General features: G+C 34.9%; 4 protein-coding genes across 4 annotated transcripts; 2 read left to right on the top strand and 2 right to left on the bottom strand.

The window, feature by feature from the left end:
* Positions 1-22,425: 22,425 nt before the first annotated feature.
* Positions 22,426-24,664, bottom strand: LOC108996096 (probable gamma-secretase subunit PEN-2). The gene is made up of 2 exons (XM_018971869.2): positions 24,376-24,664; positions 22,426-22,586 (listed from the first exon to the last, which is right to left on the bottom strand). Exons 1-2 carry the CDS (start codon positions 24,662-24,664, stop codon positions 22,426-22,428), a joined length of 450 nt encoding a protein of 149 aa, XP_018827414.1.
* Positions 24,665-31,679: 7,015 nt separating this feature from the next.
* On the bottom strand, positions 31,680-35,381 carry LOC108996142 (GDP-mannose transporter GONST1-like). Its single transcript, XM_018971907.2, has 5 exons — positions 35,298-35,381; positions 34,082-34,236; positions 32,364-32,480; positions 32,044-32,141; positions 31,680-31,917 (listed from the first exon to the last, which is right to left on the bottom strand). The coding sequence occupies exons 1-5, from the start codon at positions 35,379-35,381 to the stop codon at positions 31,856-31,858; spliced, it is 516 nt and encodes a 171-aa protein (XP_018827452.1). The 3' UTR covers positions 31,680-31,855.
* A 5,772-nt stretch (positions 35,382-41,153) lies between these two features.
* On the top strand, positions 41,154-42,110 carry LOC118348302 (protein FAR1-RELATED SEQUENCE 5-like). Its single transcript, XM_035689760.1, has one exon. It carries the CDS (start codon positions 41,154-41,156, stop codon positions 42,108-42,110), a length of 957 nt encoding a protein of 318 aa, XP_035545653.1.
* A 24-nt stretch (positions 42,111-42,134) lies between these two features.
* LOC118348303 (uncharacterized mitochondrial protein AtMg00810-like) lies at positions 42,135-51,925 on the top strand. Its single transcript, XM_035689764.1, has 3 exons — positions 42,135-42,203; positions 51,206-51,404; positions 51,447-51,925. Exons 1-3 carry the CDS (start codon positions 42,135-42,137, stop codon positions 51,923-51,925), a joined length of 747 nt encoding a protein of 248 aa, XP_035545657.1.
* The last annotated feature ends 9,023 nt before the right edge of the window (positions 51,926-60,948 follow it).

Raw genomic sequence — 60,948 nt, forward strand, 5'->3', positions numbered from 1 at the left:
TTTAGACCCATGATTGTTTTATGATTCTCGACTTCTCCTGCCGTTATTATCCTTCCCTCCATTATTATTTCTTTTCAGTATGATCATTCCTACCAAGCACGACCAAGTCATGGAGAATTAATTCCATAGAGATAAAATAAAATAATAATAATAAAATAAAATTCAAAACCTCTCACAATTTTCTAAATCTTTTCAAACACCTAACGTTTTTTTATTTCAAATCTTTAACTTTTTGTTATATAATCATTATCTAACTATTAAAATTTTTACAAACTTCAAATCAAAATATATATAAAAATCAATACAACTTTTTTAAATTTTAAAATAAAAATTATACTTAAATAATTTTATAATAATTTTATTTAATTTTTACTATTTTCTTTTTTAAAATTCAATAAAATATCACTTAAACTATTTATTATTATTCACGTATCATTTTACTATTTGATGATCAACCTACCTACCTCCTCCTTACCATATATCTACATTCTGCTGACCAAAAATCTTATAATTTAGACCCATGATTGTTTTATGGTTCTCGGCTCCTCCTGCCATTATTATCCAGGCTTTATGCCAGTACGCAGTACTCTCCTTCCCTCCCTCCCTCCCTCCATTATTATTTCTCTTCAGTACCATCATTCCTACCAAAACATGACCAAGTCACGGAGAAATATTAATTCCATAGAGATAAAAAAAAAAAAAATTTCAAAACCTCTCACAATTTTCTAGATCATCTCAATTACTACACTTTTCTATTTCACATCTTTATATTTTCTTATATAATCATTACAATTTTTATAAGCTTCAAAACAATATATATATATAAATAAATACAATTTTTTTAAAATTTTAAAATAAAAATTATATTTAGATAATTTTTTTATTTTATAATTTTTTTATTCAATTTTTTTTAAAATTCAATAAAACATATTAACTTAAACTATTTTACTATTATTCACGTATCATTTTACTATTATTCATAGAATTTTAAGATATTCCAAATGTTTAAGATATTCCAAATGTCCAAATCAAATTGTTCACACTGTAGCTTAAAGAAAGTTTGGTCCCAATTTGTAAAGAGATTGGTTTGGACACCACTGTTTTTATTTCCGTTTGTTCCGTCCGAAAATATACTATGCCGGAACAGAATTTGGCACGGCTTGGGCGGGTATTTCGTTCTAGGTTAATTTCCGGCCGTTTCGACTTGTTCCATTCTATTCCAGACAGATTTCGATATTTCGACTGAATTCCAGCCAATCTCAAAATTGTTTGCAGCTTTCTGCATGCAGAGCTCTTGAGTCTTAAGTTATGCTTGGGTAACACTCTATTATTATTTAATATTTTATTATTATTTTTCACATATTTTTTATTATTATTTAATATTTTATCATTATATTTTTCTTATATTTTTATCTCTATTCACAATTCATTTGAAATTATTTAACTACCCAAAGGTAACTTTAAAGTAAAAATAAAATATTGAATCCACTATCTATACATAGTCTTAGGTGTTATTTTAATACTGAATTGAGATGAGATGAGTTGGAGAGTTAGAAATTAAATAAAATACTATTAAAAAATTATTTATTAATATTATTATTTTTTTAACATTTAAAAAAATAAATTATTTATTATATTTTATATAAAAATTTAACAAATTTAGCCGATAATTTACTGTTGGCTCTTCCTCCGAAAACAAGATTTTATTATTATTATTTATGTGAAAATTTTAAAAAAATTATAATAATTAAATAAAATGCTATAAATTAGTTAAAGATGGAGGCATCGACTCAGAGCAGGTTTGGGATATCAAACAAAACATAAAATTCTCATCTCATCTCATCTCATAATTATACCTTTTTCAAATTTCCATATAAAATATAATAAACAATTCAACTTTTTTAAATCCCAATACACCTTTTTCAAATCTCAAAATAATAATAATATTAAAACTTAATATTTTAAACTTCAAAACAAAACACAAAATTCTCATCTCACCTCCCAAACCTACCCTCATTATAAAGTATGTGGTCCTCGTACGTGTCTCCATCTTCATCTCAGACCACTCCCCTCTTGTAAAATATAAAGAAAATTGGTCAAAGTAACTTTCAATGAGTTTTGTATTTTTTTCTTTATTTTATATTTTACAACAGTAATTCTTTATATATAGAGAATTCACACTTTTAAAATATTTTTAATTATTTTTTTCTTATAATTATAAAAGTTAATATATAAAATAGAAAAAATAAATTTTAATAATATTATTTTAAAGGAAAATGATAAGATTACTTTTTATTTATTATTAATTTACTTTTTTTTATAATTGATTTTTTTATAATTTTTTTATTTTATTTAATTGTTAAGAAAGTAATTATTAATAAAATTATATATTTTGTTAACAATTAAAGATATTAAAGAAATATTTAAAAAAATTATAAAAAATAAAAAATTTAAAATATAACATGATAAATAAAGGATGAGTGAATCGGAAGGATATCATTACCTATTTTGAAAGGGTGATGCTACAACCAAGCGGGAGCTCTCATTTTATGTGTTTTATTTAGATAATTTTTTATATAAATTTTTTAATATTTTAAAAAAATAAAATAAATTTAAAATATTATTAAAAGAATACTTTCTTAATCAAAAAATAAAAATATATATTAAAAAATATTTTTTAATCACGAAATAAAATAAAAAATTATAAAAAAATAAAATGTAATTAAGAAAATATTTTTTAATAATATTATGATTTTTTTAAATATTTAAAATGGACATACTACAGTCTCGTTGGGAGCTCCCGTTGGGTTAGCATGTACTTTTATATATACATTTTTTTAATTTTTTTTATATAGATTTTTTTACACTTTTAAATATTTTTAAAAAATAAAATAAATTAAAAATATTATTAAAAATTACTTTTTTAATCAAAAAATTAAAAAAATCATTAAAAAATATTTCTTTAATTAAGAAGTAAAATAAATATTATTTTTTTATTTTATTTTGTGATTAAAAAAATATTTTTTAATAATATTATTATTTTTATTTTATTTTTTAAAATATTTAAAATTATTAAAAATATTTATATAAAAAAAATTTAAAAAAATAAATAAATAAATACTACATCCCAGCCATAGCCGCCAGCGGGGCAGGTAACATTATCCTTTCGAAAGATAGGATAAATCAATCATTGGAGTGCTCTCAGGTCGTTCTTACTTTGGATCGTGCTACAGCCCCCGCTGGGAGCTCCCGCTGGGGGCTGTAGTATATATTGTATGTGTTTTTTTTTTAAGTTATTTTTTATATAATATTTTTTAAAAAATAAAATAAATTTAGAACATCATTAAAAATATTTTCTTAATCAAAAAGTAAAAAAAAAAGTTATTAAAAAATACTTCCTTAATCACGAAGTAAAATAAAAAATCATAAAAAAATATTTTATATTTTACTTCGTAATTAAGCAAGTATTATTTAATAATATTATAAATTTTTTTATTTTTTAAAAATATTTAAAATCATTAAAAACATCTATATAAAAAAAAAATTATAAAATACACATAAAAAAATACACTAAAGCTCCAGCGGGAGCCCTAAATAAAACATTAATAGTACTATAAATTTAAAAGTTCTCTCTTTTTTCGATAGGATAAGTTTAGAAATAAGATGTAATGAAGATTTTATAAATAATAATAAAATAAGTTATGAATAATAATGAAATAATTTAATAATATTTTATAAAATTTTAAAAAATTATAAAATTTAATTAAAAAAATTATAAAATTAAAATATTATTATAATATAATATAATTTTTGTTTGATAATTTAAAAAAATTAAATTATTTTTTATTTAAAAATTTTAAGAGATATAATAATTAATATAAAAGTATTTATATTTAGTAACATTTAGAAAGAAAAGGAAATTAAATGAAAAATTTGAGACGGTAAGTTTTTCCAAATAAACCCTGAGGAATTACTTCCGTATATCAATCATGATCTGGATTGGAAAAAGTAAAAAGTAAAATGAAAAAAATATTTTATTTTGATATACTTTTTAAATAGCCAAGAGGGAAAAAAAAGGCTTTATAAATGTATCCTACTCTTTATTTTTATTTTTATTTTCTAATAAGATTAAAAAATGACCAAACTTTACATATTAAAGCATCTATAAAATGCTTTCTTAAATGGCCAAGAGAAAGTATATATATAATTATATGTTAAATATTTATAATCACTCTACTTTTTTCAATGGATTCACTCATTTTAAAGAAAGCTTATTATAGGCTTGAACATTCTAAACTTTTATAAGAAGATTATTTTGAAATCGTACATCAAAACGTATCGATATTAAAATATTTTGTATTAATATCTCAATTAGAGTGATTATTAAAAAAGAATTCAAAATTTTATTGGACACTATTCCTAAATAAAAATCATAAATGTTTGTTTTTAATCAATTGAGGTGATAATAGGTTAAAGAACTGAGAATATAACTTTTTCTTTTGGCATAAATAAAGGGGTCCAACCAAAAGCCAAGCAGGACCCATTTGTTAGAACTATAAATTATTGGAGCGAGAGACCTTTATTATCTGCTTTCACTTTGTAACAACTAATCTGAATTCTGAACACACAAATGACAATAACCTTTTTGGCCGACAATTTGCTGTTGCCTCTTCCTCCGAAAACAAGATTTTAAGAGCGTGGGATGTGATTAGCCATCGTAAAGGAAAGAATATAATTTACTAATATATAATATGCTTTTGTGACGCATCTCGTGATTCCTGATATCTGCTCATCATCCACTTTCTTCTTTATTCAACACTATATATACGAGTACTCTACCTGGCCTCTCCATGTACACACAGCGTGTTCTGTGAATGAGTGGAGAAGGCTAGGGAGGGAGATCAGCTACCTGCAGGAGTGAGTAAAGATTAAGGAATACTGGAATGGAGGTGTGTAATCCTAAGGGAGGGAGAACAGCTGCTCTTGCATTCCCAGCAATGCTGCTGCTGATGATGATGATCACGATGCTCCTTAACACATATTGTTGTAATGCTGCTGTCCTGGCTAAGAGTAACACCAGTTTCCGATGCAGTGACGGCCGCCTCCATGAATGCCTGATCGAGGAGGACTTGGAATTGGAGCTGGGGTTCCTGATCAACCCCTACGTAAGCCGGATCCTTGGTACTAGTGCTCCAGTTCAGACCGAGAATCCTGATGAACCATCCGTTAAGACTTGTGGGAATTTACTCCACGACAACCCTGCATATTCTAAATGCATTGCTAAATATAAACCAAAACCAAGTGAATGTGTGCGTTCTACAAATTCTTACAAGCGTTGCTGAAGGTTGAAATTTGAATGGCGGCATTCAACTTCGTTCTTCTATAATATCCTATGCTTATTTCTTTTTTTAGCCATTTTCTTTTTGTTGGTTTCTTTTCAAGTTATGCCATAGTAGTGCCTTCAATTAATGATTGTGAAACTAATCTGGCCTGTTATGTTGATATGTTGATATGTTTGGATTTATATATATATATATCTATATATGTTTGTTGGAGAATATATACCTGCAATTTCCAGAACGATCGATTGTAAAGGCATGATATGGTTGGAACAAATCAGCTCGTACGTACGTCTATATTCCTTAAGCTCAAGACGGCCACCCTGTATTTATTTAATTAGATCAGCCTGTTGAAGAAGTCACAAGTGAATGAAAACACACAAACACAAACAAAAAATAAAATCTCTTTTTTATTCAATACTCCTACGTACACTACCTGCATTATCTAATTATACCTTTTCCCTTCGCAGACAGCTAAACAATTTGTCAGTTTTTCAACACTAATCGTGACCATTATCTTTGGCATTTCCATCCCTAAACTACTAAAGCTGTGTGGAGTGTACGTAGTTAATTAGTGCCGCTACTTTAAAATTAGGATTAATTTATGCTCCTGCAGCCTGCTTCTCATCATGTATACTGTATGTAACCTGGACCAAACTTCAACTTGCCATGCATCCTCGATCTCACACTGCAGTCTTGGAGAAATTAATGCTAGCTTCAATTACATGCATCCCATCTGATGATCAACCTACCTACCTCCTTTGCATATATATATATATATATATATATATATATATATATATATATAGGCCGATTTCATTCTCCTGACCAAAAATCTTGGCTTTAGACTCCGGAATATTGTTTTAAGGTCGTCGACTCCTCCTGCCATTATTATATAGGCTTTGTGCCAGTACTCACTCTGCTTTCCTCTCTTCATTACTATTTCTTTTCAGTATGATCATTCCTACCAAACAAGACCAAGTCATGGAGAATTAGTTGGGTTTGGATAATGAGATTGAGATAAAAAAAAAATTTAAAACTTTTCACAATTTTCTATTCAAACATCTAACACTTTTTAATTTTAAATCTTTAATTATTTTATCTAATTAATAAAAATTTTATGGACTTCAAAACAAAATGTATATAAAAATCAATATAACTTTTTCAAATTTTAAAATAATTTTTTATTTAAATAATTTGTTTTATAATATTTTATTTTATAATATTTTATTTAATTTTTTTCTTTTTTTTTTGGGTTAAAGAATTAAGAATATAACTTTTTTCTTTTGGCATAAATAAAGAGGTCAAGCCGGACCCATTGGTCAGAAGTAAATTATTGGAGTTAGAAACCTTACCCACGTTCAATTTCTAATTAAAGTGAGACCTTACCCACGTTTACTTCTGACAAATGGGTCCGGCTTGGTTACTAGCTTTTGGTTGGACCCCTTTATTTATGCTTAAAGAAAAGTTCTATTCTTAATTCTTTATTCTATTATCACGTCAAACGATTAAAATATAGTAAGGTTAAATATAGTTGTAGAGTAATTTTTTTAAAAAAAAATTAAAATTTATTATTAAAAAAATTAATCTTTTTTATATAAATTTATATTTATTTTTTTTTTTAAATTACGTAAAGTTTGTGCGCTGCACATGTATAAAATATAGCTCTTCTAAGTACAAGTGAGTTGGTGCGCCAACCTGCGTATTAATTGTTATTTTATTGTTTTTATAAGATGTTATATCACTGTCCAAATGCAAATGTGAGTGATGGCCTGCACTTTTGCCGAGAAAATAAGAGAAAACAAAATCCCAAACCCCAATCAAGATTATCTAGACATTCCTTTCAAAAAACAAAAAAGATTATCTAGACATTATTTTATAAAGACGAAAACCACATAGAAACCATTAGATTCAAAACATTCTTCAATTTCATTCATTTTTCTGGGCAGCTAACGGGCAGGTCAGATATTTCAAAAAATTTCAGATGGAAAGATTGAAACAAACGAAATTTTCTTTCATTTTCATTTCCATCATCATGAGGAATAGAAAACTCAAAGTTATCTTCACGCAGATAACCAAACTACCATCCAATCCACGAGAGAAAGAAAATATTGTTTTTTAATTAATGGGTAACTTTAGAAGTTCATTGGCTTCAAGGTTCTCAATGAACGACCTAGCAACGCTAGTAGTAACACTAGACTTGCCCACCAATTGACACTTGAGCTTCTTCCCCAAGCTATGTGCATACAAGGCTAGCTCCTTCTTCTTCTTCACGAAGACGAAGAACTCACAATCATCACTTGGGAAGTCTCTCCACCAGTCTCTCCCAATTCCGGGTCTTTACTTCCACTCTCAACCTCACCGTCATATTCTTCAATCTTGTTGTCAAAATCCTCTTCATCATCATCATCTTCTTCTGTTGTTTCTCCTTCTTGTAAGGCTGAAGATGCACCAAGAGTATGAAGAGGGGAGGGAGTGAGAGTGGCAAAAGATTGAGAGAATAGAGGAGTTGGAAGAAAATTAGTGAAATGAGTTGTACTGTAGAGTGGGATTTGGGGGAGGGAGGATTTGGATAGTGTGATTGTAATGGTTATGGTGGAGGCTGTAGAGCGGAATAAGAGTTTGAATCTGAGAAAAAGAGCAAAAAAGGAGGGAGGAGGTGGTGGCTGCGATTGAGGTGGTCGAAAGAGGTGGTGGAGTAGTTGAGATGACGCTGCCATGCTCTCAATTGCCTTCTTTTTTCTCAGTCACTTCCACTACAGACCACTCGCATAAAATTGCAAGGATCGAGCTCTATGTTTCATTAAATGGTACAACCACGTCAGCATTTGGTGCACAATCGGTACACCAAATCGCCTGACTTTAGAGTTTTCCATAAAAATATCCTTGCTAAGTGAATTTTGAACAGACAATGACAACTACTTTTTTGCGGACAATTTTTTGTGGCGCTACTATCTTTGCTAATAACAACACTAGTTTCCGATGCAGTGACGACCGCCTCAATGAATGCCTGATCGAGAAGGACTTAGAGTTGGAGCTAGGTTCCTGATCAACCCTTATGTAAGCTGGATCCTTACTGGTGGTCCAACTTCTAGGCTTGACCCCAGCAATCCTGATAAACCAACCGTTAAGCCTTGTGGGAAACCCAAGGACAACCCTTCATATTTTGAATGCATATCTAAATCTACAAACGGGTAGTGATAGGCTTACCACTAAGGTTATGCATCCGGACCGGGTTTTTTTTCGATCCGGTTTGAAAACTGGATATCCAGTAGGTCCCGGGCTGTTAACCACCCGGATCCGATTAGGCCATGAGGTTACCGAACCTCACTATTTTAAAAAGAGCAATTCTATATATCAGCCTACACTCTCCACACACCATGCATTCAAATTTTTATTTTTTTTTTAACTCAATACACTAAGTGTGTTGAGTGTGTGATAAATAGTAGGCTGATGCAAATATTTTTCCTTTTAAAAAAAATCGCATTAGGTTGAAAAATCTTTTCATTCCAAATGAGGTGATTGCCTCGCTCTCTCCCTCAGTCCCTTGCTCTCTTTGGCCAAAACCCTAAATCAAAAGCAGAGAACGTCGTCGCCGGTTACCGTCAAAGGTATGGGACTCCTATTTCACATCTAGTTCTTTTGTTTTATTTTCGTTTCTTCTATTTTGTATCGCCCACCCTAAGCCATTCTCTTTCTCTCCTCAGTCTCGATCGTCTCTCCCTCTCCTTAGAGTCATCAACACAGACCCATCACCCATCATGGCATGGTGTCCTGGTTCGTCGACGAACTCTAAAAATCTCCATTAATATATGCAAAATTTCTTGTATTTGCTGATCTGGGCATTGATTAGTCGTTGATTCGTCTTTAGAGGTGGGGCTTTAGGTTAGTTGAGGCTTGTTATTAGATGTTGTATGTCAAGAATCTGAAGTTCTATATTTCTCTACTGTGTTTATTGAACTTTTTTTTCCCTTCCTTTTGGTTTGGATCTGGGTTGGGATTTTTTTTTTTTTTTTTCTAATCTCTATTCTATTTTCGATTTTTTTTCTTGCTAGTCATCTCTTTGGATGTTGTGATTGTGTTGATTAAATGTTTTTCCCTTCTTTTTTGTTTGGATCTGGGTTTGATTTCTTTTTCTTTTTCTAATCTCTGGTCTATTTGTCAGAATTTTTTTTTTCTTACTATTCATTTCTCTGAATGTTGTATGTCAAGAATATGAAGTTCTCTATTTCTTCATTGCGTTTATTGAACTTTTTTTTCCCTTCTTTTTGGTTTGGATCTAGGTTTGAGATTTATTTTTATTTTTTTTTCTAATCTTTATTCTATTTTCGATTTTTTTTTCTTGCTAGTTATCTCTTTGGATGTTGTAACTGTGTTGATTAAATATTTTTTCCTTCCTTTTTTATTTGGAATTGGGTTTGATTTGTTTTTTTTTTTCTAACCTCTAGTCTATTTTTGATTTTTTTCTTTCTTGCTATTCATTTCTCTTAATGTTGTATGTCAAGAATCTGAAATTCTCCAATTTCTCCACTGTGCTCATTAAACTTTTTTCCTTCCTTTTTGGTTTGGATCTGGTTTTGGTTTGGTTTTGCTCTCTTCTCTAATCTCTAGTTTGTTTTCGATTTTTGCTTGCTAGATATCTCTATGAATGTTGTGACTGTGTTCAATAAACTTTTTTCCCTTCCTTTTGGTTTAGATTTGGGTATGGAGAAATCCCATCAGAAATCCTAACACATACTCCAATTTAATAGGCCTCACTTGGTCTCTAGTCTCATTCAGGTTTCTTTCGTTTCTCTTATGTCCAAACCATGAAAAATTTTAGTATTTTTAGTGAACTTCTTGACCTGCTAAGTATTGGTTTTTCGTTGCCTGCTAACATGATTATTTTGTGTTGAAGTTCACTCCATTGTATATGCTAACTTAACAATGGAGTAGAAAATATTAAAAAAAAAAAAGAAAGAGAAGAACAATGGAGTAGAATGAACAGTAGCACATGGCAACAAGGACTTCACTGAAGCCATTTCTCTAACCTTTCATTCCTTATCGACACACTCCATAAGTATTTCATTTTCTCTCTATATATATACGAGTACTCTACCTGGCCTCTCCATGTACACATAGTATGTTCTGCGAGTGTGTGAGTGGAGAAGGCTAGTGAGGGAGATCGATCAGCTACATTCAGGAGTGAGTAAAGATTAAGGAATACTGAAATGGAGGTGTGTAATCCTAAGGGAGGGAGAACAGCTGCTCCGGCATCAATCCTAACGATGCTGATCATGATCATGATGCTGCTTAACGCATATTGTTGTGGTGCTGCTGTCCTTGCTAAGAGTAACATCAGTTTTCGATGCAGCGGCGGCCGCCTCGATGAATGCCTAATCGAGGAGGACTTGGAATTGGAGTTGGGGTTCCTGATCAGCCCCTACGTAAGCCGGATCCTTGATGGTACAGATAAAAGAATTCAGAGCAGTGATCCTAAAAAACCAGCCGCTTGTGGGAATTCCAAGGACCCATATGATAAATGCATTGCTCAAATAAAGAATCCAAAGAACAATGGTTGTACGAAGGGAGGTTATTACAAGCGTTGCGGCGACAAACATCATGAGTAAGCTAAGTAGTGTGTTTCCTTTCAGTTGTAGTACGGTTTCGTTCTCCTAGCTATATCCTATGCTTGTTTTTGTTTTTTGTTTTTAACCTTTTTCTTTTGTTTGGTTTGTCTGTTCCTTTCTTTGTTTTCAAGTTATATATATATATATATATAATGTCATATTACTGCCTTGAATGATTGTGAAACCCTGTTACGTTATGTGTTTGAATTGATGCATTACTTTCGATCGTTTGGAGAAGATTACGCCATTTCCACGACTTTGAAGTTGGTATATGCCTATAACTACAAATATATCTTACAAATTAATATACTTGGAAAAAGATCTCCTAAAGTTAAGAGAAAACTGAAAATTGGGTGTCGACAAATATGAGAGTGCAGTTATATATAAGGACATTACTTGCGGTAAAGCAAGGCTTCAATATCAACGTACATAACAAAAACGTTCTAGAAAGCCTCAATCAGAACATATCTACATGAATCATGTGTTTAAAATAGAGCAGAGGAACACCTGTAAATTGTAATACCCAACAAAAAGGGCAAAAAAAAGGCTAATGCAAAGTGTGTAACCGATGAAATTCACGAGAAGAGGGCATAGGACTAGCTCCAACCAGTCAAGCCTAATCTCTCAGCAAGATTGTACATTACAAGTTGATCCCAAACAGGTCCGAAGAGACGCTCCCCTCCAATTGCAAAAGTACGAGCCGATGACGAAAGAATAGCTGTGAATACAGAGAACCCAACGGCTGATCTGATAAGAAATGATCCAATAGGAGGGAGACAGAAAAACACTCTGAATCAAATATCTGAGAAACACATACTCCAAGCCTAGTCGTCTCAAGCAATGGATACTTAAACAGTTAAACCACAAGGATAATGAGCACAACATTTAACCATGCACAACATTTAAAGTTCGAGTAACACAAGCTTGCAAAAAAAAGCTTTTTCTCAATTCGGCTCTCCTATGGATTAGCTTATGCTTGCAAGAGGATAAAAGACAGGATGCTCTAATGTAGAATAAAACAAGCCAGAGCTAAGTAATGAATTGTGGGGATTCCATTTCTTTAATGTTTGATGCAAAACCCTACACATAGAATGATCTCAATTACAATGAAAGTTAGTGATTGCAAGTTAAATGATTCTTACCTTCACAATGAGAGTGCAACAAACGAATTTCTATGTAAGAGGACGGCAACTTGTGCTGTGGTGAAAGGTTTCTCAACATGACATCTAATCTAAACCCCACTAAATGAATGTGAATGAGCATTGATAGTAAATGGAATCTTTCTATTCATAAAATAATGACAGAAGATCTCTTTTTTACCAAAGTACAATAACTTAACCACCTTAATGGATAAAAGCAATTCATCACTAGTCCAAAACACAAGAAGATAGGTATGGCTGAAACAATGTATTACTGTCAAAGGCTCTTACTGTCTGACAACGAAATCCATCTGATTCATTGGCTAAAGAGAGATTCTTCGTTATTATTACTGACTTAGGTATCAGAGGTGTTCCCAAACCCCCCAGCCACACACTTCTTTAGTTGCAAGTGATCGTGTGTGAGAAGCTATGAAACATGTCCATAATACCAGGCTTTGTGCCAGTACTGACTCTCCCTCCCTCCCTTCATTATTATTTCTTTTCAATACAATCATTCATACCAAACAAGACCATGTCATGGAGAATTAGTTCCATTTGGATAATGAGATCGAGATAAAAAAAAAATTTTGAAACTTCTCACAATTTTTTTTCTCAAACATCTAAAACTTTTCAGTTTTAAATCTTTAATTTTTCATCTAATCGTTATTAAAATCAATACAACTTTTTAAATTTAAAAACAAAATTATATTTAAATATTTTTATTTAAAATTTTCTCTCATTTTTTAAAACTCAATAAAACATCTTAAATCAAATTATTTAATATTATTTATAGAATTTTGAAATATTCTACTCCAAATCAAATTTTCCGTTGTATTTTAAAAGAAAGTTTCATTCCAATTTGTAAATAAATTGGTTTGGACACTGTTTCTAAATAAAATTCATAAATATTTTCTAACCACGTGATAACTGTTAGAAGTAACGTGGGTAAGGTCTCACTTTAATTAGAAAGTGAACGTGGATAAGGTCTCTAGCTAACAATTATGCTATGCACAGTCTTCTTATGTAGATGGCGTGCAGTTGGCTGACGTGGCGTTATGCCACGTTAGCTAATTAAAAAAAAAAATGCAAATAGAAGAAGAAAAGCGAAAAGCAACTACATATCAATTTCGTTTCCCACTTCTTGCTTCGTGCGTGCGCCGTGCGAGACCAGAAGAGAAATTTGGGCGAGCGAATTTGGCAGATTTTATTCGTCATTTTGGTCTGCAGATTGAAACCGATAGATCCTGGATTGAACATCGTTGGGTGCCTAAAGCAAGGCTGGTCTGCGTTGGGCTGGGTCAAGGCCGAGCATCGTTTGGGTCAGCTTGGTGGGCTTCATTTGGGTCAGGTTCGTGGGCCATCATCTCGGGTCAGATTAGTGGGCCAGCATTTCGGGTCAGCGACGTGGGTCATCTTCGTCCTTATACCGTTGCACTGTGGGTCATCTTCATCTGTGAATCTAAAATTTTAACTTTGCATTTGATTAAATGTTTTGGTCACTGATAAACAATCAAGCATGTTGTGATTTAGTTGTTTTTTTTCTTCCATTGCTGTTGTGATTTAGCTGGTTGTTTTCTTCCACAGCATGTTGTGATTTAGTTGATTTTTTTCTTCCATTGTTGTTGTGATTTAGCTTTTTTTTCTTCCACATCTTGGTTTTTTTCTTCCACAGCATGTTGTGATTTAGATTTTATATTGTTGAATACAAGATTTTTGCATTGCATAGAGTTAGATATGTGGAAATTTGTTAGCTGAAAAATTAATTTCCTGGTTAAATATTGTGGTTTAATTATTATGGTTTAGTTGTTGTTAAATATACAAAATGTTTGGAGTAGATCATCAAAACAATTGCTCAAATGATCTTTTTATTTTCCTACACATACAAAAAATATTGAAGATTGATGTTGGTAAAGTTTGATCTGTGTAGTCCTTTAAACAATGATCTTGGGTGAAGGATTATTATTCTGTTTCCTCATGTACGTTAGTTCAATTCAAATTGTTCTGAAAAAACAACCAATGGATGATTTAGTTGAGAACAAAGGCATCAATCATGTCTAGCATGTGTAAATCTTATTTGATGCTAAACAAATTTTGATCAGTTTTTTTTTTTCTTGGAAGAAGTATGTATAATATTAGTCTTCACTCTTGGTTGATTGAAGTAATTTTCCTGATAACCTATCAAAGACTGATCTTGGATATTGAACAACTTGTATAGGGCATGGGAAAGGGAGAATAACACTCATCTCCACTAACACCATCTAGCTCAAATCCATCAAAATCAGTATGTTATTTCATAATTAAAAAACTTAATTGCAGCTCAAGGTTTAACATCCTAATTATTATTATTATTTTTATGTTAGGACATCCCCCAAACTGGTCTACCAAACTATCAAAATTACATGCATGATTACTTTGGACCAGTGCCTACATGGTCACCAGCTTTCTTGACATATCCAGATGGAACCAGTAATCCAAGTAACAATCAGGTGGTTTTTCAACTTACTTCTTGTTTTTTAGTTATAAGATAATTATTTTTGAGACAAATTAAATGTTTTAATTTTTTTGTTTTAAGCAAAACGCTGGTTACCCATTTCATTTTGGGATGGGACCTCTGAGGCCATTTATCGCTACAAGCTCTGCAACGAGCGTAAGAGTTAGTCAAGAAGATAGACCCGATTGTCTGCAAACTGAAGCGCCATGTACTTCTGCTAGAGTAAATGAAGAAATTTGGTTGGTAGATCAGATGAACGGGAAACTGACGATGGCACTACTGGTACACCACAGGTAGTGCCATCATCGGATGGTGATGATATCATTGAGGAACCAAAGTCGAGGATGGAATTCAATTCGTTTGAAGATTTGTTCAGCTATTATAAGCATTATGGTAAAAAAATGTGGGTTTGGGGTGATGATACAAATGAGTGAGAGGTCAGATGATCAGAGTGTCAAATATGTCACCCTTGGTTGTGCACAGGGAGGGAAGGCCCGAATTAAGAGTTCCAATCTCTCCAATCCACGTCCGACAGGAAAAACGGAGTGTAAGGCAAGGATTAATGCCTTAAGAGTCGAGAGAAAGATGCGGTTGACAACAGTCCATAATACACATAATCACGGTCTCAGCCCAATGAAATCTCGCTTCTTTCGATGTAATAGAGAAATGAGTGAGTTCGTTAAAAGAGTCCTAGACACAAACAACTTTGCTGGCATCCGACTGAATAAGAGTTACGAATCTCTTGTCGTTGGTGTAGGTGGCTTTGAGAACCTCCCATTTTTTGAAAATGATTGTCGCAATTACATTGATAAAGCATGACATCTACGACTTGGCGCAGGTGGTGCTGGAGCACTTCAAGATTATTTTATAAGGATGCAGTACAAGAATAACAGATTTTTTGCATTGATGGGTTTAGACGATGATGGGAGGTTAAAAAATATTTTTTGGGCAGATCCACGTAGTCGAGCAGCCTACTAGTATTTTGGTGATGTAGTTACATTCGACACCATATACTTGATGAATAGGTATGGGATGCCATTTGCACCATTTGTTGGTGTAAACCACTACGGGCAGTCGATTCTGTTGGGAGCTAGGTTGATTTCCAGTGAGGACAATGAGACATTTACATGGTTATTCCAAACCTGGTTGCAGTGTATGGACGGTATAGCTCCAAAGGCTATTATTACTGATCAAGACAGTAATGAAAAATGCAATTACTATTGTCTTTCCAGAAACTCAACATAGATTATACCTATGGCATATACTGAAGAAAGTCCTTGAGAAGCTTAGGTCATATGCTGCATACAGAAGTAGGCTGAAAACTCAACTGATAAAATGTGAGTACGACACACAAACTATTGAGGAGTTTGAAAAATGTTGGGCCGAGTTTATTAACGCATACGACGTAAATGAGAATGCATGGTTGAAGAGTTTATATGCAGAGCGTGAGAATTGGGTACCGATTTTCCTGAAAGTGCACTTTTAGGTTGGAATGAGTACAACCCAGCGCAACGAGAGTATGAATGTTTTTTTTATGGTTATGTTCATTCAAAGACAAACTTGAAGGAGTTTGTCAACCAGTTTGATAGTGTGCTGAGGAAGAAAATTGAGAATGAAAATCATGCGGAATTCCAGTCATTTAGTCAGGTCATTCCCTGCATATCTAAATCTCCAATTGAAAAGAAATTCCAAGAGTTGTACACTAACGCTAAATTTAGGGAAGTTCAGCAGCAAGTAATAGGTGTGCTCGATTTGGATCCATCTCTACTTACATCGGATGGTGTAATGAAGAGTTATTTGGTAGAAGATGAAGTTCGTATTGAGGAGTTCACTAAAATGGTTACATATTCAGTGGACTAAAATGGTCTATTGCCTCGGGTCAATAGAAACACAAATGGAATAAATGGTCAATTGCCTGGGTCAATAGAAACACAAATGGCTTCAATGGTCAATTGCCTCGGGTCAATAGAAACACAAATAGTATGGCTTTTTCGTTTGAGTAGGATGGCTTTTTGTGTTGTTGGTATAGCTGGGTTCATTTTTGCATTTGGCCAACCAGTCGAGATCCAGCTTTTTCCATTTAGCTACATTCCTTAACTTACATACACAAACCAATTTGGGAGCAGATTCCTTTAATTGTTCGTTCAACAATTTGGGGTTAGCTCCCCTGCCTCGAGTCAATAGAAACACAAATGGCTTCAACGTCAAGATGAATAAACCTCCTGTCTCCGCCAAACAGCATCCACAGAAATAATATTAATTATACAAATCTAATAAAAAAATAAAGTAACTTATAACACTTTAACTACAATTCAGTTCTCTAAATAACTAATAACACTTAATAACTAATAACGCTTAAACTAAATATTTACAACACTAAATAACTAATAACTTATAACACTAAATAACTAATAATACTTAAACTACAAATTCCAAATAAGATGTAACATAAACCACTACCGAGAGTATAAATAACAAAAAACAACTACAAAAAGATCAAAGTACACCCGGGATAACGTGCGTGAGCGTCTTAGGACAGCTTCTCTCTCAAGAAGCACCAACTCCTTTTTCCAAACCTCCTCAGATATATTGTATAGCATCATCTCTATCTTTTTTATGTCATCCACTATCTCAAGGAGCTCAGATACTTTATTTTTTACATCGCTGAGTCTCTTCTCGAGCTCTTCCTCCTTCCTTGACAGTTCATTTTTTCTTTCTTCTAGCTCTATGTCTTTATCACTAATTGCCCACTTGAAATATTTACAGTATGATAATCTCTGATATTTGCACACAAAAACAATTCAAATGTTAGACGTACGTAATATTAATCATATCATTAAACACGTTACATTACAAGTCCTATAGTTACCTTCGTGTTGTACTTTGGACACCCTAAGAAGGGTCGTCCAGGATTTACCTCAGTATTTGAGTATCTCAATATAGCTTCAACGTCAAAGAACCACAAGGGAGATGCCAAAGTATGTTTGCCAAAGGATGAAGAAGACAATAATGATGACGACATTCTAACATGAAACAAAATCACAATGGAAAGGCTCATATATCAAAAGACACACATAAACCAATCCTCTAATTTTCTCAGTAAATCATCATGTTTAAGAAGTCAACCAGAAATTACAAGATAAAGATATTATGTTAAATTTTAGCTAATGTTGTTGGTGTCATTGGCTAACTCAAGCCCCTAACTCTGTGAAAAGCATCTTATATACAGATCAGGTAAGAAAGGGACCAAGGAAAGAGACTACAGGCTGGGGTGTGGTGTCATGTCAACCATATATATATATATATATATATATATGCTCCCACCAAACTCACGCCCCATATCAACCATTCTCATTGAAAATTAAGATAAATAATATCCATCATTTTTTGAGTTATCGTCATTTCATTTGACACCACCATATCGAGTTTTCAAGCATTTTATATTAGAATTTAATGCACTTTCAACCATGCTCTTAAAATGTTTAAAACAAGATAACAATCCGACTGAATTAATAAGAACAAAAGCATAAAAATAACTACTATCTGATAAACCAAACGGTTGTTTGGTAAGCTTCCCAGCTGGCAAGACAACTTACACAGACATTTTTAGATAACATTAAATGATATAAGATAAATTCAAAAATAGCAATAATTTCTAAACATCTAAAAAGGATGGTTATATATAAATTGGTACTTTGTTTATCACATTGGTCGTCACAAAACTTTGCTCAGCAAAGAAGGCAAAATTGAATTAGACTTGCTTTTTGAAAGTCTCTCAATAAAGTTGCTAGATATATAATAATCGGGTATGGGCCATGGCATTAGAGTTTGTATGATGATAATATATTGCTTGGGTTAATTACGGGAAAGTGCATGTAGACATCCGACAAACCTAATGATCCATTTGATTAAATTAATGCATACCCCAACCCCATATATGTAGATTCTGCACATGAACGTACATCTTAGCACATCAAAGACATTATCAGAGTTTTGCATTCATATGTTTTCTTGTGTTGATATGTGATGTTGTGTGAGTGTGAACTCGTATTGCCAAATAGAATTTTTCTAAACTAAAAACTCCATAAAAAAAACATAATACAAAAGGAATTGAAAATGATGTGTACTTGCCTTCAACTTGGACCGAACAGGGGTGAGTCTCTTCCTTGTTCCTTAATCACCTTCTTCTAGGATTAGGGTTTCGGGATGAAGGGAAATTAGTTGGTTAGGGCTAGGGTTTCGAGATGAGGGAAAGGGGCTGGTTAGGGCTAGGGTTTCGGGATGAAGGAAAATGGGCTGGGTTAGGATTAGGAGGGAGGGAGGTATACTGGGTCATCTTCAAAGGATGTGAGAACTCGGGATGAAGGGAAATGGAAGGGTTTCGAGTGAGACGAATGAAGGAAGGGGCAACTGGAGCTTCGCTGTGATGAGACACAGAGAGGAAGGAAGGAAGGGGCTTCTGGAGCTGGAGCTGGAGCTCTCGACATAGAGACGAATGACGATAGGGGCACTGGAGCTGGGGTAAGAAACAGAGAGCGACACAGAGAGAGGAATGGAAGGGTTTCGAGTGAGACGAATGAAGGAAGGGGCAACTGGAGCTTCGCTGTGATGAGACACAGAGAGGAAGGAAGGAAGGGGCTTCTGGAGCTGGAGCTGGAGCTCGCGACACAGAGACGAATGACGAAAGGGGCACCGGAGCTGGGGTAAGAAACAGAGAGCGACACAGAGAGAGGAAGGAATAAGAGAGGAATGAGGGAATCGAGGTCGAAACACAGAGAATGAGGGAGAAAATGGGGAAATGGAAAATTGAAAACGACATCGTTTTCAATTTTCCACGTCAGGGCCGTTTGCATGGCGCTAGCACAAACCGACTGCGCCTAGACTTTTTCTCTAGCTAATTAGAAAGTTAAACGTGGGTAAGGTCTCTAGCTCCAGTAATTTACTTCTGACAAATGGGTATGGCTTGTTTACTAGCTTTTGGTTGGAACTTGGACTTGGACCCCTTTATTTATGTCGAAAGAAAAGTTATATTCTTAATTCTTTAACCTATTATCACTTCAAACGATTAAAAAATAGTTTTGTTAGTTATAGTTGTGAAGTATATAAATATCGTGTAATTCTTTTTAAAAAAATAAAATTTATTATTAAAAAATTAATTTTTTCTATAAATTTTATATTTATTTAAAAAAAATGATTACCTAAAGCTTATGTAATGACATTGCAATCCATTTCTAAGTGAATTCTGAACACACAATGACAACCACTTTTTTGCCGATAATTTGGCATTGGCTTCTCCTCCGAAAAGGCCCAGCCATAAACTATTCAGCTTCTATTATTATTAAACCAAAAACAAGATTTTAAGACTATGGGATGTGATTAGCCATCGTAAAGGAAAGAATCAAGTTACTAATATGCTTTAGTGACGCATCTCGTAATTCTTGATCTGCTCATCGTCACTTTCTTCTTTATTCAACTATATATATACTCTCCATGTACACAGAGTGTGTACTCTGAGTGAGTGGAGAAGGCTCCCGATCAACTACCAAAATTTTCTATCTTTTTCTCAAACATAATTTAAATATAAATATTTTCAAATTAATTATTACAATTTTTTCAAATTTTCAAATAAAAAACAATTCAACTTTTTCAAATCTTAAAATAAAAATTATATTATAAAACTATATTCTAACAATATTTTAATTTTATAATATTTTTTATTCAACTTTTTCTCTTTGTTTTCCCAAAACCTAAAAAATACTCAACTCAAACTATCTCACTATTATTCACAAACTATCTTATTATTATTCACAAAATTATCATATCATCTCACTTCCCAAACATACCCTAAGGAATATTGAAATGGAGGTGTGTAATCCTAAGAGAGGGAGAACAACTACTCCTTCATTACTAGCAATGTTGCTGATAATCATCATGATTCTCCTTAACGCATATTGTTGTAGTGTTGTTGTCGTTGGTAAGAGCAACACCAGTTTCTAATGCAGCGGCAGCCGCCTAGATGAATGCCTAATCGAGGAGGACTTGGAGTTGGAGTTGGAGTTGGAGTTCCTGATCAGCCCCTATGTAAGCCGGATGCTTGCTGGTCATGGTCCACAGTCTCGGCCCAACTCCGCCGACCGTAAAAATGGAGCCTTTATTGAGCCTTGTGGGAAATATAGGAATTTGATATTTTGAATGCATCTCCAAATTTAAACCAAACACATTGTGCAGACATATTCATGATTGTTGCCTTTGAAATTTGAATTGTGGAATGGGCTTGTTTGGAAATATATCTTATCTCATCACACCTCTTTCCCAAACATAATTTAAATAAGAGACACGATGCTTGGGCCGGCCCATTTGAAGACCCACTTGTGGGTGCAATGCTTCGAACTAAATTTAACTGAAATGTTGAATAAGTGTGTTTCAAACCAGTGACCTTCCTTGGGGAAGGGAGGTGTCCAACCACTTGACCAGGCATGTCGGCCCTTGGTCTCTAAATGAAACAACATGACCTTTAAACTATAACTATTAGTTGAAAAGTTACAAGTTAAGAGTTGTGATTTTTCACATGGTATCACTTCATTCTCTATAAATAGAGGATCAGACTCACAAATTTATTTATTTTATTCATCCATATTTTTAGTCACTTACACAATTTTGTAGAGAAAATCTGAAGGAAAAATTTTAAAATTGCTATCTGCATTAGTGATTTTATTATATCTTAGAGGTGAATTGCTTGTAACCCGGTAGCAAACTCTTTTGAGTAGGGGCAATTATCACTTTAAAGATAAGTGTCCTACAAGCCTCTAAGTCGTATTATTTTTCAGATTATTGTATGCGCACAATTTTTCTTTGACATATTCTGCTCTCGAAAAAAAAATCTCCTAAAGTTATTGCCCCGAACTGGATAGCTCCCCTTGATTTATTTAGGAAGTCACAATTGACGTAGAGCTTATAAAACTTAAAAAAATAAAAACATACAAAAGAAAATAAAAAAAGGGCCAGCATCATTTACATGTGGAGACTGGAGTGATACGCTTTGTACGCATCTTTCCAAGGAGTTTGCATGCATGACGTTCAAAAAGTAGAAGAAATAATTGCATTCAAAGATATTCATCCCATCTCCAAGTACTTCTAGCAATTTCTATGCTAGCTTTGTTAATGGCATTGAGAATGTGTGCGTGCAAAACGATCACCAGTGCATAATATATAGTGAGAATATTCATGAACAGTTGGGTACGCTGCATGCATTCACAAAAGGAGCATGTTATTGTTAAAGAGTTGTCCAGATGGAGGCGAGGGAAAGTTTTGCATGATAAAAAGTTTTTAATTGAATAAATCTGCACAAAAAACAAAACAAAACAAAACAAAAACAAAAATAAAAACAAAACAAAACTTGTATGAGAGTTTTTATGGCTCTCTGTTTTACAAGTTCTATGTATTCTCTTTCTTTAAGAGCTCAACATCAAACATTTCAAATTCTTTAATCAACATATCCAATAACCGAGTAAATATGACCGAAGTTTATAATTACTACGTTATAAGTAATATAACGTGATATATATATATATATATATATATATATATATTTGAAAACTAAAACTTGGGTGCCGACAAATACGATAGTGCAGTTATAAGGCCATTACTTGCGGTAAAGCAAGGCTTCAATATCAACTTACGTAACAAAAAGGTTCTAGAAAGCCTCAATCAGAACATATCTACATGAATCATGTGTTCAAAATAGAGCAGATCAGGAACACCTGTATATTGTAATACCCAACAAAAAGGGGAAAAAAGGCTAATGCAAACTGTGTAAACGATGAAATTCACGAGAAGAGGGCGTGGGACTAGCTCAAACCAGTCAAGCCTAATCTCTCAGCGAGATTGTACATTACAAGTTGATCCCAAACAGGTCTGAAGAGACGCTCCCCTCCAATTGCAAAAGTAAGGGCCCATGACGAAAGAATAGCTGTGATTACAGCGAACCCAACTGCTGATCTGACAACATCTACAAAATGTAATGTTTATTAATACAACCAAAAAGGAAATATAACGTAGAAGTGCCAATGAAAAAAGGAAAGAAACTTGAAGAGAATAGCAGTTTTTGTATAACTTTTTTTTTATATACATGAGGGTGGGGGGGTTCGAACCTGATTCTCTCATTTGGAGACTAGACCTTATGTCATCTGGTCTAAAGGACCTTGGCAGTTTTTGTATAATTAAGTTGCTTGGAATGTGTTGTGAAAGCCGAAAGGTATATTTCAGTTAGATGGATGCGGGTAATGGACATACGTGTCCCAAAGAAAAAAATAATGCATAAACTATATTGAAGTTCAGTAGATGCGCATGCTTAAGAAATGATCCAATAGAAGGGGGATAGAAAAACACTCTGAATCAACCATCTGAGAAACACGTACTCCAAGGCTAGTCGCCTCAAGCAATGGATACTTAAAACAGTTAAACCACAAAGATAATGGGCACAACATTTAACCATGTGTGCATTTAAAATTCGAGTGAAAACACATGCTCGCAAAAAAAGGCTTTTCTGAATTCGGCTTTCCTATGGATTAGCTTATGCTTGCAATAGGATAAAGGACAAGATGTTCTAATGTAGAATAAAACAAGCCAGAGCTAAGTAATGAGTTGTGGGGAATTCCATTTCCTTTCATGTTTGATGCAAAACCCTACACATAGAATGATCAATCCTATCTTCGCCAAAATGAGCTCAATTACAATGAAAGTTGGTGATTGCAAGTTAAATGTTTCTTATCTTCACATAAATGAGAGTGCAACAGAGCAATTTCTATGTAAGAGGACGGCCACTTGTGTTGTGGTGAAAGGTTTAACAACATGACATCTAATCTAAACCCAACTAAATGAATGTGAATGAGCATTGACAGTAAATGGAATCTTTCTATTCATCAAATAATGATAGAAAATCTCTTTTTTGCCAAAGTGCAATAACTTAACCACCTTAATGGATAAAAGCAATTCATCACTAGTCCAAAACACAAGAAGATAGGTATGGCTGAGACAAGGTATTACTGTCAAAGACTCTTACTGTTGATATATAGTTTCAAAATCATATTGATGCACTAGAGGGGATTACTATTTAGTTTTCATTTTTTTTTTTTTTTTGTGGGGGTGGGGAGACGCAGATTTAGAGGAACATACGTAATGATTATCATCACCTTTCGGGACTCAGTGTTACAATGCAGCTGGCACCTTTGAGGTCCCCAATAAATAAATAATTGTAGGAGTGAAATCTTAATTCTACACCCTCCTTGGAAGTATTTTCCTAAACTAACAAGTATTATAGAATTTCAACTTCACGCCATTACTGAAACCAAAAGTTTGATCCACTTCAACTATAGGTCGGTCACCGACAAGCACCAAACACATCAAATCCCCGATGGGCAAACTGCATTTCACCAATTAGATCAAAGCATACGAGTCATTTCCTTCATCTAAGGTTGGCTCACCAAAAGTATAGTTGCTGTGAAATGTGCAATAGATATTCTGTAAATTTCTTTAAAATCTCTATGCCGACTAAATCATCAATACCAAGCTAAAGACTTTCATAGACACCAACCTGATCCAGTGCCAACAAGCATAACGTCACATAGCCATAGATGTCAACAAGAAGAACTTGAAAATTGAAAATTGAAAACTAACTCCTTCCAAGAATGAGCCCCAAAGTCTAAATTTTTATTTTAATCCCTTCCTAAATTCATGCTCAGTAACGAAAAATAATTCCAATAAAAAAAAAAAGCAACTGAGAAGAGAAAGAGAGATACAATGGTGGATGCGGGGAAAGGAGCGAGTGTGGAGGAGAACGGACCAGAAGTAAAAGCAATTGAGTGCCCAAAGCCAGGGCAGCATCGCGAATCCGAACTTATAGAATCTCCTCGCATAGCTGACCAAGTCTTCCTTCGACAGTTCCAGCGGACCGTCAATGGTGTGCCAAACAGGGGAAGAGCCCGATATTGTTGAGCTCCGGTTAGGTATAGGGTTTCGGTTGTTTGGATTGTTGGGGATGGGGTTGGGACCGGGATCGGTGGTTTGGGTTTGTGAGCCGGTCTCCATGTCCACCGAGAAGTCCAAAGGTACGGAGGATCAGAGATGTTGGGGGCGCCACAAAATGATCGTTTCGTGCGTTCCACGATACACACAAGTCCCGTCCCACACACGATCGCTACGTGGGATTTGGAAATTCACCGAAACACTGGACGATTTTTAAAAGAAAATACTCTAACTACAAAATGATTATATAAAAATAATTTCATAAATTGTAACGACTTGATATGTGATTCATCAAATTATAAAATTATTTTTATTATAAAATAGATCTAATGAATTAAATGAAGTCACATCAATTTGTATGATTATTTGTGTAATTTTTTTTGTAAATGTAACAGTTCTCATTTTTAAGGACTAGTTTGGATTTTGAAATAAGATGATATGATTTTAAATGAAAGATAAAAGTTTAAAAAAAATTATTAGAATGTTATTTTTTAATATTATTATTATTTTAGGATTTAAAAAAATTAAATTATTTATTATATATTGTGTAGAAATTTAAAAAAATTGTAATAATAAGATGAGAAAAGTCAAGACAAAACACTTTCGAAATCCAAAATACATGTAACAAGGCAAATAAATCGAGGCCGTTCGGTTTTGGTACAAATATAACACAGGACATGGCACATTCTATTTTTTTTTTTAATCAATCTTTTAGTACCTTTTTAATTTTAACAACAAAAAATTATATATATATATATATACATTTTTTTTTTTGTTTTTTAGAGAGAACACAAGCAGAAGAAGACTAGATAAAAGTAGGACTAGTATGTAAGGATTATGAAATTTTAGATCAGAACAGTATATGTATATATACAGGATTTTTGAGAGTTGCTCCAAGAAACTCTCCAAGATTCTTTCCAAGAATAGGTCGAGTGATTGGGGCTATGCATGGCTGTCACCGAAGGCCACCAGGCCATTTCGGTGGTTGCTCCTCGACTCAGATCCTATGCAGACTTGGTCCTGGAGACTCCTCAGCCTATCCCTGAAGTCATGGTACCATTCCGATCTCACAAACTTGTTGATGGAGAGGTATGTATTATCTTTTCTAAAGATGAAGTGGACCGTTCGGCTATACCTTTTCAATACTCTCTAGTATTGAAATTTCTCAGACAAAGACCCTCTCTTGATTCCATAAGAGAGTTCATCAAAACCAGATGGGGTCTATCAAACCAACCGATTGTTTCATCTATGAGTAAGCCGCGGAATGTCTTCGTGCGACTGGCGCTGGAGGAAGATTTTGTTAAGGCTTTTGCTCGTGAGAATTGTGAAATCAATGGAGTACCGTATCGAGTTTTCCATTGGACTACTGAATTCCAAGAAGATCAAGAACCAATCCGTGTGCTGGTGTGGATCACGCTGCCAGGTCTTCCACCAAACTACTATCATGAGTCTTTCCTTCGTACCATTACGGCTCCAATTGGAAGATTTCTAAAGCGAGACAACCCCACTCGATGCGCTACTCGTACAGATGGTGCAAGAATTTGTTTAGAGATGGATATTTCTAAAGAGCCAATTCAAGCGTTGTGGATTGGTACCCCCCGTAACCCCCAAAGTCTTTATCAAAGTATTGAGTTCGAGACATTGCCGGCATACTGTCCAAAGTGTCATGTTCAAGGCCATAACTCCAAGACTTGTAAAGGTGAAGGCAAGAAACGTAATGTGCAGATGAAGGAACCAAAAGAGAAGGCAACGATGGAACAGGTCTGGGTTATCAAGGAATCCAAAGGTGGGAGTCTTGTTCAGAAGGGTGAGTCTAGCAAGGTGGAAGAGAGGCAGTTGATTGTGGAGGACCTTATTCCAAATGATCAAGTAAGGGAGAAATCGGATGCTGACCGTATGAATAGTGTTGAAAACAGAGGAATGGAAGCAGTTCCAACATTAGAGCAGGAAGAGGCTGATGGAGTATCGGGTTCCATAATTCAGGTGCCCATAAATCCAGTTATTGAGCAGGTGGGGCCTGGTAGATCAATGGACGTAGATTTGGAGGTGGTTGATCTTGAGGAGGGGATGTTGTTGGAACCTAAGCCGCTAGATGAAAATGCAGGTTTGTGTTCGGGAATAGACCAAGAACGTGTGGCGTCGGATTCTAAGACTGATATGGCAGGTTTGCAAATTGGGGGCATGCTTGCACCCATTATGGAATTTTTTCATACGGAAAATCTTGAAGGACGAACGCTGGAGGAGGTCTCTGTTCAGGAAGGAGATGATTCAATTTTTGAGGAGGTTGGGCGTAAGAATTATTGCTCAGATGGTCACACTTGCTCAGATTCGGACTCGGAAGGGGCAGTGGATCACTTAGCTAAAGACAAAATTGTGGTCTCGGATTCAGATTCTCAATTGAATAAGAAAAGGAAAGGGAAAGGTATTAAGCTAAGAGGTTCTTCCAGGGTCGTAAATAAGCCCGCCCGGCTTAATTTATGAAGCCATCTTTATTGTACTGGAATGCTCGGGGGATAGGTACGTCAAGAAAGCGCCTTAAAAAATTGGTATCAAAATGTCTTCCTAAAATTCTTGTTATTGTTGAGCCAATGGTAAGTAATTCCCGTTTAGATTTGTGGCGTGATTGTTTACGGTTTGATTATTGTTGTTCTAATGTTGATGACGGAGGTAAGTTATGGATGTTTTGGGTTCAAGAATTAAATCTTGTAGTTGAGTATATGGGTGATCAATTTTTGACAATTCGTATTGATAATCCTAATGTTGTCCGCATTACTTTTTATATGCGAAATGCTCCTATTTGGAGCGTAGAAGACTGTGGGATGTTTTGATGGCAGCTAATATTCACCAGTTACCTTGGATGGTGATGGGTGATTTTAATATTATTAGGAATGATTCGGAGCGCAGAGGGGGATAGCCAAGATTAGCTTTGCCTATGGAGGAGTTTAATGATTGGGTGGGTGCCTGTGGTCTTCTTGATATGCCTTTTTATGGGAATTCTTTTTCCTGGTGTAATGGTCACTCGGGGAGATCTAGGCAATGGGCGAGGCTTGATCGTTGCTTTCTTAATACAGCGGCTCTTGATATTTTTCCAGATGCTAAATTGGAATATTTATCACGTACCTCTTCTGATCATGCACCTATGTCGATTTTTTTGGACAATCAGTTTGTTACTTATGGTTATCCTTCTTTTAAATTTAAGCAAATGTGGGTATCTCATGCCCAATTTTTTGAATGTGTTTTGAATTCTTGGAAGGTGGATGTGGTTGGAGGCTCAAGCTTAAATGTGCTGATGAATAAACTTAAAAGACTCAGAATTGCTTTGCGAGAGTGGAATAAGCATATTTTTGGGAGGACGGAAATTCATATAGTAGAGCTTGAGGCTCGTATTAGGGGTTTGGAGGTCAGTCTGCAATCTGAATATATCAAAGATGTAGAGGATGATCTCGTGGTTTCACAATTGGAGCTTTCAGTTTGGTTGGAGAGGGAAGAAAAGCGTTTGGCTCAACAAGCTAAACAAGGTTGGATTCAGAAGGGAGAAGCGACATCCACGTTCTTCCGTGCGGTCAGTCGTCGTAATCATAAAGTGGTGAAAGAGATGAAACTTGCAGATGGTACTACTCTTTCCTCACCAGAACAGATCCATGACGGGGCTATTTCTTATTTCTCACAATTCCTGGAGGTTGGTTCTTGTTGTGAAGAGCCGAATCTGGGGGGTTTGGTCATTCCTATTATTTCTCAGGGTGAAAATGAATGTCTCATATTCCTTCATCCCAGGAAGTTTATGAAGCTCTTTGTCCCATTCCGGAAGATAGTAGTCCAGGTCCTGATGGGTTTGGATCGGGATTCTATCGTTCATGTTGGCACATAGTGGGTAATGAGGTTGTTGATGCGGTTTCAGAGTTTTTTCGAGGTAAGAATCTTCCGAGGTTTTTTAATGCTACTTTCTTGGTTTTAATTCCTAAAGTGGATAATCCGACAAGTTTTGATAAGTTTAGGCCAATTAGCATGTGTACCGTGTTTTACAAAATATGCACCAAAATTATGGTTAATCGTCTTTCCCCCATATTGGCAAAAATTATATCTCCTGAACAAGGAGCTTTTCTTCCGGGTTGAAGCATATTTGAGAATATTAGTATTACACAAGAAATGATCCATTCTATTAACAAGCCGGCTCATGGTGGAAATGTTGTTTTGAAGATTGACATGGCTAAAGCATATGATAGTGTGGACTGGTCTTTTCTTTTGCATGTTCTTAAAGCATTCGGGTTTTCAGATTTTTTCTGCATGTTAATTCAAAAATGCATCACTAATCCTTGGTTTTCTGTGATTATGAATGGGGTTCCCAAAGGTTTTTTTAAAGGTGGTCGGGGGTTGAGACAAGGAGATCCTATCTCTCCTTATTTATTTATTATTGTTGAGGAAATTTTTACAAGGATGATAAAAAAAAAGGTGGAAATGGGTAAGATTATTCCTTTTTACCATCCTAGGGGTACTCCCATTATTTCTCATTTACTCTATGCGGATGATATGGTACTTTTTTGTAATGGGGGAAAAAAATCCTTAAGAACTATTTCTAATGTGTTGAAGACGTACGAACAATGGTCGGGGCAAGTAGTTAGCAAAAACAAGTCCTCTATTTTTTTCTCTTCGCAGATTCCTATTTCTAGACGTCGGGCACTTCTTCGTTTCACGGATTTTACGGAAGGGACTTTTCCCTTTAAATATCTAGGAGTTCCTATTATTTCAGGAAGATTGAAAATAGCTTATTTTGATGACTTGATTGCTAAAGTTCAATGTAGATTGGAGGGATGGCAAGCCAGATTGTTATCCAGTGGGGCGCGTCTGATTCTTATTAAACATGTGCTTCAAAGTATTCCCGTTCATAGTCTTTCTATCTGAAGGACGCCTAAAGTTGTTATTGAGAAACTTAAAAAAATCATTAGCACCTTTTTCTGGAGTGTAAAAGATGGAAAAAATAAGAACAAATGGCGTTCTTGGGTGGATATTTGTAAGCCTGTCATGGAAGGTGGGATGGGTATTCGGAGCCTTCAAGATGTGCAAACATCTCTACATATGAGGTTAGCTTGGAATCTTTTGCAATGTACATCTCTTTGGTCTAATTTTTTTCATGCTAAGTATGTTGGTGATAGACATATTTCTATAGTGGATCCAAGGAAAGGGTCTATTTTTTGGAAGATGATTTTGAAAAGTATTCCTTTAGTACAAACAAATTCTAAATAGAGAGTTCGAGAGGGTAAGCTTCTTTTTTGGCATGATAAGTGGGTTGATGATGCCCCTCTTAGTCATAATATTCAGATTTCGGGTATGCCAAATCTTAAATTGGAAGATTGTAAAACTGAGTTGGGTTGGAATATGGAGATTTTTGCTCAGTTGGTTGGGCATCAAAAAGCTGAAGATATTATTATGCAATTGGGTAGGGTTAAACATGGGAAAGATATATTGATATGGCTTCCTAACGATGACGGAACTTTTTCTTCGAAGAGTGCTTGGAATTGTATTCGTTTGAGGGGACCAGATTTCCCTTGGGCAAAATGGGTTTGGCATTCTGTTCTTCCAAAAAAAAATTTCAATCACGATGTGGAAAGCCATATATGATTGTCTTCCTGTGGATGATAGAATTTGCAGAATTGGTATTCCTATTGTTTCCCGTTGTGATTGTTGTTCCAGTTATACTTATGAAGATCTGAATCATATTCTTGCGGGAGGAGATTTTGCTGAAAAAATTTGGCGTATATGTTCAGTGGTTATTGGAATTCCGTGGGTGGAAGGTTGCTCATGGAGACAGAGGGTGGAGTGTTGGTATAGGAGGGCTAAGAATTCTAATCGTCCTGGTCAACTGTTGGGTCTTCTTCCAGCAATCATCACTTGGCGGTTATGGGGCCGTCGTTGTAAAGTCCGGATGGTAGGAATAATGGAATCGGTACAACAAGTTTGGTGTTCCATCAAATATTGGGTTTCTTGGATTGCAGTTAAACTTAATAATGTTAATTTGCTCAATCGGCGTGATGAAGGTATTTTAAAATGTTTTAATATGCCGTTAAATGTCATGAGGAAAGAGATTGTCATTCCGGTAAAGTGGAATCAGCCTAAGCAAGGTTGGGTAAAGCTGAATGTTGATGGTTGTTCTCTAGGTAATCCGGGCCCTTCAGGTGCGGGAGGTATTATTCGAGATGAAAAAGGTAATCTGCTTTATGGGTTTGCTATAGCTATGGGGCATCATTCGAACAATTATTCTGAGCTAATGGGTTTACTTCATGGGCTTCGATATATTGGTTTGATGGGTTTTTTATTTGTGGAGATTGAACTAGATTCCTTGATAGTACTAAATTGGTTGAAGAATCAGAGATGTGGCTTATGGTATATGGAAGACTATTGGGATGAAATTCAGAGTCGTACAGCTGGCATTAATGTTTTATTTGTTCATTGTTATAGAGAATGTAATTCAGTTGCGGATGGTTTAGCTAAAATGGGTGCTAATGGTATTTCGGGATCATGGTTGTCTCTTCCTGAGTTGCCTCCTTCTATTAGAGGTAACATTAGACTGGATAGAGGGGGCCTCCCTTATTTACGTAGAATCCGTAGCAGTTGATAGAAAGCTATGTGAGCTGGTTGTTTGAGAGGTATGTATTTTTTTGCATTTGATCATTTCATTTCTCACTCTATGTTCGTGCAGATTTTGTTTTGCAGGTTGTTATTTTGAAGGTTTTTTTGGAGGTTTTTGTATAGTGGTTGAGTTTATTTGGTTTTGAGGCTTGGGTTTTGGTTTTATTATAATATTTGTAGCCCCCAGGCCTCGGGTTGTAACCACGGTTTTCCTCTGCCACAAGTGAGGGTTGATCAATAAAATTTGGGACGGAGTCACAATTGGACATGTGACTTTCGACTCTTCATTTAAAATATATATATATAGACATGAGAAAGAATTAGTGCAAGCATCTTCCCTCGATACAACAAACCCAGATACCCAACCCAACCCATTCCCCTATAGAGGAGAATGCAGTTCTCTCATGTAACATGGAAAAGAAATAAATAAATAAAACGGGCAGAAGCCGCAGAACAGCACTTGCAAATAAGCCAAGATCATTCCATGTTCACTCCTATTTCTCTCTTTTGATGGGAAACTGCACCACTTAACTCTCCCTGATGACTTCATAAGTGCAGCTCTCTTGTGCAATTTAGTCCAGAGTGCAAAACCAGGTTATCATGTTCAAGATATGTAACTTTTGCCACTTTTCAGGTTTGAGATCTTTCCCGCATTAATTTTGCCCTTGCAAAAATTACTCCAGCTATGAGACCTACAGAGAGCAATATTGTTTTTTTTGGTGTTTTTTTTGGGTCATGCTCAAGTGCAAGTGCTTCATGTCATGTGGCTTTTGGAAGAATATGGACATACTCAAGTAAATGACATGGACACAACTTACCGAAGAATATGCTTGCCGAGTTTTCTAAGCTGGTAGGAACTTTGAAAATAAGGATGCCAGCAATGGACAGAGGGATCTTATTCAACGACCCCACAAGGCTGCAGGAAGCAGTTCAGTGATTACAGATGTTGTATATACCATTTTATATAATTAATGCCATCTTATCTAAAATAACTATGAAAACGAATATTTTTTAAAGAAGAAAAGAAAATACCTGGTTTGGTAATGTTTTTATTTTCCTCAATTAAAATAAACAAGAAAACAAAAACAAATTTCAACCCAGAAATAACATATTACCCATCGGAATTTATTAATCTTACCTGTACGTTGTAGCCCCAGTTTGATGAAGAAACCACATAGAAGTGAAGCTGATTGCTAGTCCCAAAACTCCACTTAATGTTATTACAAACCAGAAGGTTGGCAACCTCAATAGTGGCCTGCCAAATCAATTCAACATCCAAAAGATTCAACAGGATAGAAAAGGAAAATAAAAAGATAAGAACTTTTCTCTGCATACAGTTAGAGCTTAATCAAGTCCCTCACACTGCCCAAGAGCACGTCCAGAATTCCGGTATAAAAGGTAAAGAAGTGTACAAGTTATTTGCAAAGTACGTACAATGCTTATCTAGGAGAAAAATTACTATAATCAAGGCTGATCCATCAGGTTTTCATGTTCAGGAGATGGATATAAAAGCGCACGCATTGGGATGTTTCAGCGTGAGATATATTGCAATCTGATCTCTCGTAGAAAGCAGGAATATGAAGAAAAGGTCAATGCAAAAAAGATGAATTATTGGGACTCATTACAAAATGGTTTCTCATATGCATAAAGCAGTTCGAATGTATGAGAGAAAAGAAGCAGCAGCCAAACCTTTTTTATATATAAGTGGAAGCAGCCAAACCTACCGCTCTCAAAAGGAGCAAGTATTGGAGAAAGAAAGTGGGTGGGGGGAGGAGCGAAGGGAGAAGCAAGAAAAAAAATGAATAAATGGGACAAGAATGACAGATAAAAAGAACTATTATACTTTTGAGTATCTTACACAAGATTTCTTTATTGTGGACAAGTACTACTAGGAAGGTATCACTCTATAGCCAGAATATTTCAGTATTTAGCAAATAATGGTTGGGGACTACAACGGAGGCAATAATAGATGGTGCAAGAGTTCTGGTTAATCTTGCAGTAGCCAAAAGGCACATCCAAGTTTTTAAGAAAATGCTATATACTACACTCTTACCCTACTTTTAACCAATTGTGTTGACATGACATTGTTTATCAACCTTTGAATGTATTATTATAAAAAGGAAAATTGTACATATCATACTTTCGTCCTACTTTCATCCAGCTATGATGAGGTGGCATCGCCCACCAATAAGTTTTTCTTTTAAAAAATGAGGGATGATCCAAGGGAGATAAAAGTGCCAAATTTTGAGCAGTGAGATGGGAGTATAGTATGTAGAATTACTCTTTTAAAAAATAAGGACCGATCTAAAGGCTGATCAACAATGCCACATCAATATAGTGTGATGAGGATGGGATGTGAGCCTAGTTTATAGCATAACTCAAGTTTTCTAGTCAATCTTTACTAAAATAATTAACGCTAAAAAAAGAATAGGCATACAATGTAGCAGTTCATCTGAGTACCCTTGCTATATGGCAATGCAGTTTTTCTCACTTCAACAATATCAACACAAATTTCAGATTGCATGGACCAAATAAGATGTTCATCATAAGAAAATTTTAGTTCCACAACCAAAAATACAGTATGCAAAGAAAAACCTCAAGTAAAAACTGCTTCCACCTCTGAAGACATCATCTTCAGCTTTAAAATGAATCAGTACGCTAGACGGAGTTTGTTTGAACTTCAAAGACATAGTAATGTTTATCTTATGCAAATCCCAACATCTTTAATTACCATTAGAAGAAGATTAATTCAATATGTCAGTAGCAAAATAATTGGGTACGTATGAATTACATTATATATTAGGTAGATACCATTATAGAAGACAAAAAATTCAGAAAAGTGGGGTGAAAACTCACCTTCTGGTGAGGTAATCCAACTCATTGAAAATAAAAGTTAGAAGAATCCCTAATGGCAATGATAGGGTGTTATTGAGCAAGACCATTGAAAACTCATTCAGATTTCCAGATTTGGTAACTTGCTTTGCTGTATCCACGAGCCTACGTAGAGTCAGCTGCACAAATAAAATAAAACACGTAAAAGACATCTTTAGACCAAAACTAAAAAGAAAAAGTAAATTATTGGCAAGCGGCTCAGCAGATGCACCCTTAGAATAACAAACTAACACTCCCTCCCTAGCTACTTGTTGGACACCTACAGAAATTCCTACTTTTTAAGGTAACATTACTCAACTTATGACTTGGTGAATTTGCCCTCATTGGACGGAAAAATCATGTGTCCAAAATGCTCCTAGCTAGTACTCGTGCACACCAGAGTTTTTTTATATCTAGGTGAAGCGTGCCCCTTTTCTAACAAAAAAAGAGCTCATGATAGTTGTGCAAAGATGTACAAGATGTCTAGGAAGAGAATGGATTCCAAATAACATATAAATAAAAGAGAAAAAAATGGGGGGCAGGGGAGCACAATGATATCAGTTTTTTTTTTTTTTTTTTATAAGTAATGTCGTAGTTGACATGATAATTACTCCATTTAGGGATTAGTTCCACCAACCCAATTTTTCAACGCTGCACCGCATGCTAGCCAAATGAACAATATATATGCTGGAATTTCCATTAGATTTAACCTGTGGCGGAACCAAGAATTTGTTGTAGGGGCTGAGCAAAGCTAAAACTATAATAAAATATTTTTTATTACATTTCTAAGTCAAAATAATCTATAATATCAAAATATTTTTGTAGAAGGAGCCAAGATAATTTTTTAGAGAGAGAATCAACACAATATGAGATTAATATAATCCTATTAAATAAAAAAAATAATATATATTATTTTTTTTTTAAACTTTGGGGGGGCCATGGTCCCCCTGCCCCTTAATAGGTCCACCACTGGATTTAACATTTCTAGTAAACGGAAAGGGAGGATTTAGATGTTTTAAAAATTCGAGAGTCTACTTTGATGTAATTATTAGTTTTAGAGGGACATTGTGAATTGAATGGAAGTTTAAAGGGCAAAGTGTAATTAACCCAAATAAATAAATGTAGGGGTGAAATCTTAATTCTACACCCTCCTTGGAAGTATTTTCCTGAACTAACAAGTATTATACAATTTCAACTTCACGCCATTATTGAAACCATAAGTTTGATCCACTTCAACTCTAGGTCGGTCACCAAACACATCAAATCCCCGATTGGCAAACCGCATTTCACCAATTAGATCAAACCATACGAGTCATTTCCTTCATCTAAGGTTGGCTCACCAAAAGTATAGTTGCTGTGAAATGTGCATTAATAGATATTCCGTAAATTTCTTTAAAATCTCTATGCCGACTAAATCATCAATGCCAAGCTAATGACTTTTCATAGACACCAACCTGATCCAGTACCAGCAACCATAACGTCACATAGCCATAGATGTCAACAAGAAGAATATGAAAATTGAAAACTGAAAACTAACTCCTTCCAAGAATGCGCCCCAAAGTCTAAATTTTTATTTTACTCCCTTCCTAAATTCATGCTCAGTAACATAAATTAATTCTTGCAGTTCCAATATTTACAGTTGCCTCTTAGTCGGCTTTAGCACAGCAGGTCGAGTCCTTGATCCTTTCTGCAGTAGCCTATTTTCACTTATGGTAGAACTCATTATTTGTATACAAAATTAGCTATGTTCTTCTTCTGTCCCGATTAACATTCGCAGTTTAAACGATGATATTGAGGAGTTTGAGGAATTTGATACAGGTATGTAGCATCTTTCACCTTTTCTTTTAATGTCTCTAAAGTGTATATCATATTTTGATTTGTTTAATTTATTATGCTTATTCATTTTTTTCCCTTTTGTGTAGAGCTCCTGGAAGACTTAGGAAATTCTTTAAGACCTACTTCTTTGGCAAGAGATGATTAAATTTAAGGTAGCTCACATTTTTACATCTTTCCTCAAGTTTTTTTTTCATTTAATGTAATTAATAACTTTTTATTGGAATTAACTGCTTGATTTATTTTCATACAATTGCAAGATTTGTTGAATGAACTATTAGAGTTGGTGGCTTGGTGGCAATTGGCATGATTTATAGCTATTTGTTCTAGTTGTAAAGTTTCTTATTGGATGTTCTTGCGATTTAGACTTGTAATTTGGATTTGTAATTTGAACTTGTAATTTGTGGAACTTTTGGATAATTTAGACTTTTGGAATTTGGACTTGTAATTTGTTGGACTTTTGGACTCGTAATTTAGACTTTTAGACTTATTTTATTTCATAACAGAATTTTCTTTTTGTTGCAGATTTTTTGTTTACAGTTTTGTAACAGTTACATTTATTAAAGCGGATTTTTTTCAAAGCAGATTTCTTGTTCCAGTTTTTGTTTTATAGAAAAAAAAATTTTATATAGCAGATTTTTTTTATAAAGAACATTTTTGTAAATAGTAACAGATTTTTAATAAAACAAATTTCTATAAAGCAGTTTTTTTTTTTTTAATAAACCGATTTTTTTATAACAAATTTGCATTTTATTAAAATTGGACTGGAAACTGGTACCGGTTTAGGTGGGTAATTAGTGCGAAATCAATTTTTGAAAATGCAAAATCAATACATACCAGTTCGGTCATAAATTTTGTCCAAAATCAAGCCAAACCAAACCAGTTACACTACTAATTGTTTTGTTCAATACCACACCCGGCATTAATGAGGAAGAGAGATATAGGGTTATAGGAGAGATAGCGTTTGGGCTTGTTGATAGAGTTTAGGATGTCCAAAGTATAGGGGTAGGCACATTTTTATGTAAGAATAGAGATGAACAGTAGTGTTGTTGGTATGTAAAGCATATCATCCATATCACTTAAATGGTAATATTTGATTTATTTGATTCAAATTTTAAAATTTATCTTATAAATCAAATTATGTCATGCAAATACTTTACTAAATACATTATCCATACTAACTTATAAATTTTTCGTATCTGAGTATATGGATTTCCTTGAGTCGGTTGAGATCATTCTTATCCTAAATGTGCTATCCACACCAAATTTCCGATACCACCATTATTTGTACCTCTTCCCTTCACAGGCTAGTTCTTATCTGTTTGTTTTCAAACTGCTAGTTTCTCAGCTCATAGGGAAATGAATAATGAATACCATTTTCCTTCTTCATATAAATAAGGATAATGATATTCTTACACTTCCTTTACTATAGCTTTACTATCCAGTTATTTATTTTTTTTCTTTTGTTATTTGAATTTTGATAAAAAAATCCCAGAACAAGACCTTCTTTTGTTATCTAGAAGAAAATATATCAATCAAACAATGTAATCATGTACTTTAATTAAAAATTAATTTAATTATATATAATTTTCTTTAAATTATATGATTATGTAAGTTGATTGAATTTATATTTTTAAAATTATACAAAAATATTATATTTTGAGATTTTTTATCTAGATTGAACGATCAAAAGAAAAAAAGAAAAAAATAATAAAATAATAATAAAGAAAGTGTAAGAAATCGAAAAGTACCCAAGCCGGACTCATGATTTGGTAGAACCTAGATAATTATTGAAGCGAGAGACCTTATCACGATCAACTTACACCTAATCAGCATAAGTACCTACACAACATATTTTTTAATATATTTCACAATATATATTGTAAAATAAGTATATTTTAATAAAATAATATTATTTTTACAAGTTAATTTTAAAAAATAACTTTTTTTTTTAAATATTATTATATAAAATATTATGAAAAATGACGTGTGTTTATCTTTTCATCCTGCATATACATGCACAGCAACAAACACCGTTTCTTTCGACAATTTGCAATTGGCTTCTCCTCCAAAAAGGCCATTAAATGCTATCAATCTGGCAATTATTATCTTCAATGGGTGGCATGTGATTGGCCATCGCAAATGGAAGAATTAAATAAACTAAATATATGCTTTTGTGACGCATCTCTCGTGTTAATTCCTCTCGTCATCAGGTCCTGATCACTTTCTTCCTTATGTTCAACTATATCATGTATACTGTATGTAACCTGGACCAAACTTCAATTTGCCATGCATCCTCGATCGGACTGCAGTCTTGGAGAAATTAATGCTTACTCCAATTCCTTGCAGCATCCCATCTGATGATCAACCTACCTACCTGCAGTCTGACCCGGTAAGCTTAGAAATAATATTTGAATAAAATTTTATAAATAATAATAAGATAATTTGAGGATATTTTATAAAATTTTAGAAACGTAAAGAAGTTTTTTTTTTTTAAAAATATTATAAAATTAAAATATTATTTTTTAAGATTATTTTTGTTTGATATTTTAAAAAATTAAATTATTTTTTATTTTTTATTTAAAAATTTTAAAAAATTATAATGATTAGTAATTATTTTATTTAGTACTGCATCCGGCATTGATGCTGAAGAGAGATAAAGGATTTTAGGAGAGATAGGGTTTGGGCTTGTTGATAGGGTTTAGGATGTCCAAAATATAGCGGTGGGCACATTTTTATGTAAGAAGAGAGATAAACAGGAGTGTCCTCGGTATATAAATTATATCACTCACATCATTTAAATGGTAAGATTTGATTTATTTGATTTAAATTTTAAAATTTATCTTATAAATCAAATCTTGTCATGCAAACACTTTACTAAATGATACCAACTTATAAATTTTTCGTGTCTAAGATGAGTATATGAATTTCCTTGAGTCGGTTGAGTTCATTCTTGTCCTAAATGTGTTATCCACACCAAATTTCCGATTTCACCATTATTTGTACATCTTCCCTTCACATGCTAATTCTTATCTTTTTGTTTTCAAACTATTAGTTTCTCAACTCATAGGGAAAGGATTAATGAATACCATTTTCCTTCTTCACATAAATAATGATAACGGTACCGTTGCACTTGCTTTACTACACATTCACTATCTAATTATTTATTTTTTTCTTTTGTTATTTGAATTTGGATTAAAATTTTCAGAACATGGTCTTCTTATATAATTTAGAAGAAAATAAATTCAATCAATCAACGTAATTATGTAATTTAATTAAAAATTAATTTTTTAAAAATTATTTGATTACATTAATTGATTGAATTTATTTATTTTTAAATTATACAAGAATGTTATGTTTTGAAATTTTTTTATCTAGATTGAACTATCAAAAGAATAAAAAAATAATTGTAAAGAAAGTGTAAGAAATCGAGACCAAGCCGAACTCATGCTTTGGTATCAATCTGTCAAGGGTAGTGATAGCTATCCTATTCCTATCTATCTATTTCTACATTTAAGTTTTTTATATTTTTTTAAGTATTTTTTTTATCCTATTTCTCTCGTCATTAGGTCCTCATGACTTTCTTCCTCGTGCTCAACTATATCATGTATACTGTATGTAACCTGGACCAAACTTCAACTTGTCATGCATCCTCGATCTCAGACTGCAGTCTTGGAGAAATTAATGACTGCTCCAATTCCATGCATCCCATCTTACCTCCACCATAGCATATATATATATATATATATATAGAGGATTTCATTGTGCTGACCAAAATTCTTAGAATTTAGACCCGAGATTGTTTTATGATTCTCGGCTCCTCCTGCCGTTATTATCCTTCCCTCCTTCATTATTATTTCTTTTCCAGAGGCGCTTCGATACGGTCGGGCTGCAATTCAGCCAAAAACAACCCTCCATTCATCTATTGCCACGTAAAAAAAAACACCTTAAGAAGATCGAATACACCCCACCACAGAGAAGCACTTGAGAAAAACACCCAATGCGTATGTGCTACAGTCCGATGCCTTCTCATTTGCACCGTCCACTGTCTTCTCTTTGCCTCTGCTCTGGTCGATGCCCTCAGTCTAACGCCGACGCAAGCATCTCAGTCTGACGCCGACGCCGACTCAACCATCTCAGTCCAACACCGACGTTGACGTAGCTCAAATCGCACCATTCTCTTCCTTGATGTCCCTCCCTTCCTTTACATTTGCACAACCCCTCTCTTCCCCTCTCTCCCTCGTTGCCGCTATTTGCACCTCCCGAATCTCAGTCCCACGCCGACGCCAATGCAAGCAGTTCTCCACAGTGATTTTTCATGACTGATACTCAGGTATGATACCTGTTTGATTAAATGTCACAAATGGCTCTAAAGCATTTCACAAAGAGCTGTATTTGTCTGATATTGACTCTATTATTTGTGTAACTTAATCCATCGTATGGTCTTGTGATACCCAATTATAAAGAAAGTTTTAGGAAACATGAGTCACGTAGCAATCTATGCATATGTATGCAGCACATGATATATATTTGGAATGTTAGGCAATGCTAAATTGGTTAAACCAGATTTTCTTATTCTTGTATTGCCTATATTGTTTAATTAGTGTTATGTTGCTCGTTTCTTGGTGTGTTGCTCTTTTTTTTTCTGATTTTGTTTAATCAGTGATCATTAAGTGAGGCTTTGCTTCATAAATTGGAAACCATACATTTGTATTGTATTTATTTTGGGAGATTTGTGGAGGGTCTCCACATAGGAAACACATCATGTTCTAACCACATCATGCTAGTTGTGACTGAGAAAAGGGGCACACCAAACATATGGTGTTGTCTTTATTTTTTGTTGTCTTTTTTTTTTTTTACTCAAGCATTGGTATGGTGTTGTATTTTTTTTTTTTTTTACTCAAACATGGTATGGTGTTTTTTTTACTCAAGCATGGTATGGTGTTGTATTTTTTTTTTTTTACTCAAGCATGGTATGGTGTTGTCTTTTTTTTTTTTTTAATCACAAGCATGGGTATGGTGTCGTCTTATTATTATTATTTTTTTTTACTCAAGCATTGGTCTTATCAATAGTACTAAAATTGTACAAAGTGGTTGTTTTGAATAACTATTGAATTTATAATTTGGTGGATTTGTATGAAAGAAACAAATTTCTTGAGTTGATAGTGATGAAGTTGAGCATGAAAGTGTAGATGGACAATATGATATCAATGTTGAAGATGGGATGAATGTTGAAGATTATGTGAATGTCGAAAATTATGTGAATGTTGAAGATTGTGTGAATGTCGAAGATGGGGTGAATGTTGAAGATGGAGTTAATGTTGAAGAACGAGTGAATGTGGAAGATTCAAGTAGTGGTCCTTTGGAACCATTCATTGCCATGATATTTGACGATGTGGAAGACGCCCAATCGTTTTACAAGGCATATGTAAGACATAAAGGTTTTGCAATTCGGACTAATCATACTCGGCTGTTGAAAGATGATAAAAAACTTTGTGCAATAGATTATGTTTGCACAAGAGAAGGATTTCGACGGGTAACTCAGAAAGAAAAAGAACGAAAAGTTCCTGAACTTGCTGAGACAAGGATTGGATGTAAAACAATTATGGGAATAAAAAAAGATGGTGAAAAGTGGATAGTCAACAAACTTGTGATTGGACATAATCACATTTTACTTACACCGAGGAGTACTAGTTTGCTCCGTAGAAATAGGAAAGTTACAAAAGTCCAAAAAAAACTGATTATGACTTTGAATGACTCTGGTGTACCAACAAGAAAGATTATGTCAATGTTGAGTAAAGAATCAGGTGGTAACTTCAATGTTAGCTCTATTGGCAAGGATGTTGAAAATTACTTAGGAAACAAAAGGAGAAAAGTATTTGAAGAGAGAGATGCACAAATGTTATATTCTTACTTTCTTGAGCGACAACTCACAGAACCTGAGTTTGTGTACTTCATGCAAATTGATAAGGATGGATGTATTGGAAGTTGTTTTTGGGCTGATGCGCGGTCAAGGACTGCATATCAGTATTTTGGAGATGTTGTTACATTTGATGCCACGTACCTGACCAATATTTATAAGATGTCGTTTGTGCCATTTTTCGGAGTTAACCATCATCATCATACCATAATGTTTGGTTGTGCCTTGTTAGTTAATGAAACAGCAGAATCATATACATAGTTATTGAGAACGTGGCAAGAGGCAATGCTTAGTAAAGCCCCTTCAGCTATAATTACCGACGATGACAAGGCTATGGCAAAGGCCATAGCAGAGGTACTCTCGAATACAACTCATAGGTTGTGCTTGTGGCATATTTTACAAAAGTTTCCCGAACACTTGGCCCATGTATATTACAGATTTCCGGACTTTGGAAAAGATTTCCGTTATTGCATCCATGAGACAATTACAACTGATGAGTTCGAGCAAGAATAGACTTTTATATTAGTGAAGTATGAGTTAGGAGAAAATATTTGGCTGCAAAATCTTTACAGCCGACGAGATAAGTGGGTTCCGACTTAGTTGCGTTCACCATTTTGTGCCGGTATGTCAACAACTCAAAGAAGTGAAAGCATGAACAAATTTTTCAAAGATTATGTTCGTTCAAGCACTATGGTTAATGACTTTGTGTATCAGTATGAAAAAACTATCGTTACTTTAAAGAAAAAGAGAAGTATGTGCGGACAAAATCTACGCGAGCGATATTGAAGACACCTCTTAAAATTGAAGAGGAAGCGGCAATGGTTTATACAAGAAAGTCATTCATTATCTTCCAAGATGAGTTGTTCAATAGTCTACGGTACGAAGCAACAAAATTGTCCAAAGAGGGAGAAAGCAAGACATATGGAGTGGCAGTTTGTTGTAAAGAAACACCACTTTACGATGTCACATTGAAAAATGGTGACGAACATGCAACATGTACATGTCATATGTGGGAGTTCATGAGGCTTCTTTGTAGGCATATCTTGTGTGTTTTTGGCAAGAAAGCGAAGTTAGATAGATTGTCACATCATTATGTTTTAGATAAATGGACTATTAATGTTAAGACTCAACCCATTCCTGACATACTATTAATTGAAGGGCAAGTTCGGCAAGGACAGGATGATCCTACGATGAGAAAAAGCAAGTTAATGATACAACTTTATGACATTGTTGAACTTGGGTTGCAGTCAAGTAGAAAACACAATCACCTATGTCTTGCATTGGAAAAGGTTCACAAAGAGTTACTTGCAATGGAAGATCATGTAAAAGTTTCACAAAGAGGGGAGTCAACCAATGACATTCAAATGGCAAAAAGTCAAGTTGTATCTAATTTTTCACAAACGGTCCAGGATCCTCCACGGGTGCCAACAGAAGGATGGCCAAAATCTTTAAGATCGAAGAACTCAAAAGAAACACAAACAAAGAAAAGACGTTATAGTATTTGCAAGAATGAGGAACATGCTAAAAACAATTGTCTTTCAGTGAGGTATAGTAGTTTTGTAGTTATTTGTATTTTATTGATTTTTAATTGAAGAAGTTAATAAATTTTGTGTTTTGTTGTTGTTTATTTAGGGATATTGGGCCAACACCTGACAACATATCGATACATTTAGAATCATAGTCAAAATTTCGAAATATCTTGTAAGGCACATTTATTTGTCTTTTGTTATGTTTAATTCAACCTATTTATCGGTTAATTTAATCCGTATTTATTTTTATGTGACAGGGAATGTGGCAGTTTGGCTTTCTTCACATAGTCATTTCTTCACAAGTCTGCACAAATTATACTTCAATTTCTATACCAATCTGTTTTGTACAAGTTTAGCTAGAAGACATACTTTATATACCAATTTTCTAGTTGCATTTTCTTTTGGACAATGCATGTATCCATGAATTTGATCTTGGTTTATCTGTAATTTGATTAGTGTGAAGAATGGCAAAGTAAAGAATATCTTGGTACAATTTCTGGTTTGAATATCTTGATACAAACATCAGGTGCTGGGCAGAAGTATTGGAAATTATAAAAGGGAAGATTGGAAACATTGTTCAAAACTGACCATAATACAACAACTAAGGAAATTTCAAATACATTCAAAACATGCGAGGATGTTCTCATTACATAAACCACATTGAGTACATTCAACTGATAAAAGTATTAAAAAAAGTACACGTTACAAGAGCTACAAGAGCTGTAGTCAAGATACATTACCATTTTTTGGATACATAAAAAGTACACCACAAACTATTATTAAAAAAACCCATGTCAAGATTAACACTTTCAAGACTCCCTTGTACTTCTTCTACAACACTTTAAATTTCAATTCTTCGATGCATAACCGCCCATGAAGTACCCTGTCGTGCCTCCGTTCAGCGAAGTCCAACGTCATCTTACAGCAGCTGTTTTGCTCACTTTGAAGATCAATCCACTAAAAAAAGTCACATTGTGTATTCATCTTATAGTTTGGACAATTGAAAAATCTTCTTCCAAAGCTATTTGATTTTCTAGAAATTCGTAGCTTCGCTTGACAACCACAATAGCAAAGTGGTCTCTCCAAACTAACTTTGTCTTCTCCTCTTACGGTCTAAGAACTTGACCTAGAATGAGAACCCGAATTCTTCACTTGCTATCTTAATATTGAAGTAAAAAGAGCCCCCAAATCAGTATATATTAGACAGTAAATAAGCCATGCAATGATAACTGAGTAGCACATAAGCCATGCAATGCAATGCAACTATAAGGAAGACTAGTGCCAATGATAACTAAAGGCATACATATTCAGAGATTTCGGGTCTTCTATGGGCCCTAAAATGACAATTCTTAATGGTTCAAACCACACTACACAGACAAAAGAACCAATGTAAATCAAAGTCATACGGAAATGGAAATGAAGCGCACATGGTTATATTTAACATTAAAAAAATGTTTGTTCATGAAATGGAAACAGTAGGACCTCTACAAAAGGTTAGTGGGTTTTTGGGGGGGGGGGGGGGGGTTTGTTAGTGGGTTCTATAAAAGTTTATTATTACAAACTCTTGGTCTTTTAGATTGTTACCCAAGCTCTGAAGTTAACATTACTAACCAAATCCTAACAAGAGTTGTCAATGTGAAAAGTTGGCAACAGTAGGACCTCTGCAAACGGTTAGTGGGTTTGTGGGGGGGGGGGGGGGGGGGGTTCTATAAAAGTTTATTACTACAAACTCTTGGTCTTTCAGATTGTTACCCGAGCTCTGAAGTCAACATTACTAACCAAATCCTAACAAGAGTTGTCCACGTGAACTTTTCAATTCTAAACAATAGAGACTATTGTTATAGCATTGTTATAACAAAATAATGAACACTAAATAAACTTCTCCAATGCTGGGACTAACTAGATGTTAGCGGGCGTTAGGAAATGATACGAGAAAGCCTAAAAGGTCAAAACTTTAAGGTAGGGCACTTTCAATTTTTACAAAAAATTGTATATCAGAAATAAATCAATCAGCTTGCCCAATTGCTTCCTCAATTCTACAAGCTCGAATGGTGCCATGAGATTTCCACTGGGGTGCAAATATGCCAAGACAAACCAAATCAGAAACCTCTTTTATTTTATACCAAATCACAAATATAGCTCAACAATAATTCACAAATATACCAATTCACCTAATCTGAAAGTCAGATTTAGAACTCCAATGCAATATAGTGGTGCTTTTTCTTCTTAGAAATTTTATCAAACAGGTAAAATGCACAAATTTCTGGTTTCTCGTTTGCCAATCAATTTCAATTTCACTTTCTTAGACAGACAAATCAGGTGGTTCATTTCTTATAGCCACAATCAATTTCGTGCAGCCACAATCAATTTTATATAAAAATAAATTGAAAGGTGAAGGAGGTCAGGTTGAGCCTCAAGGGATTGCGAGGGGGATGAGAGGCGACGGAGGTCTGGTTGTGCTTCAAGGGGGTGCGAGGGGGCTGAGGGGCGACGCAAACCGCTTCGGGTTAAGCTTCGAGGGGCTGAGACGCAACGAAGGTTGAGCTTTGACGGGTCGCGAGGGGGCTGTGACGCGTCTAAAAGGGCTTGGGTGCGACGCCAACGTTGTTTGGGTGGGCTTGGGTGCGATGCCGATGGGTGTTCTTCGGTGCTGTAACGCCCCAAACCCGGTTGGTCTGGAAAATTACCACCTGTCTCTTAAGAACTTATTTTCCAACACAACTAAAAAGAAAACCCAAATCTTTAATAGCCAATCTCAATATCAAGAGTGCTAAACAACCACATAACAATCTGGACAGCCCACACTTCGACCCAAAATATTCTATACCAATCTCAGTATTGTCCAATACAAGCATCAGGACCAATGCCAATTCAAATTCCAATAACTCACACTTATTCCAACAGTTCGCAGTCCCAAACAATTACTAACAGTTTAACCAACAATACTACACAAAGCACACTTCTTCCCATTCACAACTCCATAACAGAAAATATAAACTAATACCTCCAAAAATTAAACTGTACTGGACAAAGAAAATTAAATTCCCTTCTAAAATAATTTCTCAACCACCAATCCAAACGACCCCCCCTAACTCCTCGGACTCAGTCCGGCACAACCAACAAAATCACAGTAAATATGAATTAGCGCAAAAATACATTTAAATCTCAAAAGCACTTTGGGAAAAATACTTACAATGCTATAATATAATTTTTGAAAGATCACGGAGGTGCTAGAAGCGGCAACGCAGCAACAAAACAGTGCCAAATGCACTATGGCCGTGGGTCTCAAAAACCCACTTTTGAACGGGTGTAAACGAAGACCCGAGATTGATAGGGTAGGGCTTAGGGATGTCGGTGAGACTAGTGGTGGTGGTGGTTGGTCGTGGGTGGCGGCGCAATAGGCGGTTGAAGTGCAAAAACACCCAAAACGGAAATGTTGATGGTGGGGCTTCACCGGTGACAGATCGGAGGTGGGGTTGGGTCCATTGGGTTGCTAGAAGGTCGAGGATGACGTGGTGAGAAGATGGTGGCCGGAGGTGGCGCGACGGCGGCGCAGCGGCGCAAGGAATGCCGCGGCTTCGTGTGGTGCGTGGAGGCTAACGGCGGCACGGCTGGGGCTGAAAATCGGAGGGGGAGGTCGCCGGTGGGTGGGGGTGCTGGGAAGCCGGGCGGTGTCGACCACCGCCGGCGCACGGCGGCGGGTCGAGGGCAAACGGCGGACGCACGGGAGAGAGAAAGAGAGAGAGGCGCGGGAGGGAGAAGAAAAAAAAAAAGAGAAAAAGAAAAAGAAGGAAAAGAAGAAAAGAAAAAGAAAAGGAAAAGAAAAATAGAGAGAAAAGAAATGAGGTCCAATCCTCATAACTTGGGTCACAAAAATGATCCAACAGAAACGATTTTAAAACAACTAGTGAAATAAAATATTTCAAACACAGTGATTAACATGAAAATAATTAATTAAACTCAATAATAAGTTAATTTGATTTGAGAAGAAATTTAAACGCATAAAAATAATTAATTTAGAGAAAGCACTTCAAAAATAATTTTCGTAAACTAAAAAAAAATCATAAAAATAGCACAACTAAAAAATCCAACAATTTTAAAACAAGAGAATAAATTTTAAATTAATAACAAAAAATCTTTCAATTAAAAATACACTAAAAAATACGGGGTGTTACAGGTGCAATGTCGTCTATGTTCGGGTGCAATTCGTGGGGCTCAAATCGCGAATGGAGATACAGGGGTTTCTGCACTCTGAAATCGCGAAGGGAGATGATGCACAATTCTGATGTATTGCTGGTCCATGATAAGTATGATAGAAGCATTACGTGTTGGCATGTGATTGGCGGGCTGTTATTTTCCTAAAACCAGCCCGACCGTTCCTAAGGTATTCTCTTTCTTTTCAGTATGATCATTCCTACCAAACACAACCAAGTCATGGAGAATTAATTCCATAGAGAAGATAAAAAAAATAAAAAAAATCGAAACCTCTCCCAGGAACCATATTAGTCACCGACCTTCTCCATGCTGAAAATTTTTCCAGCTGGTCTCATTCACTCCAACATGCTCTTCGTGCAAAGAACAAGATCGGTTTTCTCAATGGAACACTCGGCCAACCCTCAAACCCGACAGACCCTCTCTTCGACCTCTAGGACAGATGCAACGATATGGTTGTATCTTGGATCCAAAATTCTATAAGCCTTTCCCTACGTTCTTCGATAGCCTTTGTTAACAATGCCCATGATATATGGACTGAGTCACAAGAACGTTTCTCCCCACAAAATGGACCTCGAATCTATGAATTCAAGAAGACCTTGACTAATCTGTCTTAGGAAGATGATACCGTGAATGGCTATTATGACAAACTCAAGTCCCTTTGGGATGAACTATCCATCCATAACCCATTACCTGTTTGTTCTTGTCGCTCAACCAAAACCCTATCTAACCGCTAGCAACACGATTGCGTGATTCAATTCCTAATGGGTCTCAATGATTCCTACTCCAACGTCCGTGACCAGATAATGCTCATCAACCCATTACCTCCAGTCACCAAGGTATTCTCAAACATCCAGCAGCAAGAATGACATCGGATGGTTACTTCCTCAACTCCCCACCTAGATTCTATTGCCCTAGTATCTCGGAAACCACCCCTTAAACCACCTTCCAATTCTGGCAAGAGATATATGCCTTACTGTACTCACTGTAAGATTACCGGTCACACTTTGCAAACATGTTTTAAATCTGGAAATGTCGTTGCTCCAGTCTGCACCCATTGTGAGATGACGGGCCACACCATGAAACGTTGCTACAAGCTCCATGGGTACCCTCCAGGGCATAAAATGCACAAACCATGCGAGAATGCCATGTCCTTTGATTCCCCTGTTTCTGGCAATCAACCCAATTCCAATAATTTATTAACGACAGAGTAGTACAAAGATCTCATAGTCTTGTTGCACAGTAAGGATTATAGTTGCTCATCATCCGCGAATGATCTCCAGACAGTTATCTTTACTCACCCTCACTCCTCTTCCACTGTTGGTAACCTCTTTTGCTTATCAACTTCTTCTCATCTTTCCACTTTTTGGATCATTGACACAGGGGCTACAGATCACATGATCTGTAGCCCCTCTCTTTTTACCACTATCACTTCCACCACTTCATATTCTGTTAAGCTTCCTAATGGGAAAATAGCTCCTGTAACTCACGTCGGCACAGTCCAAATAACCAACTCCATGATTTTATGCAATGTCATTTGCGTCTCATCCTTTACTTTTAATTTATTGTCTGCCTCTAAACTTGCTCAACAATTAAATTGTTGCCTCATTTTTTCTCTAATTCTTGTTTCATACAGGGCATTTCTCTTTGGACAACGATTGGGAAGGGTAGCATGGCACACGGGCTCACCACCTCCTACAAGACACGGTTGCTCCCCAAGCTTTAGACATTATTTTATCACAGAATTTCCATTCTCAAAATTTCATTTTTGCTTCTATACAACCCTCTGATTGTGTTGTTGATTTGTGGCACTGTCGATTGGGTCATCCATCCCATTCCATATACAACTCATCCATGATCCCCATGTAATTACTCAAATGAATACCAAGAACACTTTACCATGTTTTGTTTGTCTCCTTGCCAAACAGGCTTGCATACCCTTTTCCTCTAGCACTCATAATACAAATGCTTGTTTTGAGATTATACATTGTGATTTATGGGGACCTCACTCAATTATTGCACGTGATGGTAGTCGTTTTTTTCTCACCATTGTCGATGACTATTCACGCTACACTTGGGTTTAGCTCTTGCAAAAAAGATCTGATGCATGTCCATGTCTTAATTTTGGCACTTAGTTGCTACTCAATTTAATTCTCGGGTAAAAGTGCGCAATGACAATGGTGTTTAGTTTTCTATGTCTCATTTTAATTCCGATCAAGGTATTCTCCATCAAAATAATGTGTCGAAATACCACAACAGAATGGATTAGTTGAGCGTAAGTATCGCCATCTTCTCCAAGTTGCCTGTGCACTTCATTTTCAATCCAGCATTCCATTGAAATTTTGATTTTAATGTATACTTACAGCCACATATTTAATTAACCGAATACCGACCGCCTACTTCACAACAAAACCCCCTATGAAATTCTCTTCCACAAACCCCCTTCTTATTTACACCTCCGAGTCTTCGATTGCCTTGCCTTTGCCTCCACCACTTCCGAACATCGCCACAAATTTGATCCTCGTAGTCGTCATTGTGCTTTTCTTGGATATCCATTTGGTGTCAAAGGTTATAAATTACTTGACCTTGATACTCACAAAAGTTTTCTTTCTTGTGATGTTATCTTCCATGAATCATTGTTTCCCTTCCACACCCCGTCACTCCTTCCCTCTTCTACAATATCTTCAACCCCACCAGACACAAATCTTCACATACCATACCCTGATGCTAATCCCCCATACACACATACTTCTGCCCCTCCTTCCATAGAGACATAAACATCCTTATCCCCCCACCCAAAAATCATACCCGCACAATCCCAACCTCCACCACAACCTTGACGCTCCACCCACACCCACCGCCCCTACTTACCTCAACCAGTATATTTGTCCTTCCCTTCTCACACCACCTCCACCTCAAACCATGACTTCTAACTCATTGCAGGTTTCCTGTGATTCTCATGCTTCCTCCTCATTTTTGTCCAAGGATACTCCATGCCCATCAGGTAAACCATTCCCTCTTTCTTCCACTCTTTCATTTCATAAATTGTCACCATCTTACCATTTATTTGCTTCCGTTATTTCCTCATCCATTGAACCATCATCCTATGGTGAAGCTATTAAAAATTATGACTGGTACAAGGCTATGCAATCTGAAATTGCTACTTTTGAACTTAAGAATAGTTGGACTATGGTTGAATTACTACCTGGCAAACGTGCTATCGGCTGCAAGTGGGTCTACAAAATTAAACATCACTCCGATGGAAGTATAGAGAGATACAAAGCGCACTTGGTAGCCAAAGGTTTCACATAACAAGAGGGCCTTGATTACAACAAAACCTTCTCACCCATGGCAAAATTGGTGACTGTTCGCACCATACTCGTCGCTACTTCCATCCAAGGCTAGTTCATCAAACAATTTGATGTTCAAAATGCCTTCCTCCATGGAGACTTAGTGGAGGAAGTTTTCATGTGCAAACCTCCTAGCTACTCCAAGGGTCCATCTTCTCATGTTTGTCGACTCAACAAAAGTCTCTAAAGCTTGAAACAAGCCTAGGGGCAATGGTATGCAAAATTTTTTAATGTTTTGCTCACTTTTGGTTTTCAACAATCGAAGGCGGATTATAGTCTCTTCACTCACACAGCAAATGACTCCTTCACAGCATTGCCTGTGCACACCGATGACATCATTTTGGCTAGTTCCACATTGGAATCCACAATTGCCCTTCAATGCTTTCTCAATGACCATTTCCGAATCAAATGCCTTGGTGATCTACGTTACTTTCTTGGAATTGAGGTTGCTCGCTCTTCAAGAGGTATTTCCATTTGTCAATGAAAATATGCTCTCGATATATTAGCCGATGTCAGTTCTCTTGGCACTTGCCTTCTCAAATTGTCAATGGAACAAAATTTGAAACTTAGTAAGGATGATGGACAGCCTCTCAGGGACCTTCTACTTTGTCGAAGACTCATTGGCCACTTGCTCTACCTCACAATAACACGGCCTGATCTCAGTTATTCTATCCAAAGGTTAAGCCAATTTATGATAGCCCCCACATCATCCCATCTTCATGCTGTACACCAAGTCTTTCAGTACGTCAAAGGTGCACCTGGCCAGGGGTTACTCTTCCCTTCCATCTCCTCACTTAGTCTCCAAGCCTCCTCAGATTTGGACTGGGCCTCCTGCCCCGACTCCCGTCGGTCACTCACGAGTTTTTGTATCTTCCTCGAATCCTCACTTATATCATGGCAATCAAAGAAGCAAGTTGTTGTTTCTCTATCTTCAGCCGAAGTCAAATATAGAGCCATGGCTACAACTTCTTGTGAATTACAATGACTATCTTACATTCTCAGTGATTTACATCTCTCCATTTCTCTACCCATTGACATGAATTGTGACAATCCAACCGCCCTCCACATTGCTGCAAATCCGGTCTTCCACGAGCGCACCAAACATAAAGAGATGGATTGCCACCTTATCCACGACAAGATTCAAGCGGGTTTTGCTTTGCACTTGCCACATCCGATCCTCATTCCAGCTTGTAGATCTTTTCACCAAAGCATTGCCCTCAGCTTAGTTTTATTTTCTGTTATCCAAGATGGAGATAGCAAATATCTATGCTCCATCATGTAGGGGGATGTTACCAGCTAATATACAAGTTGCCAAGTTGCTCAACACTCGGCCATATGAATCAGGGAAATTACAAATAAGCAAGCAGGAGTATATATTGTTATTTAAGGGCATTTATGTATTATCATTCTTATATAGAACATTCCATTCCTTCTATAAGCAGGACACTATACAACATAGCATTTTACACACTTTTACAGAATTAATCAATTGAAGGAATTCTTTCCAACCTCTGCGATGCTCTGTTTTCTTCTTCATTTCTGTTTAGCACTAACTCTCTTGCTCAATTTAAACCAACTCTGACACTTCTAGCAATTTCTATGCTAGCTTTCTTAATGGCATTGATAATGTATGCGTGCAAAACGATCACCAGTATATAATATATAGTGAGAATATTCATGAACAGTTAGGGTACACTGCATCCAGTCACAAAAGGAGCATGTTAGTGTTAAAGAGTTGTCCAGATGGAGGCAAGGGGAAGTTTTGCCTAGGGCAACGTTTTATCTCCGGACCTTGGCCGGAGGAGAAGAGTCAAACAATTTGTTTAATCTTTATCGATTGGACAACTAACGGAAGATCAACAAATGTTTTGTTAAGGCAATTAACTAGGCAAATTTGGGGATGCTGGGAAAACAATATGTGGAGTTGGAAGGTGATCATGCCCTGCCTGCTCCGATGGGTATGACTCGATTGTCTTTGGTTTGGTTGTTGGATGTAATGAAGAATAAATTTTGATATGGAGTAGAGAGATTGAAGTGTGATTGTCTCAGGTCTTGGCTTCAACTAAAAATCTCAGCTGTAGAATTAAAGGTGTATGCGTGATAAAAAGTTTTTAATTGAATAAATCTGCACACAAAAAAAAAAAAAAAAAAAAACTTGTATGAGAGTTTTCATGGCTCTTCGAATTACAAGTTCTATGTATTCTCCTTCTTTGGGAGCTCAATATCAAGCATTTCAAATACTTTAATCAACATATATCCAATAGCCGAGTAAATATGACCGATTTTTATAATTAATATGTTATTTTATAAGAAATATAACGTAATATATATATTTATATATATATATATATATGAAAACTGAAAATTAGGTACCGACAAATACGATAGTGCAGTTATAAGGACATTACTTGCAGTATAAAGCAAGGCCTTCAATATCAACTTGCATAACAAAAAGGTTCTAGAAAGCCTAAATCAGAACATATCTACATGAATCATTTGTTCAAAATAGAGCAGATCAGGAACACCTGTATATTGTTAATACCCAACAAAAAAGGGGAAAAAAAGGTTAATGCAAAGTGTGTGACCGATGAAATTCATGAGAAGAGGGCATAGGACTAGCTCTAACCACTCAAGCCCTAATCTCTCAGCGAGATTGTACATTACAAGTTGATCCCAAACAGGTCCGAAGAGGCGCTCCCCTCCAATTGCAAAAGTAAGGGCCCATGACGAAAGAATAGCTGTGAATACAACGAACCCAACTGCTGATCTGACAACATCTATAAGATGTAATGTTTACTAATACGACCAAAAAGGAAATATAACGTACAAGTGTCAACGAAAAAAGGAAAGGACCATAAAGAATATAGCAGCTTTTGTGTAACTATTTTTTTTTATACATTGGGGTGCGGGGTTCGAACCTGGTTCTCCCATTTGGAAATCAGGCTTTACACCATTTGGTCCAAGGGACCTTGGCAGTTTTTGTATAACTGAGTTGCTTGGAATGTGTTGTAAAATGTATATTTCAGTTAGATGGATGTGGGTAATAGACATATGTGTTCGGCAAGAAAAAAGAGTACATAAATTATATTGAAGTTTAGTAGATGTGCATGCTTAAGAAATGATCCAACAGAAGGGGGACAGAAAAACACTCTGAATCAACCATCTGAGAAACACATACTCCAAGCCTAGTCGCCTCAAGCAATGGATACTTAAATAGTTAAACCACAAAGATAATGGGCACAAAATTTAACCATGCACAGCATTTAAGATTCGAGTGAAAACACAAGCTCGCAAAAAAAGGCTTTTTCTAAATTCGGCCTTCCTATGGATTAGCTTATGCTTGCAATAGGATAAAAGACAGGATTCTCTAATGTAGAATAAAACAAGCCAGAGCTAAGTAATTAATTGTGGGGAATTCCATTTCCTTTAATGTTTGATGCAAAACCCTACACATAGAATGATCAGTCCTATCTTTGCCAAAATGAGCTCAATTAGAATGAAAGTTAGTGATTGCAGGTTAAATGTTTCTTATCTTGACATGAATGAGAGTGCAACAAACTAATTTCTATGTAAGAGGACGGCCACTTGTGCTGTGATGAAAGGTTTAACAACATGACATCTAATCTAAACCCAACTAAATGAATGTGAATGAGCATTGACAGTAAATGGAATCTTTCTATTCATCAAATAATGACAGAAAATCTCTTTTTTGCCAAAGTGCAATAACTTAACCACCTGAATGGATAAAAGCAATTCATCACTAGTCCAAAACACAAGAAGATAGGTATGGCTGAGACAAGGTATTACTGTCAAAGACTCTTACTGTTGATATTTAGTTTGAAAATCATATTGATGCATTAGAGGGGATTACTATTTAGTTTTCAATTCTTTTTTTTTTTTTTTTTTTTTTTGGGGGAGGCAGATTTAGAGGAACGTACGTAATGGTTATCATCACCTTTCGCATAAAATTGGACTCAGTGTTTCAATGCAGCTGGCACCTTTGAGGTCCCCAGTAAATAAATAATTGTAGGAGTGAAATCTTAATTCCACACCCTCCTTCAAAGTATTTTCATGAACTAACACAAATCATAGAATTTCAACTTCACGCCATTACTGAAACCAAAAGTTTGATCCACTTCAACTATAGGTCAGTCTCCAACAAGTACCAAACACATCAAATCCCCAATGGGCAAACCGCATTTCACCAATTAGATCAAACCATACGAGTCATTTCCTTCATCTAAGGATGGCTCACCGAAAGTATAGTTGCTATGAAATGCGCAATAGATATTCCGTAAATTTCTTTAAAATCTCTATGCCGACTAACTCATCAATACCAAGCTAAAGACTTTTCATTGACACCAACCAGATCCAGTACTAGCAACCATAACGTCACATAGCCATAGATGTCAACAAGAAGAACTTGAAAATTGAAAATTGAAAACTAACTCCTTCCTAGAATGCGCTCCAAAGTCTAAATTTTTATTTTGCTCTCTTCCTAAATTCATGCTTAGTAATGAAAAATAATTCTTGCAATTCCGATATCTACAGTTGCCTCTGAGTCGGCTTTTAACACAGCATGTCAAGTCTTTAATCATTTCTGCAGTAGCCTATCTCCACTTATGGTAGAAACCCTTATTTGTACATAAAATTGGTTTCGTTCTTCTTCTGCCCCGATTAACATTCGCAGTTTAATGAATGATATTGAGGAGTTTGAGAAATTTGATACAGGTATGTAGCATCTTTCACCTTTTCTTTTATTGTCTCTAAAGTGTATATCATATTTTGATTTGTTTGAACTAGTATGCTTCTTCTTCTTTTTCCCTTTTGTGTAGAGCTCATGGAAGACTTAGGAAATTCTTCAAGATCTAATTCTTTGGCTGGAGATGATTAAATTTAAGGTAGGTCACCTTTTTACATCTTTCCTCAAGTTTTTTTTTTCATTTAAAGTAATTAATAACTTTTTATTGAAATTACTTACTTGGTTTATTTTCATACAATTGCAATGTTTGTTGAATGAACTATTGGAGTTGGTGGCTTGGTGGCAATTGGCATGGTGCCTAGCTATTTGTTCTAGTTGTAAAGTTTTTTATTGCATGTTCTTGCGATTTAGACTTGTAATTTCGACTTGTAATTTGTGAAACTTTTGGATAATTTAGACTTTTGGAATTTGGACTTGTAATTTGTTGGACTTTTAGACTTGAAACTTAGACTTTTGAACTTATTTTATTTCATTGCAGAATTTTCTTTTTATTCCAGATTTTTTATAAAGCAGATTTTTGTAAATAATAACAAATTTTTAATAAAACAGATTTTTTTTATAGCAATTTTTTCTTTTTATAAACAGATTTATTTATGACAAATTTGCATTTTATTAAAACCGGACCGGAAATTGATAAAATCGATACCCGGTACCGATTTAAAAGGATAATCGGTGCGTAATCGATTTTTGAAAATACAAAAGCAGTGCATACCGATTCTGTCATAAATTTTATCCAAAATCAGGCCAAACCAAACCAGTTACACCCATAATTGTTTATTCAGTACCTCACCCGGCATTGATGAGGAAGAGAGATAAAGGGTTTTAGGAGAGATAGGGTTTGGGCTTGTTGATAGGGTTTAGGATGTCCAAAGTATAGTGGTAGGCATATTTTTACTTAAGAAGTCCAAGAAGAGAGATGAACAGTAGTGTCGTCAGTATGTAAAGCATATTATCCACAACACTTAAATGAAAAAAGTTATACGCAGTCGCATGGTGCAAACGCGTCTGATGTGGAAAAATAAAAACTCATCGTTTCACTCCCTCCGACTCTCCCTCCTTCCATTTCCTCCCACTTTGTGTTTCTCTCCCTCGAAGATGAATTCTATTTCGCCAAGACTCTCTGTGATTCTCTCCCTCGAAGACGAAGACCTCTCTAAAAAATTGTCATGGATTTCTCCCTGGAGGATGGCTCTGTACACGGGCTCACTCCTACCTTCTGCGAGCTGGGACTCCTTGCCGAAGTGTGAAGTGGTGGCGATTAGATCCTTGGTCAAATTCATCAATGGCTTCTCGAACATCACCACTAGAGTCGAGGTTGGTTCTTTGATGTCCGCGACCCATGAATTTCTCGACTCCGTCTCTAATGAAAACTACCGTGATTTCTCATACTTGAAGGGCAATTGGATAGGTTTGGAGATTGCCCATTTGTTCTGTCTTGCAAGTATGTTCCTTCCATACAACAAACCCATACAGATGGCCATGAAAACAAAGACTAATGTAGATGCACATGATAGACCCAGAACCAGAGCTTTGTTTTTTTGATTTCGGGTTTTTAGTGCTGGAGTTTTTGTTCAAAGGGTTGTGTTTTTGGACGAGTTTGCGACTGTGAGGTGGGGTTTTGGAATGAGGTTGGAAATGATCAATGCTTGGTGTTTTGGAAGTATTGAAAATTGAGGTCCCAGACTGGATGAACACGGATTTTCCAAATCTCCGATACTTGTCTGGGTCAACTACTAGTGTGAAATTATTAAGTGAATGTTCAGGAAGTTAAGCCTACCAAGTGGAGGGAAATCAAAAGGGAAAGTACCATTCATGGAGCTGTTGAGCCTACCCAGTGGAGGGAAAGTACCGAGATGGGTTTTACATTGCCTGAAATTTTGCAGCTTGAAATTTTGAGATGCACTAGCTTGGTGATGATGAGGTTGGCGTACCCAGAAGGTAAAGCTCAGATTTTATTTTATTTTTTTAAATGACGTGGCGTCAACGACTGTGCACCAACTGTAAATAACGACTGTCTATTTCATTCATTCGATTCAAATTTTAAAATTCATCTTATAAATCAAATTATGTGATGCAAGCATTTTAGTAAATGCATTATCCATATCAACTTATAAATTTTTCGTGTCTGAGATGAGTATATGGATTTCCTTGAGTCAATTGAGTTTATTATTGTCCTAAATGTGTTATCCACGCCAAATTTCCGATACCACCATTGTTTATACCTCTTCCCTTCACAGGCTAATTCTTATCCTTTTATTTACAAACTGCTAGTTTCTCAGCTCATAGGGAAAGGTATAATGAATATCATTTTCCTTCTTTACATAAATATGGATAACGATACCCTTACACTTACTTTACTACAATTTTACAATTTAGTTATTTATTTTTTTCTTTTGTTAATAGAATCTGGATTAAAAATTCAGATTAAAAATTCAAATTTATTAGAAGAAAATAAATTCAGTCAATCAACATAATCATGTAATTTAATTAAAAATTAATTTTTTTTAATTATATGATTATATTAATTAATTGAATTTATTTTTTTAAAATTATACAAGAATGGTATGTTTTGAAATTTTTTATTCAGATTGAACAATTAAAAGAAAAAAAAATAGTAAAATAATAATAAAGAAAGTGTAAGAAATCGAAAAGCACCCAAGCCGGACGCATGATTTGGTAGAACCTATATAATTATGAGTAATGTTAGAGAGAAGTCATTATAATAATGCATATTTTATACTCACTGTATAGTTGCTTCTAGTTGATTGTTCCCAACACTCACTTAGAGAGATATGTAGTCTACATGATGTCACGTTATGTATGCAACATCATGTGTACAAAATAAATACTCTCAATAATAACTTCCATCTATATTTATTTTATAATTATTGGAGCGAGAGACCTTTTACACGATCACCTTACACCTAATCCTGCATATACATGCACAGCGACAAACACCATTTCTGCCGACAATTTGCTATTGGCTTCTCCTCCAAAAAGGCCACTATATGCTATCAATCTGGCAATTATTATCTTCAATGGGTGGCATGTGATTGGCCATCGCAAATGGATTAATTAAATAAACTAAATATATGCCTTTGTGACGCATCTCTAGTGTTAATTCCTCTCGTCATCAGGTCCTCGTGACTTTCTTCCTTATGTTCAACTATATCATGTATACTGTATCTAACCTGGATCAAACTTCAACTTGCCATGCATCCTCGATCTCAGACTGCAGTCTTGAATAAATTAATACTTACTCCAATTCCATGCATCCCATCTGATGATCAACCTACCTACCTCCTCCTTACCATATATATACATGATTCTGCTGACCAAAAATCTTATAATTTAGACCCATGATTGTTTTATGGTTCTCGGCTCCTTCTGCCATTATTATCCAGGCTTTGTGCCCGTCCTCACTCTCCTTCCCTCCCTTCATTATTATTTCTCTTCAGTACCATCATTCCTACCAAACATGACCAAGTCATAGAGAATTAATTCCATAGAGATAAAAAAAAAATTTCAAAACCTCTCACAATTTTCTAAATCTTCTCAATTACTACACTTTTCTATTTTAAATCTTTACCATTTCTTATATAATCATTATAATTTTTACAAGCTTCAAAGCAATATATATATATATAAAATAGAAATTTTTTAAAATTTTAAAATAAAAATTATATTTAAATAATTTTTTATTTTATAATATTTTTATTCAATTTTTTATTTAAAAGATTTAAAAAATCTTAACTCAAACTATTTTACTATTATTCACATATCATTTTACTATTATTCATAAAATTTTAAGATATTTCAAATGTCCAAATCAAATTGTTCACACTGTAGCTTAAAGAAAGTTTGGTCCCAATTTGCAAAGAGATTGGTTTGGACACCACTGTTTTTATTTCCGTTTGCTCCGTCCGAAAATTTACTATGTCGGAACAGAAATTGGCATGGCTTGGGCGGGTATTTCGTTCTAGGTTAATTTCCGGCCGTTCGACTTGTTCCATTCTATTCCAGACAGATTTGGATTATTCGACTGAATTCCAGCCAATCTCAAAATTGTTTGCAGCTTTCTGCATGCAGAGCTCTTGAGTCTTAAGTTATGCTTGGGCAATGTAGTGATATGAGATCACTCTATTATTATTTAATATTTTATTATTATTTTTTATGTATTTATTATTATTTAATATTTTATTAATATATTTTATTTATATTTTTTATTTCTTTTCACAATTCATTTGAAATTATTTAACTACGCAAAGGTAACTTTAAAGTAAAAATAAAATACTGTATCCACTATCCATACATAGACTTAGGTGTTATTTTAATATTGAATTGAGATGAGATAAGTTGAAGAGTTGGAAGTTAAATAAAATATTATTAAAAAATTATTTATTAATATTATTATTTTTTTAATATTTAAAAAAATAAATTATTTATTATATTTTATATAAAAGTTTAACAAATTTAACCGATAATTTGCTGTTGGCTCTTCCTCCGAAAACAAGATTTTTTAATTATTATTTATGTGAAAATTTTAAATAAATTATAATAATTAAATAAAATACTATAAATTAGTTAAAGATGGAGGCATCGACTCATTCTAAAGTATGTGGTTCTCGTACGTGTCTCCATCTTCATCTCAGACCACTCCCCTCTTGTAAAATATAATTTTATGTATAATATAAAGAAAATTGGTCAAAGTAACTTTCAATGAGTTTTTTATTTTTTTTTTCTTTATTTTATATGTTACAACAGTAATTCTTTATATATAGAGAATTCACACTTTTAAAATATTTTTAATTATTTTTTTGATAGTTATAACAGTCAATATATAAAATAAAAAAAATAAATTTTAATAATGTTATTTTAAAAGAAAATAATAAGATTACTCTTTATTTATTATTAATTTACTTTTTTTATATTTGATTTTTTTTAATTTTTAATTTTATTTAATAGTCAAAGAAGTGACTATTGATAAAATTATATATTTTTTTAATTTTTTTAATAATTAAAAACATTTAAAAAATTATAAAAAATTTAAAAATTTAAAATATAACATGATAAATAAAAGAGAAATAAACCGGTTGGAAGGTATCTTTATCCTATTTTAAAACGAGTTTTGCTATACAACCTCCACCATACTTCACACTTCACATTTTTTTAAATTTTTTAAATTTTTAATATTTTTTATTTTATTTTTTTTGAATTTATTATTTTTAAATTATTTCAAATTTTTT

Source organism: Juglans regia, chromosome 1 (assembly GCF_001411555.2).
Source record: "Juglans regia cultivar Chandler chromosome 1, Walnut 2.0, whole genome shotgun sequence".
Classification (NCBI taxonomy): Eukaryota; Viridiplantae; Streptophyta; class Magnoliopsida; order Fagales; family Juglandaceae; genus Juglans; species Juglans regia.

Bases quoted from the DNA above. Each gene is read 5' to 3' on its own strand.
- LOC108996096 (XM_018971869.2), bottom strand. From the start codon at position 24,664: ATGGAGACCGGCTCACAAACCCAAACCACCGATCCCGGTCCCAACCCC. The intron at 22,587-24,375 runs GTATCTCTCTTT...TACATTTTGTAG, and splicing joins CTTTCCCCGCATCCACCATT to ATGTTGTCAGATCAGCAGTT.
- LOC108996142 (XM_018971907.2), bottom strand. From the start codon at position 35,381: ATGCGGTTTGCCAATCGGGGATTTGATGTGTTTGGTGACCGACCTAGA. The intron at 34,237-35,297 runs GTGAAGTTGAAA...TTATTTGTGCAG, and splicing joins CTTATGGTTTCAATAATGGC to CTGACTCTACGTAGGCTCGT. The intron at 32,142-32,363 runs GTAAGATTAATA...TGCTTCCTGCAG, and splicing joins ACTGGGGCTACAACGTACAG to CCTTGTGGGGTCGTTGAATA.
- LOC118348302 (XM_035689760.1), top strand. From the start codon at position 41,154: ATGAATGTTGAAGATTATGTGAATGTCGAAAATTATGTGAATGTTGAA.
- LOC118348303 (XM_035689764.1), top strand. From the start codon at position 42,135: ATGCTTAGTAAAGCCCCTTCAGCTATAATTACCGACGATGACAAGGCT. The intron at 42,204-51,205 runs GTACTCTCGAAT...CAACAATCGAAG, and splicing joins TGGCAAAGGCCATAGCAGAG to GCGGATTATAGTCTCTTCAC. The intron at 51,405-51,446 runs GTATTTCCATTT...TCGATATATTAG, and splicing joins GGTTGCTCGCTCTTCAAGAG to CCGATGTCAGTTCTCTTGGC.